This window comes from Spermophilus citellus (assembly GCF_964194105.1).
Source record: "Spermophilus citellus genome assembly, chromosome: 2".
In the NCBI taxonomy this organism is placed as follows: domain Eukaryota; kingdom Metazoa; phylum Chordata; class Mammalia; order Rodentia; family Sciuridae; genus Spermophilus; species Spermophilus citellus.
Genome location: NC_138183.1, coordinates 48,796,430 through 48,868,518, shown reverse-complemented (window position 1 = coordinate 48,868,518; position 72,089 = coordinate 48,796,430).

The following is a 72,089-nucleotide window of genomic DNA, read 5'->3' as shown; positions in this document are numbered from 1 at the left end:
ATTACATGTATGCACAGATTTCAGCAAATTTCAGCTGGAAGGTAATGTGGAAATTGCCTAAGCTCTGTTCTTTAAAATGTGTTATTTTCCCCTCTCCTTCACCTTATGATCAAAGAATCAAGCTTGTGGTTGGAACTAATTTTCAAGTCTTCTAATGCCTTCCTTGGTGCAGTTATTTCATCATGTAGTTACTGGGGTCTGGTGCACTTCAGATGCTCTGTTACATACTAGGAATAAAATGATAAAAAGTAGTAAAATGTCTCTGTGATTTTTACACTTTATTATGTACTTTACATAATAATGACTGAGGAATTTTAAGATCCAAATTACTAGGCCTCGCCCCAGAGATAAATAATTCTGAGATTTAACCCATGAATTAATAATTATCAAAAATGTTTTTAGGGTTTTTGATGGATATAGCTCTCAGAGAATTTCTTGAATATTCTTTACTGTTATTTGAAGTAGAAAGACTTTTAAGAAGATAGTAATTCAATTTATACTATGTAAAGAAAACTGAATTATTGTCCCCAAGTTTCCATGTTTTCATCTCTGGAATCTGTGATATGTCCTTTATATAACAAAAGGGAATATATTGACAGTTGTCAATTATTATTAGCTGGGTTATACATGCCTCTGTTCTCTGGAATCCACCATGAAAAACACCTTCCTTCTTGAATAACTCTTCCCTAGTATTATTCTGGATAATCTGGGTGAGGCTAATTTAACCATAATAGTCCTTTTTTTTTTTGTGGGAGACAATCTTGTCATAACAGGTGATCACTCACAGAAGCAGGTCAGAGTCAGAGAGTGACAAAGCTCTTTCAATGTTGACTTTGGGGGTGGAGGAAGAAATCAGAGTCAAAAATGCAGGTGGTCTCTAAAAGCTAGAAAAGACAAGTAAATGGATTGCCACCTCCCTATAGCCTCCACAACACATTGATTTTGGCCCAGTAAAAGCCATTTCAGACTTCTGACTCCAGGACTCTAGTAATAAATTTGACTTGCTTTAAGTCACTGAGTTTGAGATAATTTGTTAGAGCAGCAATAGGAAACTAATACACTATGTAACAAAAATATATAAAGTGGATGAGACATGAAAAAGGGAATGCTTAACTGATTTCAAAGAATTTCGAAAGCTTGTATTTTGCATGAATGGAATAAATGTAATAAAGGGACTTTAAATTCAAACAACTGAACACATTTCAGGAGTACAAAATATTCTAAATGCATTCTATCTGGAAGGAACATTTACAACAGATGGAGGCTAGAACAAGCAAGACACTTTGAGGGAACTGTAGTTTGATTGATAGGGGCATACTACACACTTAAATAAGGGAGAAAAAGTAGACAGGGGCCAAATTGAGAAAGATGTGAATTATGTGTTACATATTTTGCTTTTATTTTATCCTGAAGTGGGTAAGATTGAAAGATTTTAAAGATCAGCACAACAGGATCATAGTTATGCCATAATTATGGACTCTGGACACTATCTGGACCATGCCTGAAATTGATTAAATTCTGCTGGAGTTTTTCAGGTGAAAAATGCAGAGGAACAAAGAATTGGAAGAAGCAGGTTTAATTTACACTCTCAGAGAACCGAAGAATGGAAAGATCATGATGTGTCATCTCCTACGTGTGAGAAACAAAATAATCCATTCTCAACTATAAAGTACAAAATTTATCTTTATGTTGAATTTTAACTTCTTCTTATTGCAAAGTCTGGACACATTGACCAAACTTGGACTTCATTTGATGTGCATGTGTGTGTGCATTTGCATGAGTTCAACCATGTGTGTTCTAGCCTGCTTTCAATACTTGGATATGCATATACATTGGCTTTTTACCTAGTAACCTAAGGATAGTCTATCTATTGGATAAGAAGAACGAACAGAAAATAGAAGACGCAGTTGACAGAGTTGAGAAAAGAGGTTTGGGATTTTGAAAGTGAAAAAGAGGATAGAGACATTTTTGTTGGCTTCTGCTTCCAAGTGACACACCAGGTCAAATACGAGCCAGAGTAAATATTGCTCACTTGACTTGGAATCTAGAATTATAATTTGATGAAAATACTTTCTCATTGGAAGGGTGAAAATTCAACTGAGGTGAATTGAGGATGTAATGATGAGGATGTAGGTGAGTTGATGATGCCACCCAGGCGTCCTCCTATCAGTTGAGGGCCTGAATTTTACAAAAAGGTGAAGGAAGGAAGGACTCAGGGGTTCTCCGCCTGACTGCTTGAGCAAGGATATGATTCTCCTGTGAATGACGCTTCTGGTTCTTAACCCTTCACACCACCAGACTAAAATCCATACCCTTGTCAATTTGGTTCTCATTTCTTCAAATTTACACCACTGTCTTGCTTGGGACTCTGTTTTGTCAATAGCTAATCAAGAGACTCCTCATTCTCCCTAATCCTGTGAGCCAATTCTTTATAATAAAGTCCATTTTTATTTATTAGTTTGGTTTCAACAGGTTTCTAATTCAGGACTTTCCCTGCATGTGTTACTGTCAGAATGTTGACTTACTTCAGATGACAATGAACTCTTTGAATAGGTATTCCTTCAATTGCTAGATAGATTTAATTCTATTGTGTTCTCTGCAATAACTTTTACCTAAATACTTTAGAATATTCTCTATAACTTTAATAAATGCATAAATCCCACAAACTTTCTCTTAGGATTTCTGTTGGAACTAGAATCATGTTAAAGAAGGTCTGATATTCAGGACATAATGACTAGAGAATATTCACATTCTCTGTGAATATTCCATAATAGCTCCTTATCACTATCACCAACTAGTAAGGTTTCTGAAGTTTACAGATGTGTTTTATTTGTCTTTGAATTACCAGGTTCAAACACAATCCAATATACATAGCAGATGATTGCTAAATATTTGTAGAATATGTATAAATAAATTAATGAATGAATTTGGCCATAGACATTTCCCCAATCTATAAAACCATATTATATCCAATCCCCCATCTCATCCAGTTAAAAAAAAAAACAAAACTTTTTCTATACCTTTTTTATTAGTGCATTTTAGTTATACATAATAATGAGATTTGTTGTACATATTCATGCATGCACACAATATAACAATATAATTAGGTCACTATCACTCCTTAGCACTTCCCTCATCCCTCTCCATCTCCCACCCCTTGGTCCTCCACTGGTTTCCCTTTGATTTCTATGAGATCCACTCCAACCTTTCTTTTCCTTTTCCCCCTGTAGTTTCTACATGAGGGAAAATATGTATCCCTTGACCTTATGAGTTTTATTTATTTTGCTTAACATAATGGTCTCTAGTTCCATACATTTTTCTGCAAATGACAATTTTATTTTTTTAATGACTGAATAAAACTTCAATGTGTATCTATACCACATTTTCTTTATCCATTCATCCATTGATGGACATCTACGTTGGTTCCATAGTTTGGCTATTGCAAATTGTGCTGTTATAAACATTTGAATACATGCATCACTATTGTATGATGGCTTTAATTCTTTAGGAAAAGTACTGAGGAGTGGTACAGCTGGGTCATATGATGGTTCTAGTCATATGATGGTCTAGTCTTTTGAGGAGCATCCATACTGGTTTTCATAGTGTCTGTACTAATTTATAATCCCTCCAGAGGTATAAAAGTGTTCCCTTTTTTCTCCACATCGTCTCCAGCATTTATTATTATTTATATTCTTGGTTATTGACATTCTGTCAACTTTTTAATTACTGACTTCAGCCCTGTCTTCTGCTTTGGTGCTGGAGGACAACAAGTATCTTTAAACAGTATTTTAATTTAATAAATGATCTTGTAATTTTTTCTTAGCTTTAATTCACATTTAATTTAATTTAAATGTGGCCATAGATCATAGGTCACCGTAATTCTGCCTTTCATGAGAAAAATGGTGTCTAGACCACAGTGGAAGAAACTACTATTTTCTGAACTTTGGTTAAAAATTAGTATTTATATGTTACAAAATAGTATTTTTTTACTAAAGAAAATATTTTGTATGTTCCAATTTTCTAAATTGTCATTATGTTTCTAGATAAGGTACCCATCTTTAATTCTTCTGTATAATTTCATCACCAATTACCCAAATAAATTTATTGTGAAACAGTCCCACTGGTGATTTAACTAACATTAAATGCATGATGGATATTTTTTCTCATCTCATTAGTCTGTTGCATCTTTTTCCTGACAAATGTTATATTAATATAAGGTTCTCTGAAAGTGTAACAAGTTGAAATTAAGAGTCATCAAAGAATATTAGTTTTTTTTTAAATCCAGAAGGCAAAACAAAGATTCATTTTATTTTTTTTAATTAGATCTGTAGTTGAGAAAAAGGCATTTTACATAATATTGGAAGTTATCAATTTTAAAACTGATCTATGAAAGAAGGACTCAAACTATCACTATTTGATGAAGATATGGTTCTATACTTAAGGGATCCAAAAAATTTCATCAGAAAACTTCTAGAACTAACAAATTGATTCAGCAAAGTAGCAGGATATAAAATCAACACCCATAAATCAAATACATTTCAGTATATCAGTGATGAATCCTCTGAAAGAGAAATTAGGAAAACCACCTCATTCACAATAGCCTCAAAAAAAAAAAAAAAAAAAACTTTGGAATCAACCTAACAAAAGAGGTGAAAGTTTCTTCAATGAGAACTGCAGAATACCAAAGAAAGAAATTAAAGATCACCCCAAGATGGAAAAAGCTCCCTTGTTCTTGTATAGGCAAAATATTGTCAAAATGGCCATACTACCAAAAGCATTATACAGATTTAATACAATTCCATTAAAATATCAACAACATTCCTCACAGAAGTAGAAAAGGCAATCATAAAATTCATTTGGAAAAATTAGAGACCCAGAATAGCCAAAGCAATCTTAGCAAGAAGAGGCATCACAATATCAGAACTTGAACTATTGTACAAAGCTATACTAACAAAAATGGCATGGTATTGTCACCAAAATAGATATGTAGACCAATGTTACAGAATAGAGGATTCAGAGACAAACCCACATGCCAATGTCTTGGCTGGGCACAGAATCACGAGCCACCACACACCTTGTAGATTCAAACAGCAATTCTTTATTCCCGAACTCACACCGGCGTCTACACACGTTCTGGGGAAATCCAAGTTCTCCTGCCACCCAATTCACCTACTCCATGAGGCTTTCTTTTCCAATACTTTCTGAATCTCACGAGAACTCAACGGGAACTCAAGCAGCAGGAACACCCTATTCCCAGCAGCAATAATCTTCAACATCCAACTTCCCTAAAACCCATATTGTCTTAAACCGGGAACGCCCTAAACTTGTCTTAAACCTGGACCGCCTTAAACCCAAGGAGTGGGATACTTCCTCAAACCTGCAGGATACACCCTAATCCTGGATCCACCCTGGTCCTTGAGCAGGGTCACCTTTCTCAAACACACATGCAATGTCACAGCGAATTTCCAAAGCAAGTCCATTTAACATGGTGTACGCTGGCAAGGAAATTTCTATGCGTCATTCCTACTTGGCAATGGCCCTCAGCACCCACATAAATACAGTTATCTCACACTAGAAAAAGTCACCAAAAACCATACATTGGAGAAAAGATAGCCTCTTCAATAATTGATGCTGGAAAAACTGGAAATCCATATGCAACAATTGAAATTAAACCCCTGTCTCTCACCCTACACAAAACTCAACTCAAAGTGGATCAAGGACCTTAGATTTAGACCAGAGACCCTGTGCCTATTAGAAGAGTAGGCCCAAATTTTTATCATGTTGGCTTAGGCCCTGACTTTCTTGACAAGACTCCTAAAGCACAAGAAATAAAATCAAGAATCAATAAATGGGATGGATTCAAAGTAAATCTTCTTCTCAGCAAACAATAAATAATGTGAAGAGAGAGGCTTCAGAATGGGAGAAAATCTTTACCACATGCACCTCAGATAGAGCACTAATCTCCAGGATATATAAAGAACTCAAAAACATAAAAAAAAAAAAACCCAAATAACCCAATAAAGAAATGGACTAAGGAACTGAATAGACACTTCACAGAAGATATATAATTGACCAATACCTATACAAAAGTATGTTCAACATCTCTAGCAGTTAGATAAATGCAAATTAAAACTTCACTGAGATTTTATCTCACTCCAGGAAAATGACAATTATCAAGAATAAAATCAACAGTAAGAGTTGGCAAGAATGTGGGGGAAAAGGTACACTCATTTATTGCTGGTGGAACTGCAAATTGGTGCAACCACTCTGGAAGACAGTATGGAGATTTCTTAGAAAATATAGAATGGAACCACCATTTGACTCAGTCAAACCTCACTCCTCAGTCTATACCCAAAGGACTTAAAATCAGCATACTACAGTGATGCAGCCACATCAATGTTTATAGCAACTGAATTTGTAATAGCTAAACTGTGGAACCAACCTAAATGCCCTTCAATAGACGAATGGATAAAGAAAATGTGGTATGTATACACAACGGAATATTACTCAGCCTTAAAGAAGAATGAAATTATGGCATTTGCAGATAAATGGATGGAGTTAAAGAATATCATGCTGATGAAAGTAAGAAAATCCCCAAAAACCAAAGACCAAATGTTTTCTCTGATAAGTGGATGCCAATCCATAAGGGGGGGCAGGGGAAGAAGGGAGGAACTTTGTATCAAGCAGAGGGGAGAGTGAGGAGGGGACGAGAGGTGGGGGTGGGAAAGTTGGTGGAATGAGACAGACATTGTTACCCTGTGTAAATGTATGATTGCATTAATGATGTGACTCTTCATCATGTACAACCAGAGAAATGAAAAGTTGTGTTCCATTTGTGTACAATTAGTTGAAGTGCATTCTGCTGTCATGTATGACTAATTAAAACAACAACAAACTGATCTATGAATTCTTAATTTCTTATACTCACAATTGATCCATTCTATAATTTCAAAACCCATCCTGTAATTTTGTAATGATTTTATATTATTCATTATGCATTTAAATACATGAATGAATATCTTGTTTTAATTGTGGAAAGTAAAGAATAAGATAGGAGAATATTTTACCATGAGAAAAATTTGCTTTTATTATGATTTTTTAAATAATAAGTGAAATAACAAAAACTGAAAATATTATTATATATCATCACAGTAGAATTGTGATGGAGAGTTAAAATAATAATTGATCATTTTTCAGTATTGGCATCTCAAAATAAAAACTGCAAAATATAGGAGTCTGTGAGTCTGAAGACATCTATGTGACTGAATGAGCAACAACTACTACAAAAACAAAAATTCTCAGCTTACTAGATGCTTAATTCTGCCTGGTTCCACTAGCAGAGAAACACAGTATTTCATCTCCAGGAGAAAGTGAACACTGTACATTATTCTACAACAAGTCTCTGTTAGTAAATGAGTTGGAAACACATGTGTTAATCAGCTTGAGATGATCTTTAGCCATGGAATTTTTCTGTCTCATTTCAAACAGGTTTTAGGGACATCCGCTGTACTTGTTAAACCATATTTACTATCCCAGACTCATTTCTAAAGGAAAGAATAAAAGCCATCTTAGACAGAATACTTTTATTGAAATTTATATGATTTGCTTTGCCTAAAAAATTTCTGACTCTGTATTTTGCTTTGTAAACTATTTGAAGAGTAATCAAAATAGTCTCTAAATAAGTTCTTTATAAAGAAAACATGTTTTTTGTTAACTTGCTTTTCTTGAATTTTTCTTATTCAAGAGGGCTCATAACTAAAAGTTGTAAATTATGAACAAGCATTACAAAACAATATTATAATGCATTAATTTCAATACACATTATATATACATATAAACATGTTTGTTTTTACTAAAATAGCATCTTCTACTATAATATATATTTGTATACATGCTTAGGAAAATACTGGAAATCATACACAAAACCCAAATAAGAATTACCTTTGGATAACAGAAATTTGAGTACTTCATTATTTAAAATCTAAAAGTAACATGAATTTCTTTTTCATTAAAAAATGACATGAGCAATTCTATAACAATAAACAATAGGTATTTTATCCTTAAAAGAGTTTTCAAGCACTTTAATTCATATGCTCTCATTGGAGTAGCCAAAACATCGGTTCATGAGTGTTTTAATATCAGACTCAGTTTCTATTTATGTATCTTGATTAAAAATTGAATAGGCAGTTAGGCCTCGTGGTGCACACTTGTAATCCCAGTGGCTCCAGAGGCTGAGGCAGGAGGATTGCGAGTTCAGAGCCAGCCTCAGAAAAATCAAGGCACTAAGCAACTCAGTGAGATTCTGTCTCTAAATAAAATACAAAATAGGGTTGGGAATGTGGCTCAGTGGTCAAGTGCCCAATCCTTGGTATGAAAAAAAAAATCAATAGGCAGAATCATGATTTGAAGTTCCTATTACCAATATAACTGGCTCTGCCCCAAACAATGCAAATTGTAGAATTAATTTACTGACATGAGCTGGAATTTTTTTTTTTTTTTTTACCTGAAACAACTTTGCTTAGGAAAAAAACGAATGAATAGAATTTTTTTAATTATGAAAAAAGAAATTGGCATCTGGGTCAATAGAATATACTTAATTTCTCATGCCTCAGTTAAAAGCCATTTAATGGCCACTTTGTAGTCATTTTGTAGTTATTCAATGGGGTTGTGTCCCAATAAACCCATCCTAAGTTGAAAATTAAATCCAGCATGCATCTAACACACAGAATCCACTGAACTTCAAAGCTTAAGAACACAGTACACTGCAGAGCATCAGATGCTCACCTACCATTGTGCTACTGATTGATAGCTGCAGCTCACTCCCAATGCCCAGCACAGAAAAAAAAATATTTTACACAGCAAAATATCAACATTCAAAATTCAAAGTAATATTTTACTGAATATGTATCACTTTTTCACTATCATAAAGTCAAAAACTTGTAAGTCAAACCTTCAGAAATTGGTGACTGCCCATACATCAGGGAACAGTTTTATATCTATAAAAATACTTTGTATTCCTTTTTTTATTGGTCATTTGGAATTCATTTTAAATTTATATATAACAGCAGAATGCATTACAATTCTTTTTACATATATAGAGCATAATTTTTCATATCTCTGGTTGTACACAAAGTAAATTCACACCAATTCGCGTCCTCATACCTGTACTTTGGATAATAATGATCCTCACATTCCAACATCTTTAATAACCCCATGCCTGCTCCCTTCCCCTCCAACTCCTCTGCCCTATATCTAGAGTTCATCTATTCCTTCCATGCTCCCTCTCCCTATCCCACTATGAATCAGCCTCCATATATCAGAGAAAACATTTGGCATTTGTTTTTTGGGGATTGGTTAATTTCACTTCCCATTATAATCTCCACCTCCATCCATTTATCTGCAAATGCTTGCATATTGCTGAGTAATAGTCCATTGTGCATATATGCCACCTTTTTTTTTTATCCATTTATCTATTGAAGGACATTTAGGTTGGTTCCAGAGTTTAGCTATTGTGAATTGTGCTGCTATAATCATTAATGTGGCTGTGTCCCTGTAGTATGCTGTTTTTAAGTCCTTTGGTTATAGTCCGAGAAGAGAGATAGCTGGGTCAAATGGTGGTTCCATTTCCAATTTTCTAAGAAATCTCCATACTGCTTTCCAGATTGGCTACACCAATTTACAGTCCCACCAGCAGTGTATGAGGGTACCTTTTTCCATACATCCTCACCAACACTTATTGTTGTTTGTCTTCCTAATAGCTGCCAATTTGACTGGAGTGAGATAAAGTCTTGGAGTGGTTTTGATTTGCATTTCTCTAATTGCTAGCAGTGATGAACATTTTTTTCATATATTTGTTGACTGATTGTATATTATATTCTTAGAAGTGTCTCTTCAGGTCCTTGGCCCATTTATTGATTGGGTTATTTGTTTTTGTTTTTGTTTTTGGTGCTTAGCTTTTGAGTTATTTATATACCCTAGAGATTAGTTCTCTATCTGATATGTGAGGGGTAAGGATTTGCTCCCAAGATGTAGGCTCTCTATTCACCTCATAGATTGTTTCTTTTGCTAAGAGGAAAGTTTGTGTCTATCCCATTTATTGATTCTTGTTTTTAATTCTTGCGCCACAGGAGATTAGGGCCTATCTTTTCTTCTTTTAGATGCAGAGTCTCTGGTTTTATTCCTAAATCCTTGATACATTTTGAGTTCAGTTTTGTACATGGTGAGAGATAGGGATTTAATTTCATTTTGTTTCATATGGATTTCCAGTTTTTCCAGCACCATTTGTTGAAGAGGCTATCTTTTCTCCAATGCATGTTCTATCCACCTTTATCTAATATAAAATAATTGAAGTTTTGTGGGTTAGTCTCAGTGTCTTCTCTTCTGTACCATTGGTCTGCCAGTCTGCTTTGGTGTCAATACCATGCTGTTTTTGTTACTGTTGTTCTGTAGTATAGTTTAAGTTCTGGTATAGTGATGCCACCTGCTTTGCTCTTCCTGCTAAGGATTGCTTTAGCTATTCTGGGTCTCTTATTTTTCCAGATGAATTTCATGGTACTTAGCATAGATAGCCTTTATGATTGCATTTTATATTTCTATGAGAAATCCCATTGGGATTTTGATTAGAATTGCATTAAATCTGTATAGTGCTTTTGTAAGTATGGCCATTTTGATAATATTAATTGTGCCTATCCAAGAGCAAGGTAGATCTTTCCATCTTCTAAGGTCTTATTTGATTTCTTTCTTTATCGTTCTGTTGTTTTCATTATATAGATCTTTCACCTCTTTCATTAAGTTGATTCACAAGTATTTTTTGTTTTTGTTTTTGTTGTTTTGATACTATTGAAAATGGAGTGGTTTTCCTCATTTCCCATTCAGAGGATCTGTCATTGATATACATAAATGCCTTTGATTTGTGGGTATTGATTTTATATCTTGCTAATTTGCTGAATTCATTTACTAGAAGTTTTCTGGTGGAACTTTAGGGTTTTCCAGGTATAGAATCATATCATCAACAAATAGTGCCTGTTTGAGTTCTTCTTTTCCTATGTGTATCCCTTTACTTTCTTTCATCTAATTGCTCTGGCCAGTGTTTCAAGAACAATGTTAAATAGAAGCAATAAAAGAGGGCATCCCTGTCTTGTTCCAGTTTTTAGAGGGAATACCTTCAATTTTTCTCCATTTACAATGATGTTGGCCTGGGGCTTAGCATAGATAGCCTTTATGATGTTGAGATATGTTATGGTTATCCCTAGATTTTCTAGTGTTTTTAACATGTAAAGGTGCTGTATTTTGTCAACTGATTTTTCTGCATCTAATTAGATGATCATATGTTTCTTATCTTTAAGTCTATTGATGTGGTGAAGTACATTTGTTGATTTCCGTATGTTGAATGAACCTTGCATCCCTGGGATGAACCCCACTGGATCCTGGTTCCCTATCTTTTTGATATGTTTTTGTATTTGATTTGCCATAATTTATTGAGAATTTTTGGATCCATGTTCATTAGAGATATTGGTCTAAAGTTTTCTTTTTTTGATGTGTCTTTGCCTGGTTTTGGAATCAGAGTGATATTGGCGTCACAGAATGAGTTTGGAAATGCTGCATTTTTTTTCTATTACCTGAAATAAATTGAAGAGTATAGGTATTAGTTCTTCATTAAATTTCTTGTAGAACTTGGCTGTGTATCCATCAGGTCCTGAGCTTTTCTTGGTTGGTAGACTTTTGATGGCATCTGCTATTTCGTCACTTCAAATTGTTCTGTTTAAATTGTGTATATCCTCATGATTCAATGTGGGCAAATTATATGATTCTGGAAATTTGTTGATGCCTTCAATATTTTCTATTTTATTGGAATACAAGTTTTCAACATAATTTCTAATTATCTTCTGTTTTTCTGTAGTGTCTGTTGTGATATTTCCTTTCTCATTACATATGTTAGTGATTTGAGTTTTCTCTCTCCTTGTTTTTACTAGCATGGCTAACAGTCTGTCAATTTTATTTATTTTTTCAAAGAACCAACTTTTTGTTCTGTCAATTTTTTCAATTGTTTCTTTTATTTCAATTTTATTGATTTCTGCTCTGATTTTAATTATTTCCTGTCTTCTGCTGCTTTTGGTGTTGATTTGTTCTTCTTTTTCTAGAGCTTTGAGATGTAATGTTAAGTCATTTATTTGTTGACTTTTTCTTCTTTTAAGGAATGAACTCCATGCAATGAACTGTCCTGTTAGAACTGCTTTCATAGTGTCACAGAGATTTTGATATGTTGTATCTGTGTTCTCATTCACCTCTAAAAACTTTTTAATCTCCTCCTTGAAGTCTTCTGTAACCCATTGTTCATTCAGTAGGATATTATTTAGTCTCCAGGTGTTGGAGTGGATTTTTTTTCATATTTTATGATTGATTTCTAATTTCATTCCATTATGATCTGATAGAATGCAGAGTAGTATCTATACTTTTTTATATTTGCTAAGAATTGCTTTGTGGCATAGTATATTGTCTGTTTTAGAGAAGGATCCATGTCCTGTTAAGAAAAAAAGTGTATTCTCTCATTGAAGGATGAAATATTCTATGTATGTCCATTAAGTCCAAGTTATTGATTGTATAATTGAGTTCTATAGTTTCTTTGTACAGCTTTTGTTTGGAATATTTATCTAGTGATGAAAAAGGTTATTTAAAGTCACCCCAAATTATTGTGTTGTGGTCTATTTGACTCTTAAATTTCAGAAAGTTTGTTTGATGAATGTAGATGCTCCATTGTTTGCGGCATATACATTTATAATTTTTTATTATTTTTTAGTTGTAGATTGTCACAATATCTTTCTTTATATGTGGTGCTGAAGATCAAACCCAGGATCTCATGCATGCAAGGCAAGCACTCTACCACTGAGCTATAACCCAGCCTTATATTATAATTGTTAAGTCTTGTTGGTGTATGGTTCTCTTGAGCAGTATGTATGTCCTTATTTATCCTTTTTTTGATTGACTTTAGTTAGAAGTCTACTTCATTTGATATAAAGATGGAAACCCCTGCTTGCTTCCGCAGTCCATGTGGTTGGTATTATTTTTCCCAACCCTTTACCTTCAGTCAGTGGATGTCTTTTTTATGAGATGAGTCTCTTGGAGGTAGCATATTGTAGAGTGTTGTTTTTTTAAAAAAATCCAATCTGCTACTCTATGTCTTTTAGTTGGTGAGTTTAGGCCATTAACATTCAGAGTTATTATTGAGACATGATTTGTATTCCCATTTTTGTTTATTTTTGGTATTTAAGGTGACTGGGTTTCTCCTCTGATTAGATTTTCCTTTAGTGTAATCCCTCTCTTGCTGATTTTCATCATCATTTTTCATTTCATCTTCTTGGACTATATCTCAGGATATTCTGTAGTGCAGGCTTTCTAGTTAATAATCCAATACTAGGTATATACTCAAAAGAAAGAAAACCATATGTCAAAAAAATCATTCATGTAAAAGTGTACAATAGCTTTATGTATAATTACCCCAAACTGGAAACAACCCAGTTTATCTACAAACTAGTAAATAGATTAATAAATTTTGTCATGTCTGTATGACGGAACACAGTTCAGTGTGATGATAAAAGGCAACGAACTACCTATGTGAATGTCATGACCATCAAATGCATCGATTTCTTACACCTATCATCCATTATGATAAGTGTAAGAATCTCAGAAACTTGGAGAACTACATACTCTAAAATTATGTTTATAAAGCATTCTGGAAGGGTTGACTCCTAAGGTTTTTTGGGGGGATGATGAGACTATTTTATATCTTGATTATAATGATACTTAGACAACTGCAAACATTTGTCCATATTAACAAAAATGAATACAGAAAAAGATTTAACTAGCTAGTACAGAGGATTTCAAAGTCACTAATATAAAGGAATGGTAAATGTCTGAGGTGATGCATATGCCATCCTTAAAGATTGATATATATTGTACACATGCTTTGAAAGTCATACCACTCCCCAAAATATGTACAATACTTATGTGTCAATTGAAAGTAAATGACATATTTTAAAAATGAATTTTTATTCTATATGGATTATATCTCAATAAGTCAAATTCTAAAATAAAGGCTCTCAGGAAATAGATATATCATTGAAGATAATTAAAAATAGTGAAAACATAAACATTTGGGTTTGTTCTGTGGCCATTCTATATATTAGGGCTTTTTGTTTGTTTGTTTGTGTTTTACATTTCTTAAAGTTATGAGATTTGCCTGAGGTAGGGTAGAATAAATTAAAAAAGTAGCATGTAACAATTCTGTTGTTGTGACCAAAATACCTGACAAGAACAATTTAGAAGAGGAGAAGTTTATTTCAGCTCCTGATTTCAGAGGATTCACTCCATGGTGAGCCAGTTCCAAAGCAGAAATATCATGGTGGAGGGTCATGGCAAAGGAAAGCTGTCAGCTCATGGCAACTGTGAAGGAGAAAGAGAGAGTGGGGAAAGAGGGGGCCAGGTATAGATATATTCCCCAAGGCCACACCCCCAGTGTCCTAACTCATTCAGTCATATTCCACCTGCCCTCAGTTACCATGCAATAATCCATTCAGCTATCAACTCCAGCAAATAGATTAATCCATGGGTGAGGTCAGAACCCTAATTATTGCCTAAAAGGCCCACCTCTGAACCTTACTGCATTGAGGGGCCAAGCTTTTCAAAATATGAGCTTTTTGGATCTGGGAATTCTAGATACAAATCAAAACATAGAAATGACACAAAAGAAGGACAAAAAAATATGATCTTAATCCGAAAGTCTTGTGTCAAATCTTCACATACATTTCCACCATTTCCACATAAATGTTACTCCACAAGTCAGTTTTACCCCAGGCCTGTCATTCCCAAATTTCTGGGAAATCTGTAAATCTTAGAGTTACCATAAATTCAATCATTTTTGAAAATACCTTTTGCACTGTTAATTAGCTATATTATAATTAGATTAAGCAAAAGGAGGTACAAAATTTCAAGAAACAGTAACATAGGGTATTTTCCAAAGTTTTCTGCTGATCAGATAATGAAGATTATATCAGCCTAAGAATTCTGAGAATTGCCATACCACCATAAACTGTCCTATACTCAAAAGATTGATGCCATTCTCACATACATCCCATACCCACCTCTCACCAAAGTTCCTTTCAAAGAAGAACCCCCAAAGTATCTCTCAATCTCCAGATGGCCCATATTATCCCTTGAATGTATATTCCTTGCTTTTAAAAATAAATTTTTGTGTCTCTGACACATCCTTGAACACATTTCTGCAATGTTAGTCAAGAGACCCCTTGTCCTGATTTGAAGACTGCTTTCCAGGAAACCCTTTGAAACTCCTCCAGTGACATATCCATATGCTTTCTTTTCTATCTCCAGACGCTGAGTGGTGTGAATATCAACTTTCTCCATGAATCCTTTCTTGGAGAAAGTTGTCTAACTTAATTTCTTGATGTATTTATGGATATGTCAAATTGAAAGGAAGTGCCTAAATCTTCTGGATGTGTTTTAATTTTCTGTGGTCCCTCTTTCATCTGAAAGAACACATCATAACAGCCTCCTTGGTCTCCATCAGCAACATTCCAGCTGCAAAAAGGTGATTTGCCACCAAAACTTCTGGAAAGCACTGGGGAATTATTGCTGAAATAACTTGTACTTTTATTCATTATAGCTTATATTATTTCATGTATAAAGGTACCCTGGAAAATCCACATTATGCTAATATGTGGGCTGTAGATGAAATTTAATTTTGTCAGACACAATATTTTATCCTGTAAGCAAAAAAATGGATTTAATCAAACAATATTTATTCCACACAGGAAACCCATTCCATGGAGCATATTTTAGACACTTAACATTGTGGTCTCTCAAACCTAAGATTTAATATTATGTATAGTCTGTTTTCTAAAAAAAGAATGTATTACATTAAAGTGAAAGTCCACTGCTTCTTTTTACTTGGCTCAAAAGAAATCACAAGATACAGCAATCTCAACTAAACATTATTTTCTTTGTACATAAACTCATATCGGAAATTTATATTCCAAGCTGACCATTATCTTTGATATCTTTAAATCACATGATAGGCTATTTTCAACTAAATCAGTGTTGCCTGTAAAGAATAGCGTATGCATTATGTAGGTACAAGACTGTTCTGATTTTTTTCTCACATGCTACTCTGTAATTAACAGCAAAGAAATGAATTTCAGTTTTCTACTTCAAAATAAAGTTACAGATTTTTACTTCTGCTTTCAGTTTGTACATCTTTCACATTAACTTTAAATGGATCTTTTCCATCAAATATTTATCTCATATTACATCAGTAGGGAATATGTTTTCAAAAAGATTAAGAAGTTAAAACATATAAAATATTTCCCATTTTTAACACAGGAATAATATAAAATTAATATGATCCTCTTATTTTCTTTTTTCTTCATCTTCCTGGGATATTTAGATAGTTTTAAAATTAAAACACTCAACTCCATGAACATGTGGTGAAATAACACAAAATCAAATGATCTCATCCAATCTAACTTTAATTTACTTATGAATTTTAGGTTTGTTAACAAGGGAGCATATTTATAAGAAAAACCAAGGGAAAATTGGAACTTCTTTATCTTTGAGCTTGAAGGTTGTATGGTCAGAAAGAGTTGAGGGAGGAGATGAGATTCAATTTGAAATCTGACTTTAATGAATAAGCAACTGCAGGAAGGCCTGAGGTAAATAGAATTCTAAGCTGAGAGACTTTCAGAGCAAAGGATCTAAGAAATTTTTTAGCAAGCTGTAAAAATGAGCTTGCAATACATATTTTAAACTTTTCAAATGGTTTAATCATGAGATAATCCACAGAGTAGGATATTTTATATATATATATATATTAGTTGCTAATGAACTTTATTTATTTATATGTGATACTGGGAATCAAACATAGTGACTCACACATGCTAGGCAAGCGCTCTACCACTGAGCCACAACCCCAGCCCAGGATACTATTTTTAAAACTTTGAAGTTTATCTTCCCTGTTTATGAACCAGAAAAATAGCTTGATATATCTTTCCACCTTTTCATATTTATTTTTTAGTGGTTGCAAAGGACCATTTCCTGCTATGTCATCACAAATAAATCTTATTTGTAGTTTTACCACAATCCTAAGGACCTATGCAGGGAGAAAATAGCATCTGCTTTGGGGAAAATTCTAGTTGTTGAAGGTTCTGGAAATGCAAAGCCTATCCAGAGGTTCTGTCTTTCTCCCCTCTTTGGAAAAAGGAACAGGAGAGGAAGAAAGGAAGAAAGAAAGAGAGCAAAAGAAAAAGGAAAATGAAGACCATTAGAGGTTGCTATAGAAAAGAAATCTGCTACCATCACTTGCATTTGGCAGAAACTCAGATAAGTGGGAAAGCTTTACAGTGGAGAAATAAAGGTTAAAAATAAAAAAAAAATAAGACTTCAAGTTTGCCTTCTTGGAGGCTGATCACATAGAAAATCTGTAAGCAGGGTAATTAGAATTGGGTATCTTATGTGATTGGTTAGGGAAGCATATTTTGCTTTTTTCAGGTTGGTCACAAATTGGAAGCAAGGACAAAAATGAGGAAGCTCTGGGTTACTAATCAGGTCTCAGCCCTTGGGGAGAGGTTCTTGTCTGGCTTCATGGACTGGTCGCTATAGACTGTGCATCAAGTTGTTTTTACATGAGGTCTGGCTGTTTTCTGTGTATAGATGGAAGGAATGAAGGAAAAAAAAGGAGGGAGGGAGGCAGGCAAAGATATCTAATGATTCCTAAGAATTATTTGAGACCTCATTTAACTTGCTCAGTATCTTCCTTTTTACATGCATTAACTGGCAAATCAGCAAATAAAAAAGCTTAAAGTCTTACCTTGGTCATATGTATTACAACTTTCAGTAGGGGAACTCTAATGGGTTTGAATTATTCCCATTTAATAGAAAATTAACTTTTATCTGTGAATTTCTCTTCTTAGATATGCTACCTCTAGAATCAGAATTTGAACTTTCTCCTTCTATCATATACACATTATATAAATTATTTCTTCCTCCTTTTTTCCTTCACATATATTTGTAAAGCACCTAGTGTGCCTCAGGTATTGCTTAGTAATGAGTATGCCAAGATGAACAGCACAGGACTTCTCCCTGACATTGAAAAGCTTATACCCCATGGGAAAGACACGTGTAAAACAAATAGTTAAAAATAAAATAAAACAAACTAGGATAAGAACAGAATAAGGCAAAGGGACAAAGTTATGAGATGACAGAGGACGGAGAGATTAACTTTATCTGGAAAAGCTAAAGAAAACTTCAAAGAAGGTAACATGTGATCTGAATTGTCAAGGAAAAGGCAAAAGATACATTAGAAATTCAAGGAAGGGAATGAGGCATTTTAAAAACGAAGAATGACGTACGCAATGATAAAATGAAATGAATTCCAGGCTATCTGAGGACAGCTGGGACATGAAGAGGTAGAGGTGCTGCTGGATTCACTGAGGGGGGGGGGCAGGGAGGAAGAGAGAAAGGGGGAAGAGAGAAAAACAGGAAGGGAGGGACCCAGGTGGTGGAAGGAGGAAGAGTGCACCTAAGTGGGATGTGCATGACGATGGAGGCGTCCTCTAACCAGGGGTTCTGGATTTTAAATTTACATTTTTAAAACACTGAGCAAGATCTAGTCTAATGCTCATATATACTTTCTCTATAAATAAAATGTCAGAAATCTTTCTTTTCAAAGGGATTATATTTATTTGGGTCATGTTAAACACTAGTCTCCATTGGCGCTGGCATCATAGCAAATGCACCTTGGATTCTCTATTTGAAAGCTGTATTCCTGAATAGACGGAAAAGGTGAAGCTTGTTGATGGACAAAATAGCTTGAAATAATAGGAGTTATTATGGGTGTTTTAATTACTCATTTTTGCTTTTGCTTTCCTGTGTTTTCCTTGCCTGGCCTCAGAATTCTATTTCCTACTCTCTTAGTTATATTTTAGTGCGTGTGTTATTTTTAAGTTGATTTCCAACCTAAGCATCTACATATATTATAAAAACTGGTCAAATGCTTTGTTACTTACAATTATTCCATCTTGTTTCCCTCATGAGACAATAAACTTCCACAAATCTGTCCATCTCCTGCTCAGAAAAACTACTTAGATCTGGGTTCCAGGTTATTTATTTCCAGCATTGAACTGTTTCAAATCCTGCAGTAAGTATACCTCAAGAGATATTTTCAAAGCTCTGAAATATTTTCTACAAAAATTAGATTCTTGATGCAAACAAATATTACTCTTCTTGCACCTTATCTACACCTATTCAACTCTTCATAATATTTTTAGACATGGATTAATTCCCAAAGTCAAATGTAGGTTTGGTTGCAAAATATTCTCTATTTTGTTTTTAATATAAATATGTACACAGTAATACATTTTTAAAAATTGAAATACTGTTTTTTTATAAGCATACAAAATTGTTATTTATCTTCTCTTATCTAAAAGCAGTATATATGCTAATGATATCTAATTTGTTTTTGAAAAACAGTAATTAATATTTTTCATGACATTGGGAAATAAGCAAAATTTCAGGTGAGGATGGTATAGTACGGTTAAGTAGAATAATCTCTTTCACCTAGGAACTCTTGTCTTTTTCAGACTTGTCCTTCTTTTGTTTTTCATCGTCTGAATTTCTTATTTCCTTTATATATGCCAGACTATATCCCACCAGCAATTTGGAAATAGTGTACTGAGTCATTCCAAAAGAAAACAAAATGAAACCAAGAAGTTATATAATATTACTATGAACCAATCGCACAGATTACCATTTAATTCTTATCATAATGCTAAGGCAACTATAATCACAATAGTCTTCCAACCCTTTATCCCAGAGTTATACTCCAAGATCCCCAGTGGATATCTGAAAGGGCAGATAGTAAGGAAGCCTGTATATACTATGCTTTTTCCTATGCATACATACCTGATAGTGTTTAATTTATAAATTAGGTACAGTAAGAGGCTAAGAACAACAATAATAGAATAGAATAATTATAATAAAAAAACTATGTGAATGTGGACTCTCTCTAAATGTCTTTCTGTGTACTCACCTCTCTTTTGGGGATGAGATGAGGTGATGCAAAGCCTACAGGAGCGACAGAAAGGTGAATGATAGAGCATTTTGACTATTGATCCGAGCATATATCAGTAGGAAGATCATCTGCTTTGGATGTTTGTTTGTTTGTTTGTTTTCCTTATTAAATAGAGAAACTTCACCTTTTCATGTGAAGAAGCATTTTTAATCTGAATTGCCAGCATCTATTCCCACATTTTGGGGCCATTATAAAATAAAACAAGATTACTTAAACACAAGCACTGCCATATTTCAACAGTGAATCTAATAGCCTAAGTGAGAACTAAGTGACTAATGGATAGGTAACATACAGAGTAGATGTGCTGGATAAAGGGATTTTGTCATGTTCTAGGTGTAACATGATAGAACAGCGCTTGAGTTTTCATCATACTACTCTGAATAATGTGGAATTTAAATCTTGAGAATTGTTTATTTCTGAAAATTTTCATTTAATATTTTTAAATAATGGTTGACTTTAGGTTATCTGAAATTTCAAAACTTATTTATGGTTAATGGGACTAATGTGCCATAATCCATTAAAGACAATAAACATAAGACAAAGGGAAATAATTGACCCAAGGTCACACAGGTTAGAGTTAGCAAAATTAGAATTCAAACCAAGAAAGTTGAATTCCAAACTTGTGCCTTTAATCCCTACATTCTGCTAGCTCCACAATCAGCATTCATCTAATGTCAATTTACATGAATCAACGTAGAGACAAGGCCATAGTCCAAATGCTGACCACCATGAAACCGTGACAGATCTGTATAGCTAATCTATATAGCTATAGAATGGATTAAAGGTCAGTAAGTGAATCGTCATCAGAACCAGAAAAGCATTTGCCTTCTCCTGATTTCCTTGCTCTTGTGCATATGTAAATAAATATTCATGTGAGAAGATAGCTTTCTTGAATTCAGTTTAAAGAGCAGCCAGAAAACCAAGGATAGCCCTTACCAAGATGTTCTTCTGTAGCCAACCCATCATTCATGAGAGCTTTCACTGGACTAGTTTACTATTCTAATTTTTCTACCACTAGAATTGATTGTTTATTTCCATCTCCTTATTTTCTTCCTACTAGGTCAAAGTATTTTTGACCTAGCTTACAGTACTATATAAAAATATATAAATATAGCCTTCATAAATACATAATCACAAATCTAATCACTCTATAATACTTTAAAATATTCAAGTTATTTTTAAAACATTCATTTAAAGCATACATGAAGTTAGTTGTGACAAGGTGGCTTTATTCTCTGTTATTAATGCCTTTGAAATGGATTGTATAATGCTTCCTCTAAAACCTTAGAAACTCCTGACTTACTTTGTATGAATAAAATTATGAAACACATAGAAATATAGTATAATGTCTACTTCAGTTGTATTTAGTCCTCTTGAGTTTTCTGTCACTGTAATTTAGTTTTTATAGGAATGAATAGCAGAGGTTTTAACTGGTGTTTGTAACCCTCCAGTTTTTTCATGGTAACATGTTTAACATCCATCAGGAATGAGAGTGACTCACTTTTAAAGCATCTGGATAACTTTAAACTGGCACAATTCTTTCTTTATGATCACTGGACTCAATTTCTTTGCTGCTGTCTGCAAGTTATTGTCAGCTCTAAAAGGTGATGAAATCTACAAAAGTCTAAGGGGGGAGTACTGCATTGTATGAGCACTAGGGGCCTGGCTTTCTCTAGTGCAATCTGAAATTATAAATGCTTTTCTTTGCAAAACACACAATGACAAAAAGGATTAAGATAAGAATGTGACCCCAAAGCCAAAGATATCCAGAGTTGTCAAGTATATGTCAAGATATTCCAGATCAGAACAAACCTGCAGCAAAAACAAGTGATTTCTTTTCTTACCTAAGCACAGAAAATGTTGGTCTTATTACAAAGTGGGGTCGATTTTTGCCATGCAGTGTTTTCACGGGTCTTAAGGGGTTTTGTCTTCTGCATTTTTTTAATTTGAAAGGAAACACTGTGCTCATATTTGTGTGTGTGTATGTGTGTATGAGAGAGAAAGTGTGCTTTTTAAAATTTTTTATTTTTTTTTAATTCCCTTTCGTGCTTAGCTGCAGCCATTTGAATGTTTGACCATCTGGCTGTCAGGTTTTATAAGGTTATGGTGAGAGAGCTAAATCCCAGTTGTTTTTATCCCTGGTACATCAAAAGTAAAGAGCTATATGGCTAGTGAGGTATGGCCCCTCTGTGAGATGAGTACCATTGCAGACATCTAGCATATTGTAGAGCCAAGTTTAAGAAAAAGAAAAAGATACAAATCAGTTTTATTATCTAAAACAGCTTTTACAATCCAGAAGGCACTAAGCAGACTACATAAACATGAGGCAGCCCTGTTGTGCCATCCTTTCTATATGATGCAAGGTGCCTAATTAAGGCAACAGGCGCCACTCAGGCCGCAAGGTAGTTAAGAAGGAGAAATACACAGAGTTGCCATGTGAGTCCTGTCCTTACTTTAAATGTTCAAAGACAAAGTACTAAAGCTCAGTCTTTCCATAGATTCCCGCACGTGTTTTTTTCATCCTCCTTTTTGAGCCCCAGGAACACACCCGGCTGCTGGTAGCCAAAGGTTCCTACTGATATTGAGAAGGCAACCCACCATTGCCCCAGGACCTCGATGCCTTTATAATTAGGTTGACGCCCCAAATGATTTAAGGACAATGTCTCTCCAAATGCCTTACTTTCCAGGATGCTTGGAGAATTCTAATCCTCCCCTCTTTTATTACATCTCTTACTATTTCCTCTTAATGGGTACAACCCTAGGTTTCCTCCTAATAAATAAAAACCCACCCATGCCAGTAATTACTACAGCAGATTACCTGAAGAGCAAAGATAGGAGATGGTTCCATGAGGAGTTGAGATGCAAATCCAAAACCTTGCAAATCCAAAGAAATGCAATCCTGACAGCTTTGAAGGAGTCTCTGGAGCTTTTAAAAGGCAAAATAGTAGTACTGATGCCATCCAGCCTACATAGGTTCTGCCTGAAAAAGCAGAGGCCGTTCAGTGGCACACACGTGCCCACCACAGCACACACGTAGACACACACACAAATCACCACCTCTGTTTTTGAATAGGGGATATTATAAAATAAAAACAAATATATTACTTATTGTATATCCCTCTGAGTCCCACTGAGACAAAAAGTTCAAATACTATAATATAATCTTCCATGTTTATCTTTTCATCTTGCTTTTAGAAGAACTTTTCAAACATATTTTCAAGAAGATAAGATAATTTAAAGATAAAAGATATTTTTTTTTTCTTGGAGTTTTGACTGACACCCTGGAAGATTCCTTAACAAATGGTATCTTTCAGGGAAAAAAAAAATATAAGCACTAGAATAGCCTTGTAGGTGAGGTAGATCTTTGTTACCACAGGGTTGCTTTTAGATAATAAGCAAGTGCCTTTGACTGTATTCATCAGGGCTCCTGATCTTCCAAACTTCCAGCTTGCCTCCTCATTGGCTTTTAATTCTCTGACCCAGGCCTCAGTGTTCACTATTTATAACTGCCTAGCATTGCTTCTTGACCTTGACCTTGCCATAAGCCTTTGGTGAGTGGAACTCTTTCAAAAACCCAAGTCACTTAAATCTTCCAAACTGCTTCAGTCCTTGGCACCTCTGCTAAAAATGTCAGCGGTGATGACAGCTGAGGTCTGTTGTCGTCATAGCCACCACAAACACATTTCAGTTGGTCATTGACAATAAGCATATATCACTCATTTTCTAAATCCCTTGGTGATGTTCAGTTGAGATTTTTCTAAAAAATGGCTCTTCTTTGTATTACTGTTTCTAATCTTTATTTCTGTTTCACCACATGATTATAAATGGTGACACCAGCAATAGTAGCAGCAGCAAGAACAGTGGTAGTAATCCTTACCACTTACTGAATATTCATCATGTACCAGGCACTATTTCGAACTTTTTCTTATTCATAACAAGAGCATCATGATCATTAGTATTGTTTTGACAGCATATCTTTTGTAAAGTAGAATCAGTCCTTGCACACTTACCATGAACCATTACATAAACTTAGTACTCCTTATTTTATATTCTTAAATTATTATATTCCTTGCATCTTTCTTCCTTCCTTCCTTTTTTTTGAATAGGTAAATATTTCTATATTCCCTTGCATCTTTCTACAGATTTGAGGACTCTCAATAGATTTATACTCAGTATTTTCCTTGCTATCAAAAATATATATTTGACTAGAATTTTGAAATCACAGTCTAACGCTGTCAGTACTTCTAATATCCTCCTGACCATATCACAGAAATCCTTAGAATTTATGTATTCCTTATGGTTTGGACCTCTACAATATTTCTGTGATTATTTCATTTAATATTTGCATTTCATTCTTTTTTTAATGTAAAATTTTATTACTTGGTTTGCAGTGAATATGCATTAGTTTTCACAAAATTCCCGAGATAATTAACATGAAAGGAGGAGGAGGATTTATTTTGCTTATGATTTCAGTCCATGGTCACTTAGCCCAATTGCTTTGGGCCTCTGGCAAGGAAGAATATGGTGGCAAGTGTTTGTTGGGCCAACTTTGCTCACCTTGTGGTGACCAAGAAGCCGAAAGAAGACAGGGTTGGGGGGGGGTGTAGCCAGGATCCCAATAATCTCTTCATGTCACACCCCCAATGACCTTTACTATGCCCCAATCCCTAAAAAGTTCTACCATTCCCAACAGTGCCATATGACATTTAAGACACAAATCATAGCAAAATATTTCATTCATTTTTTCCTGGTCACCATTTAAACTTGTTTCTCATACCTTCCTGCTTTACTATTTCTTCTTTCTGAAATATATCTACTAATTTTCTTGTGAGTTTCAGTGACTATAAGATTTATTAGGCTTTGTATGTCTAAAAATGACTGTCTTTGGCCTCCACTTTTCAAGGTTTATAAAGATGTATATAAATTTTGGCTATCCAGTTATTTCTGCTTAGTGTTTTGAAAATAATACTCATTTTCTTTGGGTCTCAATGGTTGAGGGTCAGGAGGTGTACCCTCAGCCCAAATGTCCCTTCTGTAATCATCTTTCTTCCCTAGTAGCATTTGGGATGCTTCATTTAAGTTTTTCAATTACATTATGATAGGCCTATACATGGATTTATTTTAATTTATCCAGTTTTGAATCTACAGTGTAATTTTGATCTGAAAATGCATCTCTTTTTTTCCAACTGTAGAAAATTTCCCACCATGTTTTGATTCAGGTATTGCTTGTTTACGATTCATTTTTGTCTCATCTTCTCCTTATACCTACTAGCTCATCAGCAAGTTGTTTCTGTAAAAGACCAGTGACCATTTCAGCCATTCTAAGCTATATGGTGTCTGCCACAAACTACTCCATTCAGCTCAGTTGTACTATGAAAGTAGTAATAAGCCATATATAAATGAATGAACATGGCTGTGTTCCAATAAAAAATTATTTAACAAAAACAAACAGTAAACTGGTTCCAGCTCACAAGTGGTTGCAAACACCTGCAAAATAGGGACACTGAAGCATTTTCATGTCTAGACCATGTCTCTCAAGTATACTTTCATCTAATTATTTTAACCTTTTCATTTTTCCTGTGCATTCTTAGTGAGTCCCTCTATATCCTCCTCCCATTCATTAATTTGTTGTTCATCTCTACTCTGGCAAAAGTCCATTCCTTCTATTGTTATTTTTTGTTTTAATAACTATAGTCTTTACTCAAAGACTTCTCATAAGTTCTTTTGCATATTCACTCTATTTCATGTCTGTGTTTTTGTTTATTCTACAGTTTATCTTTCTTCTTAGATATTTGTCTTTTGATCATCTTCAAATACTCTTTTAGTTATTGCTTTTGTTTTCTTTCTTCCTGGAATCAGTTTTTTTGCCTCCCACCCCCAAGGTTAGTATTTTTGTTTGGGGCCCATTTATGGTTTTATTTTCTTCCTGTGAACATAGTCTTTTTTTTTTTTTTTTAAAGAGAGAGTGAGAGAGGGAGAGAGAGAGAGAGAGAGAGAGAGAGAGAGAATTTTTAATATTTATTTTTCAGTTCTCGGCGGACACAACATCTTTGTTGGTATGTGGTGCTGAGGATCGAACCCGGGCCGCACGCATGCCAGTCGAGCGCGCTACCGCTTGAGCCACATCCCCAGCCCAACATAGTCTTGTAGTATAGTTCTTTATCTGTTTCCCCTGGCTTCTTGGAGTTACTCAGTATAAGAATTTGGGGGTTAGAGAAGATCTAGTCATAGAAACAGGACACAATTTAGATTAGTTCCTGACAGCCCCAGAATATGAAAGCAGGAAGCATGCCTCTAATCCTACCTCTCACAAAATGATTTAATCCCCTTCTTTATTAATAATTGACCTTCTTGTGGCTACGTTTTGCAGTAACGATATAAATAGCAAATCAGCCCCTGACTCATTTATGCCCCTTTTATTGCTTTTTAAAATCTCTCTGTGTACAATTCTTACCTTATACTGTATGTTTGAGCTTGGCTTTGTCATTTAAAAATTTTTAAAAGTGTTATATCAAAGTTTTTAGAGCCTTGACTCACTGTTCAACATTGGTCTTAAATTGGCTATTACTGTTAAATAAATAAAGCTAACAAGATATTTGTATCACATGTCCTTTGCCTTAAGTGGCCAAGCAGTGAGACAAACTTTAGTAGTGGCTCATGTTCTTCCAACCTGCTTAATTAGTTACAGAGATAACCAAATCTTCTACTTCTTTATCCATTGACACAAATGCACTTTTCATTGGCAAGTTGGTTCTAAAGGGAATACTATAGCCAATAAAAAAGGGATACAACATATTTCTTTATTACAGAACAAACAATAGTTGTTCCACCTGGAGATCTCTCCAAGGTTTCATGTCTTCCTGGCAGCAATGACTAGTGATGTGAAGCCTGAGGCAAAAGAACTAAATCTCACAAATTTCAGTAAAGGAAACAAAGTAAGACTGGTGCTTTGCTCATAGGGTGATAATTCATGGGTATAACTGCATGAGGTCAGAGTGCCAACAAGATATCTTTATAAAATAATTCTTAGCCATAATTTTGGGAAGATAGAGAAAGATTAATCAGGTTTTATTTTAAAAGCAAACCTAACTTCAGGAGTTAGGATTTATTGATAATTTTCTACAAAATACTTTAATTGCATAAAGTGAGGTTTGGGGAACTATAAAAGACTTTAACAATCTTCTATGAAGTCTATCCATCTCTCAGATCAATAAAGTGAATTCTAGCAGTTCCAGAAATTTAACTGAAGTTGTATTGGTAGTGGCAGAACTTGAAATAGATTCTAGGATCCTGGTGCCAGTATATAAGTTTTGAGCAGAGAAAAATTAAGTTACCACTAGACTTTAAAACAATAAGCAATCTTGCGTCTGTTTAGCATTTAACTATTTTGGGCCAAGCAGGGGATTGGATCTAAAAATGAAGTGTATTTCAGAAAAGAAGAGATAAGTTTTATACAAGCAACTATACCTTAACTTGTATTTTGCCTATACCCCATCCTCATAAAAAGAGGTCTAGTTAGGAAGGATGAAATGTATTATCAAACAATCCCCCAAGAGTCATTTAACTTAATATTTTATTTAAAAAAGTAAAAAGTCAAGAATAACTGCAAATGACTGAAATTAATGCTATCAAATGAACTACATGGTTTATTAAACCATAAACTGAAACATAAATATGTACTTCAAACCATAAATACTTTAAAATGTGGTTCCAGTATTAATGACAATCCTTTCATTCTATATAACTCAAATTTTCCATTTATGTGAGTTCATAGAATTAAATGGTACAACACATTAATCCATAAATATATTTTACAAATTTTCCTGAACACTAGTCACATATCAAGAAATTTTTTAGTCATTGGAAATATAGCAGAATTTAAAGAAATTCCCTTCCTTCATGGAACTCTAGAGGAAATGAAATACTTCAATAGATATTGATACAATGTTCAGAGTGTCCCAAACACTGTGCAAGGTTCTGGAAACACAGTTATGAGTATAAATAAAAACAATGAATATAAATAAAACTAAAAATAGGATAGTTTTCCTAAAAATGAAAGATAAATAGGTAAGCAGTGAAACACAACAGTGACATAAAGAGCAGTTTCAATAGTTCCTGGCACTGGTTTGGGGAAGAATAACTGTGGTCTGTGAGAAAGAGAGTAGTAGCTAAAATGCATTTGCCTCAGCCTCCCTGCCCACCCTAACCCCCAATCAGAATCTCTGGAAGTTTCACTTCAATCCCCTATCAAGAGCATGAGTAGCTCCAATGCTCACCCGTCCTGTGTTCAATCTCCTCTAATTCAAGGACACTCTGCCCTGTGTTCACCATCTGGAAGTTCTTTACAGAAGCTATGTCTTCTTCCCTCATTGCCTTCATTGCTTCCATGCCAGCCCAAGACACTGATTTTGTAGGCGTGGAGGAAAAATCCTTTATGTTTATTCAATTCTTCTCTCCAGAGGGCATTAGAAAAATTTTACTCGAACTACATCAGATAGATATAATCTCATCTCCTACAACATACTCATGCTTCTGTCAGCCTTTTCATCACTGTGGCCAAAAAACCTGACAAGAACAATTTTAGAGGAGGAAAATTTGTTTGAGGGCTTATGATTTCTGAGTTCCATGGTTAGCCAATTCCATTGCTCTGGGCCTAAGGTTAGGCAGAACATTATGGTGGAAGGGTGTAGATGAGGAAAGCAGTTCAGGACATAGCAATTAGGAAGCAGAGAGAGGATTCCACTTATCACCTGATGAATTATAAACCTCAAAGGCACACTGCTTCAGCCACACCCTACCTGCCTCCAGTTACCAGTCAATCCATATCAGTGGATTAAGCCACTGATAAATCACTATTATAATCTAATCACTTCACCTTTGAATATACTTGCACTGTCTTACCTGTGAATTTTGTAACTTTGTAAGGGAGGTGGGGGTTGGAATACTTTCTGTCTAAACCATAATGACCAGTGACAGTGACATAGATAGTTACCTTAGGAGAAAGCATTCCAAAAACACTTCATAAAGAGTAACACCTGAAATGATTGTTGCAAGGTAGCATGAAATCTACCTGGCAGACAAAGAATCAAAGGACATCTCTGCTGGAGGGAGCAATGGGAAGAAAAGAAGCATAGCCCCAAACTCCCAAGTTTTAGACCCTATCTGTCACCCTGCACAAAAGTCAACTCAAAATGGATCAAAGTCCTAAGAATTAGACCAGAAACTAGGCACTTCCTAGAAGAAAATGTAGGGCCAATACTCCAGCATATAGGCACAGGCAACAATTTTCTCAATAGGATTCATAAAGCTCAGGAAATAATGCTAAGAGTTAATAAATGGGATGGCATCAAATGAAAAAGCTTTTGCACAGAAAAGGAAATAATTAGGAATGTGAAGAGACAACCTACAGAATGGGGAGATCTTTACTAGCCACTCTTCTAACAGAGGATTAATATCTAGAACATACAAAAAACTTAATGTCTGAAAGACATTGCACCCTTCTTGGGGCACCTCCACTGCTATCTGGAGCTACTTCTATTATTGCCACCACCACCTTTAGTTTCAGTAGCATACATCAAGGGACACCTGCAGGGTCTGGAAGCCCAACACCAAGGTAAGATACATCTAATCTGCATGGATACTACAAGATTATAGGGTAGAAACTGTAATACAATCAGATCCACACTGCAAGAAAGGAAGACACATAGACAACATGAAAAAACAAGGGAGGAAAGTGCCCCAAACAAACCAGGACACTACAATAACAGAACCCATGGACAGCACACTTAATGAAATGTCAGAGAAGAAGTTCAGAATGTTCATAATTAAAATGATCTGTGAATTAAAGATTGACCTAAATGAGCAAATATAGACAAAAATTGATCACTCCAACAAAGAGATAAGGGAGTAAATACAGGCAAACATTGATGACACCAACAAAGAGATAAGGGAGCAAATACAGGCATCCATTGAGCATACCAACAAAGAGGTAAAAGAACAAATACAGGTAGCAAAATATTACTTCAAGAAAGAAAGAGATTATGGGAAAATACAACAATCAGAAGTCATTGAAATGAAAGAAACAATAAACCAAATAAAAAACTAAATAGAAAGCATCACCAACAGACTAGCTCACTTGGGAGATAGAATCGCAAATAATGAAGACAAAGTATACAATCTGGAAAAAAAGTTGACCACACAGTGAAGACAGTAAGAAATCATGATCAGAAAATGCAAGAATTATGGGATAGCATCAAAAGATCAAATCTAAGAATTATTGGGATAGAGAAAGGTACAGAGTTTCAAACCAAAGGAATGCACAATCTCTTCAATGAGATAATATCAGAAAATTTCCCAAATATGAAGAATGAATTGGAAAATCAAATATAAGAGGCTTACAGGACATGAAATGTACACAATTACAACAGATCTACACCAAGGCACATTATAATAAAAATGCCTAGCATACAGAATAATGATAGAATATTAAAGGCCTAAAGAGAGAGGAATCAAATCACATATAGAGGGAGACCAATTCATATCTCAGCAGATTTTTCAACCCACATCCTCAAAGCCAGGAGATCATGGAACAACATATACCAAGCTCTGAAAGAAAATGGATGCCAATCAAAAATCTTATATCCAGCAAAACTAAGCTTTAGATTTGATGATGAAGTAAAAAAATTTCATGATAAACAAAAGTTAAAAGAATTTACAATTCAAAAGCCTGCACTATAGAAATCCTCGGCAAAATATTCCATGGAGAGGAAGTGAAAACAACAGTTAAAATCAGCAGAAGGAAGTATTACACTAAAGGAAAAACTAATCAAAGGAGAAACCAAGTCAAGTTAAATACCAAAAATAAACAAAAAAGACTGGGAATATAAATTACATCTCAATAACAATCCTAAATGTTAATGACCTACATGCACCAATCAAAAGACACAGGCTGGCAGATTGGATTAAAAAATACCCAACAATATGCTGCCTCCAAGAGACTCATAGAAAAAGACATCCACAGACTGAAGGTGAAAGGTTGGGCAAAATCATTGCTTCGATGGACTGTGGAAGCAAGCAGGGGTTTCCATCCTCATATCAAATGAAGTAGACTTCAAGCTAAAGTTAATCAAAAGGGATAAAGAAGGACACATCATACTGCTCAAGGGAGCCATACACCAATAAGACATAATGATTGTAAATATATATGCCCCAAACAATGGAACAGCTATGTTTATCAAACAAATTTTCCTCAAGTTCAAGAGTCAAATAGACCACAAATAGACCACAACCCAATAATTCTGGGTGACTGTAATCACCTCTTTCACCACTGGATAGATCTTCCAATCAAGCTGAACAAAGAAACTATAGAACTCAATAATACAATCAATAACTTAGACACAACTGATGTATATAGATTAGTTCATCCTTCAATGTAAAAATACACATTCTTCTCAGCAACACATGTATCCTTCTCTAAAGTAGACTATATATTATGCCACAAAGCAACTCTAATGAAAAAAGTAGAACTATTGCTGCATTCTATCAGATCATAATAGAAGGAAATTAGAAATCAATGACATAATAAAAAATAAAAGCTACTCCAACACCTGGAGACTAAATAATATGTTACTGAATGAACAAAGGGTTGCAAAAGACATTAAGGAGGACAACAAAAAATTCTTAGAGGTAAATGAGAACACTGACATAATATATCAAAAATTTCTGGAACACTAGAAATGCAGTACTAAGAGGAAAGTTCATTGTGTGGAGTTCACTTCTTAAAAGAAGAAAAAGTCAACAAATAAATGACTTAACATTACATCTGAAAGACTTAGAAAAAGAAGAACAAATTAACACCAAAAGCAGTAGAAGACAGGAAATAATTAAAATCAGAGCTGAAATCAATGAAATTGAAACAAAAGAAACTATTGAAAAAAATTGACAGAACAAAAAGTTGGTTCTTTGAAAAAATAAATAAAATTGACAGACCATTAGCCATGCCAATAAAGAGAAGGAGAGAGAAAACTCAAATTACTAACATACATGATGAAAAAAGAAATATCAAAACAGACACTAGAGAAATACAGAAGATAATTAGAAATTATTTTGAAAACTTGTACTCCAATAAAATAGAAAATATCAAAAGCACCAAAAAATTTCTAGAGTCATATGATATGCCCAAATTGAATCAGGATGATATACACAATTTAAACAGATCAGTTTCATGCAATGAAATAGAAGACACCATCAGAAGCCTACCAGCCAAGAAAAGCCCAGGACTGGGTGGATACCAGCTGAGTTCTACAAGAACGTTAAGGAAGAAGAAACACAAATACTCTTCAAATTATTTCATGAAATAGAAAGAGAATGAACTTTCACCCTCATCCTATGAGGAAAATATCACCCTGATTCCAAAACCAGGCAAAGACACATCAAAGAAAGAAAACATCAGACCAATATCTTTAATTAACATAGATGCAAAAATTTTCAACAAAATTCTGGAAAACTGAATAAAAAACATATCAAAAGATAGTGCACCACAATCAGGTGGGGTTCATCCCAGGATGCAAGGTTGGTTCAACATACGGAGATCAAAAAATGTAATTCATCACATCAATAGACTTAAATATAAGAATCATATGATCATCTCAATAGTGCACAAAAAACATTTGACAAAATAAGCACCCCTTCATGTTCAAAACTCTACAAAATCTAGGGAAAACAGGAACATATCTCAACATCGTAAAAACTATCTATGCCAAGCCCCCGGCCAATATCATTCTAAATGAAGAAAAATTGAAAGCATTCCCTCTAAAAACTGGAACAAGACAGGAATGCCCTCTTTCATCACTTACATTTAACATAGTTCTTGAAACACTAGCCAGAGAAATTAGATGAAAGAAATTAAAGGGATACAGGCAGTAAAAGAAGAACTCACATTAGCACTATTTGCTGACAATACGATTCTATACGTAGAAGACCCAAAAAAATCCCACCAGAAAACTTCTAATAAGTGAATTATTAATAACTAATGCTAGGAGCCACAAACAAAATATAAATGGCACCTTTGGTTGTAAAGTGACGCCAACTAGCCACTGAGGTATTATTATGCTAAGATTTACATTCATATGCAAATTGGGCTCCTGCTGTTCACCTTGGCTTGCTACAGGACTCAAGTTACCGGACTGCTGGAGAGTTCCCATTGGTTGGGGAAAGATAGTAGGAGGAAATTCCGGGGAAGGTCCGGGACCCTGGCTCCGGGAGGCGCGCGGTTCCGGCAGACGCCCGCGTGGGAGGACCGGGTTTGGCTTGCCTGCGGCGGCTTTTTCAAAATAAAGTTTTGTTCCTGCTTGACTGGCTCGTGATTCTGTGCCCAGCCAAGACTGCGGCATTTGGCGGCCCGCACGGGGAACGCCTGAAACTTAGAGGTGAGTAAAACTGCTCGCCCCTGAGGGAAGGCGACAGAATGGGTGAACATTTAGAAAAACAATGTGTTCTTGTTTTGATTTATTTTGTTTTTATTTCAAGCTCCCTAGCCCTAGAATTTTCTCAGGCAAACTGGGAAAAATGGTTGGCTCAAGGTTTGAAGTTATTCGGCCCTGAGAAAGAGAAAATTGATACAACCATTGTCTGTTCCGTTTTTGTTTCATTCTGTTTTGGCTTTGTTTTATCCTATCTTATTGGGTTACGTTACCTTTATAGTAGATTAGAATCCAGTAAAAAACAAACCGAAAAACTGCTAAGTAAATTGTTAGAGGTCCAGACTATGGTAGAAAAAACGCTAGGTCAAGCAAAAGAGAAGGTCTCTCAAGCTAGTCAGACAGAGGAAAATTTAAAGAAACCAAGCTTAGAGGAAAAGCAGCCATCAGGTGGAGAATTACAACAGGAGGTTGCTACTAACTCCGTTCTATCACCAGAGGGCGTAATTCAACCAACAGCTCCATCTACCGCTGAGCGGCCCTCAACTCCCGTAGTTGATGGACGGAATTCTGAGGCAGGACCCCAAAGATTAGCATGCCCTGTACTTGAGCAGGCAGGAGGGCAACGAATTCACCGTGCTTTAGATTTCAAAACAATAAAGCAATTAAAGGAGGCTATAACGACCTATGGGCCGCAAGCTCCCTTCACAATAAGCATGGTCGAATCTGTTACCAACTTGGACATGACACCAGCAGATTGGGCTAACATGTGTCGATCTGTGCTAAACGGAGGACAATATTTATTATGGAAAGTTGCCAATGAGGAATTTTGCATGGAGACAGCTAGGCGAAATGCAGAAGCTGGTTATCCTCAAAGAAATATAGAAATGCTTTTGGGGAAGGGACCTTATGAGGGTCAAAGACAGCAAATTGAATATGACCCTAGCGTATACGCACAGATTGCTGTAGATGCAGTTAGGGCATGGAAAACTTTACAGGGGCATGGAGACTTACAAGGTCAATTATCTAAGATAATACAAGGAACTAATGAACCTTACGCTGAATTTGTAGATAGACTTATTCAGTCAGCCTCTAGGATATTTGGTAATACAGAACAGGTAATGCCATTTATAAAACAACTGGCTTATGACCAAGCAAATTGTTGCTGCAGAGAGGTCATTAGACCATGGAGACATGAAGATTTAAACACATATATTAAATTATGTAGAGACATTAATGAACAAGGGCAAGTCTTAGCAGCAGTACAACAGGCTTTAGATGCCAGGCCAAAAACATGCTATAATTGTAATCAAACAGGACATTTTAAAAGGAGTTGCCCCATAAGAGGAGGGTTTAACAAAGCGGGGTATCAAAGGAATAGAATACCGGGTATTTGCCCACGATGCCATAGAGGGAAACATTGGGCTAATGAATGCCGTTCTCAAACCACCATAGAGGGTATTCCGTTATCAAAAAACGGACAAAGACCAAGTGTTTACCCACGATATCATGGAGAAAGGTATCAGGCTCCGTTGCCAAAAAACGGACTAGAGGGCCCAATGCCCCGGGGCCCAAAACCACAAATATATGGGGCAATGGAGGAACCCAACAGCACCATCAAGGTAGTGCCCAGGACGCATTATCCATTAAATCCCTCATCAGACAAACTAGAGGGAGCACAGGGCTGGACATCTGCTCCTCTGCCAGAGCAGTACTAACTCCAGAGATGGGAGTTCAAATCATTCCCACAGGAGTAAAAGGACCTCTTCCCCAGGGAACAGTAGGCTTATTATTGGGACACAGTTCTTCTACACTAAAAGGACTTACGATAAGTCCTGGGGTAATTGATCCCGATTATGAGGGTGAAATAAAAATTATAGCTAGTTCTCCAAGAGGTATATCAGTAATTTCACCAGGAGATAGAATAGCACAGTTATTAATAATACCTAGCCTGCATGATAAATTTTCCAGTCGTAATGTAGAAAGAGGTTCCAAGGGATTAGGCTCCACAGGTGTAGATTGGGCTATGCTGTCTTTGAATTTAGATTCTCGCCCAATGCTAAAATTAAATATACAAGGACATAACTTTAATGGGCTGCTGGACACAGAAACTGACCTTAGTGTCATCTCTCGTCAAGAATGGCCAAAACATTGGCCATTACAACAAGCCACTCAAACGCTTCGAGGCCTAAGAGTGGCGACTAATCCCCATAGAAGTGCTATGGTATTAGATTGGAGGGATCCTGAAGGATGTGAAGGAACTATACAGCCCTATGTATTGGATCATCTTCCCGTAAATTTATGGGGACGAGATGTCCTAGATCAATTAGGATTGACATTAACAAATAACATCAATCCTAATGCGCCCACTACTAGGGCTAAACAAGGCTTTAGGAAAGAAAAAAGATTAAAAGAACAAGAACAAGGTATAACAGCACCTATTCAAATAGATCAAGAAATAAATAGACACGAATTGGGTTTTCAGAAAGGGCCACTGAGACAATCAAAATTACTTGGAAATCAGAAAGACCAGTGTGGGTTCCTCAGTGGCCCCTGACTAAAGAAAAGATACAAGTAGCCCATGACTTGGTCAGACAACAATTAGCGGAAGGACATATACAACCTTCCGTATCTCCCCATAATACTCCCATTTTTGTCATTAAAAAGAAATCTGGTAAATGGAGATTATTACAAGATTTAAGAGCCATTAATAATGAGATGGTTATTATGGGACCTGCTCAATCAGGGATTCCTCAATTGTCTGCTTTACCAAAAACCTGGCATGTTTTAGCTATAGATATTAAAGATTGTTTCTTTTCAATTCCAATTCATCCCGAGGATAGTCCACATTTTGCATTTACTATCCCTGCACTGAATCATGAAGGTCCTGATCAGAGATATGAATGGAAAGTACTCCCTCAAGGGATGGCTAACAGCCCAACTATGTGTCAAATTTATGTTAATAAAGCAATCCAGCCACTTAGAAACCAAAATCCTGAACTACAAATATTTCACTATATGGATGATGTGTTATTGGCACATAAAGATAAAAACACATTACTAGAATGTTATGCCACACTTACAAACTTATTGAAAAATTATAATCTAGAGATAGCAATAGATAAAGTACAATTAAATCTTCCAATTAATTATTTAGGAGTTCTATTATCCTCAACCATGGTCCGTCCACCAAAAATTCAAATACGAGTAGATCAACTCAAATCACTTAATGACTTTCAAAAGTTATTGGGAGACATAAATTGGATAAGGCCTTATCTAGGCATACCAACAGGAGAGTTAGGACCTTTATTTGATATTCTAAAAGGTCCATCAGATCCAAATTCACCCCGCATGTTAACGCCTGAAGCAAGAAAAACATTAAAAATCATTGAAACGTATATAAAAAATATGCATTTGGATAGAATTGATATAAGTTTGCCTTTATTATTTATTGTACTACCAACAAAAAATATTCCTACAGGAGTATTTTGGCAGGAAGGTCCATTATTGTGGATACATTTATCTTATTCTCCTAACACTATTCTTACTAGATATCCTGAAGCTGTAGGACAATTAATACTCAAAGGAATAAAAGCAGCTAAGGGAGTATTTGGGATTTCTCCCAATAAAATTATCACTCCATATACTATGGATCAAATTGATGAGTTAGCTAATGAGTTAAATACTTGGGCAATAATCATGTGTAAAACTAGTGTTTCATTTGATAATCACTTACCATCTAATCCTTTGTTGTCTTTTTGGTCTAAGCATCCTGTAGTTTTTCCAAAAATGACAAGAAAAACCCCTATCATAAATGCTCCAAATATATTCACTGATGGGTCAAACAATGGTACAGCAGCAGTAGTTACTCCTGATCAAACTTTTACATTTTTAGTTCCCAAACAATCAGCTCAAAAGGTAGAGCTTAATGCAGTATTACAAGCTTTTATGATGTTTAAAGATTCTGTATTTAATTTATTTTCTGATAGTCAGTATGTAGTTAATGCTATAATATCCCTTGAAGATGCTGGTAGGATTTCACCTTCTTCTACTGTTTTCTCTTTGTTTTCTGCTATACAAAGTCTAATCTGGGACCGAAAAGATCCATTCTTTATAGGTCATATCAGGGCACATACAGGATTGCCTGGAGCCCTTAGTATGGGCAATGAACTAGCAGATAAATCTACACATGACATACATATTTTCTCCACAATAGAAGAAGCTATAAATTTTCATAAAAGGTTCCATGTCAATGCTAATACTTTACAAAAACGTTTTAAAATAACTAAAGAACAAGCCAGACATATAATAAAACAATGTCAAAATTGTGTGACATTTTTACCACAAGTTAATCTTGGAGTCAATCCTAGAGGACTGATACCTAACCATATTTGGCAGATGGACGTCACACACTTGCCAAAATTTGGAAAATTAAAATATTTACATGTCACAGTTGATACCTCTTCCGGATTTTTGATGGGCTCCCTTCATGCCGGAGAAAAAACTAAAGATGTTATAGCTCATTGCTTACAAAATTTTGCCACTGTGGGTGTTCCAAAACAGTTAAAAACGGACAACGGTCCTGGTTATACTTCCACCTCTTTTAAACAATTTTGCTCATCATTTGGTATTACTCACATAACAGGAATTCCATACAATCCACAAGGACAAGGCATAATTGAAAGAGCTCATCAAACTATTAAAATGTACTTATTAAAACAAAAGGAGGGAATTGGAAAGGGGTATATATCCCCCAAAGATAAACTTAAAATAACCCTTTTTACTCTAAACTTTTTAAATTTAGATTCATCGGGACTTAGTGCTGCGGAAAGACACTTGTACCCCAAAAATGTACATAAGCCTAAGGTACTTTGGAAAGATATTCTAACAGGACAATGGAAAGGCCCCGATCCAGTCATAGTATGGAATCGGGGTGCTGTCTGTGTTTTCCCACAGGATGAACAACAACCGATTTGGATTCCAGAGAGATTAACTAAAACAATTTCTACAGAAAAAGAAGATGATTTGACTCAAATTCATAACAGCTGACATCCAGAGCTCCAGCTTGGCTATTCTTACATCTGCGGCAGTGATTAACCAAGGTGTTTTTTTTTTTTTTTCAATATCTATTTTATTATTGCATTTTTCCCACACCATAAAGTTCTATTTTATTTTATTTTATTTATTTATTTATTTTTTGAGCTCATACAAACCTAGGTTAATGTTTTTCTGATCAGTTTTATTTTTTGACTGTGTTTTATTTTTTGACTGTGGAGTTTTTAAACATTGCAATGGAGATTTCACCTAGGTATAGTTACAAGGCCTTTATTTACTATTGTCTTATGTGTTGTATGTTGTGTGCACACTTCTGTTTTGTGTTGTATGTCTGTATGTATGTATGTCCATATTTCTTATATGAGGAGCGCTCATGAAAAAATGGATCCAAATTTTTTCTTTATTCACGTGATTTATATGGTTTAATTTAAATTAGGTGAACAGCTGTTAATGATTGTTTTTAAAGATGGTTAACAGATCTGTTTGTTTGCTAATTTAAATTTGGTAAACAGCTGTTAAGGATTGTTTTTAAAGGAGTTTAACAGATCTGTTTGTTTACTTTCACCTTTCCTTTTTATTATATTTAATAATTCTGTTCAGGATAATGTCTCTTTAGCATCATTGCCAGAATTCCCATCTCCATCCCAGTGCCGGTGAAGACTAAGATAAAACCAAACTACAGCTTCTATGATAGCAATCACAGTAAACTGTATAAACTGATGCATCAATGAATATAACTCAACAAGTAATGCTATCAAGGACTTGATTTACTTTGGGAGGAAATGGACACATTGATAGACTCCTCCAATTTGAACTGCTTCCAGAACTTGCCTGGACTATATATCAGTTGCATACATTGTGAAATATCATCTGGTGCACCGAATTGTGGTACTGCTGGCATATCTTTGCTGATGGTGTCACCAGTGATGCAATTTCCTTGCCAGCTCACCCCATGTTTATTGTGGTAATACTGGCATATCTTTGCTGATGGTGTCACCAGTGACGCAATTTTTCCAAGGAGCCATCAATTGGCTTAATGTCGTGGCATTTCTGTATCCTCCTCCCTTCTACTAGTGATGGTCTAAAATTTGGGGGCCAACAGAGGTGAGGCAAAGAACCTCACCCCCCCACTGGCACCAAGGCAAAATTTGGGGGCCAACAGAGGTGAGACAAGAACCTCACCCCCCCCACTGGTGCATAGGCCTATCCACAAGCATGGCTGAATGCTGGACCGGTAGTCAGTGACGGGTTGATCTGATTACAATGGATTCAACCTAAGACAGGAAGCTGACGCCTAAAGGTCAGTTCTCCCATGACGGGTAAGAACCATATGTTAAATTGGACAACCTACCAGGCACGGTCCATAGCCACATTGCTTGTTGCTTAATTAAACAGAAGGGGGCAGATGCTAGGAGCCACAAACAAAATATAAATGGCACCTTTGGTTGTAAAGTGACGCCAACTAGCCACTGAGGTATTATTATGCTAAGATTTACATTCATATGCAAATTGGGCTCCTGCTGTTCACCTTGGCTTGCTACAGGACTCAAGTTACCGGACTGCTGGAGAGTTCCCATTGGTTGGGGAAAGATAGTAGGAGGAAATTCCGGGGAAGGTCCGGGACCCTGGCTCCGGGAGGCGCGCGGTTCCGGCAGACGCCCGCGTGGGAGGACCGGGTTTGGCTTGCCTGCGGCGGCTTTTTCAAAATAAAGTTTTGTTCCTGCTTGACTGGCTCGTGATTCTGTGCCCAGCCAAGACTGCGGCAAACTAATAAGTGAATTCAGCAAAGTGGCAGAATATAAATGCAATACCCATAAATCAAAGGCATTTCTGTATATCAGTGACAAATCCTCTCAAAGTCAGATGAGGAAAACTACCCCATTTACAATAGCCTTAAAGAAATACTTGGGAATTAACTTAATGAAAGAGGTGAAAGACCTCTACAATGAAAACTACAGAACACTAAAGAAAAAACTTAAAGAAGATCTTAGAAGATGGAAAGATCTACCTTGTTCTTGGATAGTTAAAATCAATATTGTCAAAATGATGATACTACCAAAAGCACTATACATATTTAATACAATTCTGATAAAAATCCCAATGGCATTCCTCATAGAAATAGAAAAAGCAGTCATGAAATTCATCTGGAAAAATAAGAGAACCAGAATAGCTAAAGCAATTCTTAGCAAGAAGAGTGAAGCAGGTGGCATCATTAAACCAGACCTTAGACTATACTAGAGAGCAATAGTAAGAAAAACAGCATGGCACTGAAACTGACTTATAGACCAATGGTACAGAACAGAGGACACAGGGGCTAACCCACACAATTAGAGTTACCTTATATTTGACAAAGGCACCAAAAACATACATTGGAGGAAAGATAGCCTCTTCAACAAATGGTGCTGGGAAAACTGGAAATCCATATGCAACAAAATGAAATTAAATCCCTATTTCTCACCATGTATCAAACTCAACTAAAAGTTGATCAAGAACCTAGGAATTAAACCAGAGACACTGTGCCTAAGAGAAGAAAAAGTAGGCCTAAATCTCAATCATGTTGGATTAGGCCCCAACTTCCTTAATAAGACTCTTATAGTTCAAGAATTAAATCTAGAATCAATAAATGGGATGGGTTCAAACTAAAAAAAGTTTCTTCTCAGTGAAAGAAACAATAAGTGAGGTGAATAGATAGCACATTTTGAGAGCAAATTTTTACCACACTCACATCAGATAGAGCACTGATCTCTAGGATATATAAAGAACTCAAAAATTTTAACACCAAAACAAATAACCCAATCAATAAATGGGCCAAGGAACTAAACAAACACTTCTCAGAAGATATACATTCATTCAGCAAATATATGAAAAAATATTCAACATCTCTAGCAATTAGAGAAATGCAAATCAAAACTACTCTAAGATTTCATCTCACTCCAGTCAGAATGGCAGCTATCAAGAATCCAAACAACAATAAGTGTTGGCGGGCATGTGGGGGAAAAGGCACACTCATACATTGCTGGTGGGACTGCAAATTGGTGCAGCCAATCTGGAAAGCAGTATGGAGATTCCTTGGAAAACTGGTAATGGAACTACCAATTGACCCAGCTATCCCACTTCTCAGTCCATACCCAAGTACTTAAAAACAGCATACTTCAGGGACACAGCCACATCAATGTTTATAGCAGCACAATTCACAATAGCTAAACTGTGGAAATAACCTAGATGCCCTTCAGTAGATGAATGAATAAAGAAAATGTGGTATACATACCAGTGTAGTATTATTCAGCATTAAAAGAGAATAAAATGATGGCATTTTATGAAGGAGTTGGTGAATATAATGCTAAGTGAATTATATTCCCCAAAACCAAATGCAGAATGTTTGCTCTGATTTAAGGATGCTGATTCATAATGTTGTTGTGGGTGGGGGATATGGGATGATTAGATAAACTCTAGACAGGACAAAGGGGAGGAAGGGGAAGGAAAGAGGCATGTAGGATAGAGGGTGGAATGAGATGGACAGCGTTACACTAAGTATATGTATGAAGACATGAATGGCATAACTCTACTTTGTGTACAACCATAGATATGAAAAACTGTGCTTTCTGTGAATATGAATTATAATGCATTCTTCAGTCATATATAACAAAATAAAATTAACAAAATTTTAAAAAATTAAAAAGAAAAAAAGAAGTCCTATTTTTTTTTTTGGCAATGCATGAATGCATGACAAGTCTTAAAATGTACACACTGACCAGGTGATTTCATTTCTAGGAATTTGTATGAAAGAAATCATCAGAAAGGTACAAGATGTATTTTGTGGGATTGACTATAATAGCCAGCTATTAGAAACTATCTAAATATAACATAAAATATCAAGAAAAAAGAGAGAAATCTGAACAGAAAATGAATGTTTTCCTTGTAAGCAATGTTCAACAGGCCAGGTCTCCATAGTAAAGGCACTGTGGTATCTAAAGATAAATATCTAGCTTGTTCATTATTCTTATTGGTGGGAAAAAAAGTAGTTTATTGTGTCAGTGATGCATCTGTATAGGTCAGCACAGCCAATCTCAAGAGTCTTGCTTTTCTCTTACGGATGCAGCTCATCTATTTTAGAGACTTGGTCATTTTGCAGTCATGTTGTCAATCATAAGAAATATCAAATATCTTATATTCCTGCAATGAGTGTTTATGTAGTTACTAAAGAAAGTGTTTTAAAAATATTTCATCATGAGTAGATATTTATTTAACTATATGAAACAATGAAGCATTTAATTTGTATAGCACCATCATCCCAACCATATAAAAATATAAATAAAAAATTGGAACAAAATCACTGAAATGTTGATAATTGTTATATCCATGCAGTACAACTTAATATTTTAAAGTCTTCAAGATTTTTTAAATACTCAGCATTACCTTTTAAAATTTTATAGTAAAACATTATTTATTTTTTTAAAATCTCAAAAGAAAAGATAGTTATGAAGCAAAAGACCCTTACTCCCCGACACACTAAAACAAGCAGCTACTTTTTCTATATTTCTAGAAAAGAACATAAACTAGATTTTTTTCACCAGGGTATTTTATAAAAGTAATATTAATCTAAACTTGAGGTAGTACAATGGCTTACATATAAAATGGCTAACATTCAGTGCTAAAATTTGTTGTCATTTGTAAAACTGATTTTGAAATGAAAGTCAATAAATTTGCTTTTTCTTTCCAGGCATTTTGCCTGCATTAGTAGACATTTCCATCAATGAAGTAGGGAACATTTAGATGATCCAAAGTTTAGAATGAAGGCTTGTCTTCTTTGGCTATGTATAAAATATGAGAGAGGAACATGCTTCCCTGTGCTTTGTTTTGACACATAACTCATTCTTATAAAAATAACTAGGTGCTAACAGTCTATTCTGCATTCATTTTACAAACAAAGTAAAAAACCCATTAAGACTCTCTCATATGTTACTGTCAGCACCACCAAGGAACTTGTTAGCAATGCAAGTTCTCAGGCCCCAAACCTGACCTACTCAATCAGAAATTTGAAGGGGGAAGTTGGCAACCCATGATTTAACAAGCACTTTAGTGACTGACTGTATGCTGAAGTCTGAGACTTGCAGATGGAAGGAAAAATTTTAAAATACAGACAACTTAACTACTACAGCTATTGTTGCCCTTGAAACTCAATTGTTATAAAAAAAACTACTTAATAAATCTTGACCTCCCTTCTGACTCTCAGAAAAAATAATTCCAGCTTTTTCTTTTAGCATTTTGCAGTATCAAAAATATTCCAGGCTCTGTTTGTGCTAAGCCTTTTCCACTGAAATTTGGAGTGTGATAAAGGCCTTTATTGATGACCAAACTGACTGGAACTTTCTGCTGTCGTTTAGAATGATAATACTGTATTTATCTGGCAGATAAAGAATTAAAGTACCTCTCTGGTCGAGGGAAATATGGGAGGAAGGAGGAGCCAAGATGACTCCTACGATTTTAGTCTGAAAGATGGGTTTGTATTTCTGCCAATAATGTAAGAACTCAGTAAATTAAACAGCTTCCCTTTCAACCTCAGTGTTCTGATTATAACAAAAACCTAGCTTTCTTTCTCAGAAAGAAACTATCGCCTATATGTACACAAACTATAAAAAAAAAATTAAAACAGATCATACAATCTTATTTGAAAGTTACCTTAGCAACTGAATTACTTACTCAATTAACTCTCCATTCCCTTTTTTATAGGTATTTAATTTGCATTAAATTACTGATTTCTATGCTTGGCAGTTAGAGGGACAATTGCTATCTGGTTTTCTGTTATTTTTCAAAAAGACGAGTCCTTTTTTTTCTGAGAAAAATCTACTACGTCAAAATTTGAAAAATAATTTAAAGTATATTACATTTAATAAAGTATATTAAAATTATTTTCCTCCTGTGTTCCAAAATTATTTCATGGTAATTTGAAGTCACTAATATTTATAGACATTTTGTGAAGACTTACATAATCTACACATTTTTATAGTTTTATTTTTATTAGTACATAATGTTTTTTATTTGTTCTAATTAGTTATACATGATAGCAGAATGTATTTTGATTCATTGTACACAAATGGAGCATAACTTCATTTCTCTGGTTGTGCAAAATATAGTTGCACCACATGTGCAGTCAAGCATGTACTTAGGGTAATGATGTTCATCTCATTTTACCATCTTCCGTATGTATTTAAATAAAACTTGACTAACCTTGAAACCACCTTGAAACATGAATTTATCATTTGTGCCTTTACACGAAATAAAAATAAATCCTCTTTTCCCTTGAGAATTCTGGAAATATTTCCCAAATTAAAACCAAAATGGGAACTGAGATTCTTTAACAGTTCTCAATAAAATTTGCACTAGACAAGATAAAAAATTAAGTTTGAGTACTCAGCTACCCAGCTTGCCTCCCTTTTTGGTACCAAAGGATTGAACGGAGGGATGCTTAACCACTGAGCAACCTTCCCACCCTTTTTTATATTTTATTTGAGACAGAATCTCATTAAGTTGCTTAGGTCCTCACTAACTTGCTGAGGCTGACTTTGAACTTGCAATCCTCCTGTATTAGCCTCTGGAGCCTCTGAGACTACAGGCATGCTCCACTGAGCTGGGCAAGGATAAGAAGGTTTTAAAAGCTGGGTCGGGACCTTTTGAGTTTGCTAACTGACCTCACCCAAAGGAAAGCTAAGCTTCCTAGCGCCTTCGTGAGGGGAGGCAACTTTACAATTTGAGCAATTTACTGGCTAAGTTAGGGTTCTACCCTCTAAGCTAAGAGGAAGCCTAAAGATGGGAGTCTGATCTTCCTTGATGAACACATTTCTGAAGGATGGCTTTGGACCTCGAGAAAGTCACTCCTGCGTTACAAAATTGACCAGAGGCTTTTAAAATTTTACATCTCAAAGGGAAGGGATAGAGAAAAGATTTACAGTTGTTTTCTTTACCATTACACAGTGCTCTAGAAGAAAAAATAAAATAAGTGCTCTAGAAGAAAAAAAATCCCATTTCCAAAATGAGCAAGGGGACTATCTAAAATTTATTCACACTGAGTGGAACTTGAGGGGGTCTTCACCAACCTTCACTCCTTTGTGGGATTCTCCAGAACCATAAAGCATCCTTTCCATGGTTTTCTATATTAGCTCACTAGATAAGGAAAGATCTTCCGATTTTTTAAAAGATTTTTGTCATAATTTGGGTAAATTTTGACTATAAAATAATAAAAACCAAATATTGATATCATCCATATAGGAACAATGGTTAATATTTAACCAAATTTAATTTTTTAACATTTTTTAATCAATGGGTGACCCTGCTTCAGCATTTGAGTCTCCCTCCTTTTCTATCTCCCTTTGATAAAGCCAACATGTAATCACTCCATAACAAGATTCTTGGAGCCAATAAAGCTTCAACACAAGCCTTGTTCTCACTGTATTTTCCCTACAAATTTCCCAATAATTTTGTGTGCTAAATCCTTCCTACATGAAAATTTGGTGTCACCAGAATTGTTTCAACACCATAAAGGAATTGCTTCTGTTACCCTTAATTGCTGCATCCCTCCATCAACTCTTAACCCTCAGAGGAAATTATCTGATTTTTTAACTTTGAGAATATTTTATCAGTGCTGTGTACACTATGTAACTTTTAGAGATTTTTTTTTCATTCAGCATAATGCCCTTGAGCTCCATCCACATATATTGTCTTAATCCATCAAGATCCAACTCTACACAGGCTTTGATAAATTGCTTTTCCCTTTTTCTTTTGAAATAATTTTAAACTTTGAGTAAAGTTGCAATTATAACACAAAGAGTGTTTTTTTCCTCTAAAGCACTAAAACTTGATATATTTTTCTTAACACCCAAGTATTTTAGTGTGTATATTCTATGAAGACATTCTTTTATGTAACCTCAATATAACCACCAAAATGAGGAAATTATATTACTAACATCTAAATTGCGTACCTCATCCAAATTTTGTCAATTGTTCCAATTATGTCCTTTTTCAGAAAAAGGATTCAATCTAAATAGGACCAACTATAACACCTAGGATACAGTTCAAATGAATGTGGGCATGGCTAAAATGTATTAAGAATTGAGAAAACAACAGAACATGAAACTAAGCACAGGGGCCCTTCCTAATGCTGGGTCCTTCACCATTACACAGTCCACCAGCACATAAAGCAGCTCTAACTTTAAGATCATGTACTGCATTTAGATGCTCTGTATCTTCAATCTCCTTTCACCTCCTTCCTATGCCTTGTCTTTTCTCTCATGCCCTTGACACTTTTGAAGATTTTAAACCAGTTATTTAGAAAATGTCTTTCAATTTGGGCTTATCTGATGTTTTCTTCGATTAAATGACTTTGGCAGGAATATCACAGAAGTAACATTGTGTGATTGCATCTTATCAGGTGGTAAATGATTTGATTTGTTCCATTTTGATGATGTTAATTTTGAGCATTTGATTGAGGTGGTATCTCCTAGTTTTCACCACACTGAAATTACTTTTTCCCAATTTATAATCAGAAAGTGGGTGTGATATGGGAAGATGCTTTGAGATTATGTGAATGTTTCTGTTTTACATCAAACTTTTACCATCATTGATGTTTTCTGATGAATATTATGCCAAAGGAAGCCAATATAGATGGCTTTCTTCAAAGCCCATCATTCTTTTTATTGCATTATTTGTGAAGATTTTTTTTCTATGTATGAATATATGCATATATTTATGCTATGGATGAATTGATTTCAATTTTAATAGGTTAGAATTTGTTAATATCATTATTATTTAGATGCACACATTTTTGTTTAATTTAACTACTGTGAGTCCATTAATACTGGTTGTGTGTGTGTGTGTGTGTGTTTGTGTGAATATGTGTGTGCTTTTTATATATCCCCATTATTATTTGAGTACTTCCTTATTTTCATTCACATCATGATGTGAGTGATTCATTTTATATCCTTCCTTTCTTAGTCATAAAATTATATATCAATTCAAGAAAGTGTGTTTACTTTTAGTAAAGAATGACTTAGAAAACAAAATTAAGGGCTTTGAATCCTCATTTCTTATAGAGACATGGAGTTCCAAGACCCTCTCAGAGAATGGAGCTAGGAAATGTAAACACACACACACACACACACTCACACACACACATACACACACACCTCTATGTACATTTTTCTATACCATCTACATATAGAAAAACTTTTGAATTCACACAAATATCCCTAATTCCAATCCAATAGCAATGCTTAAATTTTCATTCTGGTTTTACTCCTTTTTAAACTCTTTTCTCCAACCATGGAAAACCTGGCTTTCAGAATCCCTAGTATGTTTACTTATTTGATGAATCCTCACTATGTGTAATCAGTTTTCTTCCCCCTCCAGCTCCCCATGTGGATAATCTTAGTATCTCAACATATCAGACTTCAACATCCATTCATGTTTAACCCTCTTGATTTGTCCTACATACCTCACTTGGGCTATAAAACCCTCCTCCAGGTCTGGAGTATTAATAACTATACTTAGGGATCTCAGGACACAGCATCTGAGCTGGCCTGTGTGGGTGGTAGACACCTTCTTCACCATGAACAGATTCTGAGCCCTGCACTATGGTGCTCCCATGTACTAAGGGTTTTCTCACCCTTCTTAGGCTTTGACTTTCTGCAAAGTCATAGATGTTACTGCTGTGCACTGCTTCCCCCAAAGTGTATGTCATTGGTGCTATACTTGGGCTGTAACAAAATATGCTGGGGTCATGACCACTCCACATTCAAACATGGTTTTTACCCATTCAGATTTCTGATACCTCATTCCAAGCTGCTTGAACCATTTCATACATTTCCTTCCATGGAGATCCCTCTCATACTTCTTGAGTATGACTACTCAGAGGTTGGCCACAAGAATGGCCTCCTCACCTTCTCAGCTTTTACAACCCTTGCCAGACCATGAATGACCTCCTCACCCCACCCTCAAGCTACTCCCATGGTGGATGACTGCAGCCACCAGGCCATCTTCTCTCATCCTTTACACACACAGACACACACACCCCTTTGTATCTCATTACATGAGGCCACAGTACCTATATCCTTTCCTCTAACATATATCCTACCTAGTATCTTTTAGGCTAAATATTCCTAAAGGAAGAAAAAAAGGGACAGAGAATTACTAATGGCTTTTAAATATTCATAACTAAGGTCTTTATAACTAGCAGACAATTTGCTGGAGTATAGAGAGAATATGCATCCATACAAACAAATAGCCTAAGAAACCAAGATTTAAGGTCATTCCAGAAAACTATCCAGTTGTTTAGACATGCTAGTGAATGTGGTAGGCAGAATAGTGCCACCTACCCCAAAGATTTCCACATCCATTTTTCCTAAACTTGTACATATATTGCTTTCTCTGTCAAAATGACTATGCAGATAGGGTTAAATAAGGTTAAGAACCCCGAGATGGAAGCTCTTTCTGGATCTTCTGGGTGGGATGAATCTAATTATATAAATATTTAAATGTGGAGAACCTCTCCTGATTATACTCAGACAGACATGAGGCCATGGGAGAAGAGTCAGAGGACATGTTCCTGGCTCTGAAGACAGAAAGGAAGCTTCAAGTAAGAAATTTGAGTGTCTTTCAGAAGGTGGAACACGTAGGGCAATTGATTCTTGCCTAGAAACTTTAGAAAGGAATGAAACCCTCCTAACGTTTTGATTATACTCCACTGAGGCCTGAATTGAATTTATACCTGCATAATTATAAGAAAACCAGTTTTGTGTGATAGTAAGACATAATTGATAAAAGGAAGCAAAATGGAAGTGCTTAATGGACGCAGTAGGTTTATATGGAAACACCTACTTTAAATATAATATATTTAAAGAATTTTGAAGGTAAGAATTATTTCATAAGCTATTTCTTAAGGAAAACTGCTTTTGTCTCTTTGAGTCTTCATCTTAATTTCCCAAGATTAAAAAAAAATAATAATAAAAACAACTCAAGTTGTATGTTTCTCCTCTTTATTTTAAATACTATAACATTGAAAGACATTTTTAAAAATTAAAAACAACCATAATTTTACCACCATAAAACCATGCCTATAAAATATTTTGTTGAATTCCTTTCTTCATTTAGCTGTGTATATATTTAACATAATTGCAATTATACAGCATTTACAATGATCCATTGGTTGCTTTTCTTTTAAATTTTATAATAACTCTTTTATGTGTCTGTGCAACATCTTCATAATTATCATTTTAATTGCTGTGTGAATACTTCTTTGAGCTAATATATAATATTTGATCAATTTATCATTTTGCTAAAATTTAGTCTGTTTACCAATTTCACCATTAAAAATACTTTTCAACAAACATCTGAAAATATAGTTTTTATTCTTTATTTCTCATTTGATTTATTTTCTGAAGAAGAGTTTGTAGAAAAGTATTGAACCATTTTTAAAATATACTTCTAGAATTTTCCTAGTCATACCCAGCATTAACTTCTGTTTTTCTCAAGTTATTGTAGTATCACCAGTTACTCTTTATGCAAAGCAAATAGCATTTTTTGGTATGGAATTTTCTGCATAGATATTCATGTATGGTTAAGTCCCCTTTAACTAATACTAGTTAGTAGCTAAATACTAAAATTCTATATATTTATTCAAATAAATTATAATGCCTTGCAAGGAAAAAGAAAGACAAATCAAACCAGAGTTCTTCCCTCAGGAAACTCACAGACCATTGGGAGAGGTGAAGACAGAGCCGTTGTAGAGACAGCAGCATAGTGTATGGTTGAAGGCCTACTGAGAAGTTGCTGAGAGAGGAGGTCCAATTTTGTTAGTAACCTCATAGTCAGAGCAAAAGGAAGACTGAATGGAGATCAAAACAATATTGCTGTTTGGTCTTTCAAAAATCATTATTCTTTTTCTTTGTTATAAAGCTTTAACAGAAGAAGCCTGATGCTTCTTTAACTAATCCACCTGATTTTCTTCCATGTAACAGCAAACATCTGCAATTGAAGATTTGTGTCACAATTTTCCTTCTTTCATTAACTTTGTGTAATCTATTATTCACCATCAAACCTCTTATTCCATTGTACTGTCAAAGTGTTGTACATGACCTGGATATGTGTCCTCCTGTCAGCACAATACATACAATGTTGCTTTTAGCATCTTAAACTCAAAAGGTATGAAAGGTGACAATTGGCCCTGATATCTCTGTCATACCAGAAAGAGTTTATTATGGATTATAATCACTACAATAATTTGACTCCTTAATTTATCATACATTTTCATTTTACCTGATATCCATAAGGAACACTATATATAAAGAACATAGAGAATAATGATTATCACATTCCACCATCATTAGTATACGTATGAAGACATAAATTGGTGTGAATATACTTTGTATACAACCAGAGATATGAAAAAATGTGTTCTATATGTGTAATAGGAATTGTATTGCATTCTGCTGTCATATATAAATAAAAAATAATAAAATTGAATTTAAAAAAGAACATGGAGAAAGTCCTTGCTGTCAGGTGGAAACCCACAGTTTAAGTGTCCTTCAGAGTTGCATGAAGTAGGATGAGATCAATTGTAACTGGGCCCAGAGAACTCACAAGGAAGGATTAATATTTGAACTGTTTTTGAAGTTGAATACAAATTATTCATGAGGATAAATCACAGAAAAGAACCCATCTGGATAGATAGATCACAAAAAGTCATGAAAACATGCAGTGGCATGCTCAATTTCAGATGATGTAATAAAACTGTTTTTAATGTCATGATTATGACAGGATTCAGTATGTACTCTTGGTTGTGTTATTCTCATATGGAAAAATTTCCCCCAGACCATTGATACTGCCTCTTGCCACCTTCATTTTCAGAGCTGTCTTCACATTCTAAAGTTAACATGATTAAACTTAACTGAATCTTTCTGTATGACCATCTTCATATTATTCCTACTCGCCTTCACTTTATTGCATACTGCTTTTGTAGGAACATTGTACACTTATCTTGAATGTCCTGCTTTTGGCTCCAAGTTTGCATACTCAAGAAAATAGTCATTTAGCTTCCATCTATGGAAAAGTACAGAAACTTGTCCTTATAGATAGGATATCCTTGACAACCCTCTTAACAATTAAAAGTTGATTTATTTTGATATTACTTTTGTCCTTTGAATATGACAAAAAGTGAAGGTGTGCTTTGTTTGATTGGGGGGATTTTTTTGATACCAGTTCTAGTTACTGACAGAAGTAATAATCTGCAGGGAGAATTTATTAATTATTTGAGTTTTCTGTGAAATTCTCATTGTGGAATATTTTTATTAAATCCACAAACTCAAAATTATGAATAGGATCAACAAAAGGTTAACTGCTTTCATTTCTTTAAAGTGTTAATTAACCTCTCTTGTTATTACTCATTGTGATTTCTGTAGCACAGAGGAAAAGGGCATATAAAAAAATGAACTGTGTCGGGGTTATATTTCAATTTATCAACATAGCAATGTAATTAACCACAAATACTACTACTAATATATATTGTCATACCCATATTGCCATGCAATCTAAGTACTCTGTATTATTCCAATGTAAGTATTTACAAAATAACTGTTTTCAGTTCATTAAATGGCAGCATTCTGTTCAAATTCCATTGAATAATATGAGAAATGAGCAAATATAAATAAATTGAATATGAATTGTATTCTGATATAATAGGAGACCTAAAAACATCAACTTTCTTCATTCTGCTTCTTTACATTAATGATACAATATGACTATTTGTAGGAAAAAAAACATAAATACATCAAAATTGAGAGGGGAGGACTGGAGTAAATTCAAAGTATTTAAAAAACAGGAAGTAAATGCAAGTGCACCAAATAGAATTAGAGCAATGGAAAACATAAAAACAAACATAAATAAGCAATTCAATGAAAGGTAAACAATGTAACACTTTTCTACTGTTTTCTTTTATCTTAATACAATTGAGTTTTCTGATAACTAAAATACTAAGGGAAAAGTGCTTTTGCATAGAAACAAAACATTTAGAAATATCGCAAAAAAAAAAAACAGTAGGTAGTCACCAACTGTTTTGTGGTGATTTTTCATTATTTTCTTGTGTGCCTCAGGGTTAGAAGTAAAAAGTTAATTAAATAGGACCAATTTTATCTCCAATAGCTGTTTTCACAAAAGATGCTCAGAAAAAAAAAAATGTCTTTGTTACTAAGGGTAACGTTTGAGATTGAGCAGCCCATATGTGCTTCTGCGATAGTGACCAATTCATTGTTGTATGTCCCCAAAGTATGTTAGTAATTGGGCTCTGGCCCTATGCGTTTTCAGGATTCTAGCCAGTCAAGAAATTCCCTTTCTCCTCCCCCAAGTTGTTATATAACTGAAGCAAAACAAAAAAGAAAGACTTGTCTAAAGTTAAGCAGAGAGCCACATGCATCCTGATGAGCTGGTTAGCAGGCCCATGAAAATATGAGGCCTCAAACCAGCTCAGGTAATGGGAGATGAAGGGTGAGATATATATATATATATATATATATATATATATATATATATATATATATATATATATATATATATATATATATATATATACACACACACACACACACACACACACACACAGGAGCATTTTAATTTTATTTGTTTTATTTTAGTTTAATGATGTTACTTCTTTTCCCCTGCTGCTATGGTAGTGATTATTTGCAAAGGAAAATTGACACTCAAGTAGTCATTCCTTGGCCCTTTAGACAAATGAAGATTCTGTAGGTTTTACACACGTGATAAATCAAGGCGTAGTTTCTAATATCATAGTCCAAATTGCTGTGACCATAATTCGATCACACAGCGATACATGCTTTGGCTGATCTAGGGACACAAAAAAATTGCTAGATTAGAACTGGTGTTTCTCTTTCCTTCTCCTTCTCAAAAAGCAGATCATTGGATGGGAATGCTTGCCTGGTGTGAAGTTTATGAGTATGTATGAAGGGCGAGGGAGGAAGATAGGATGGGAAAGGAATGCTGCACAAACTCAGAATTACAGCCGTCTTTCCATTTCCTCATTTGCTTCCTTCCCCATTCCCACCCCTACCCTTCGGCCCACATGCTAGGAATTTGTAAGATGTGTTTGTTAATGCTTTCCCCAGACATTTGACTCTCCTTAACTTGGGGAACAGGAATGACTGAACACTCTGGTCCCCTAATTTTAGCCAATGAGTTGAGTGGGATGATATGACAGTGAAAAACTAACCAGAGGTTTTTTTAAAAAAATTTAATTCTAATATAGTCAGCAATATTTAAGATGATGGCTGAATGACTCTGGTAAGAAGATCCCACTGATAACCTGTGTTAGTGATGTCATGTTATCTCAGAAATGAGCCTTTGCTTTTTCAGCATCAAGATCTGAGTTTTGTTTGACACCATAGCATAGCAGTTATTTCAACCAAAACCATTGATTGGCCCATGCTAATCTGTAACAGTGCCATTTATGTGTGTGGAGAGCTCCTCATCAAAATTATCTCTCAGAGATAGAAATACAGATAACTATTATTTTCCTATTAGCTGATAGCTTTCTAAATTTTTGAGATAATTGCTTAAACCGTGGCTTCTAGAAGAAGTGAAAATTGTGAAAATGTCAGACTTTAAGAAATCCTAATTGTTTATTGACTTCTGAAGTGTTCAGTATGTGCCAAGTACTGTGCATAGCAATTTATTGGTGCTAACTCATTTAATCCTCATATTTTGCAAATGAGGAAATTTGGATATAGAGGCCAAGTAATTTTAACCAAGATTACCACCCACCACAATTTTCTTTGGGTTCTTTTTACTATGCCTCTCTTATTAGCCCCATATCCTCAGTATTGCCAAGATTTTATTTTCTCTTAAGGTGGAACAACAATGTCATCACATATGTAAATGAAACAATACTTATTTCAGGAGCTCTTGATTCTTAGAGCCTCTTGTTACTATATCCTCCACATTTAACTGTATAGTTTTCCATGGAATGGACTCCATGTCTGAAATGCTACTGAGAAAAGAAATCCATAGGAGGGCATGCTGATAATGATGTGGCATGCAGAACTCTTATAGGAGGATCCTACAACTCCACTAGTTTCTTGGTTTGGGTCATGTGTAGGCTTTTTGTAAAGATGGAGAATTGACTATCAGAATGGCCACCTTTTCATCATATAATTCAAATGCAATGCAGATTTTCCTGCCATTTCTAACCAAGAAGGAGGTGCTAGCTGTTATTTGGACTTCAGACAGCAAGGGAGGTTTTATACTATGTTCTCCTTTGTAGCAATGGCTGGAAAGTTATAAGAGTAGAAATATGTATTATTTATCTTTGATGAAATAGCTACAAATATCTTCTGAATTGGATACAAGAACTAATCTCTAGTTAAAAAGGAAATATCCATGAAAATCTAGACATTTAGGATTATGGATACCAAGCTTTTTTGTATCTGTGCTCACATGTTCTATGCTTACCAAAGAAGGCTTTATGAACACATGTAGCTGCTCAGACTTTTGAGTCCACAGGTATATATTTGAAAGAATTATATTATCATACTACTCTAGAGTGTTTTGTGAGAATTAAGTTATGAAAATATTCTATAATTGCTAAAGGATAACATGAAGGTACTGGTTATTATTGTTTTAAATCTGTTGTTATCATTTTCTGTGACCTCTGTTAGGAATTTGATCATTGATACAATTTACTACTGATAAATATAACATTATAAGTGCTATAAAGGGTTCTTGGTGGAGAGTACTAGCTTCCATATTGTTATTAGTCATGCTGTATGAGAAATGACCAAACAGACTCCATTTTGCCCTGAGTCTCCACATCATGTAAGAAATGCTTCTCCTATGGAAAGCCCTGCATGTATACCCATCAACAGTTGCTTAGCATAGCATGTTTGGCAAAACAAAATGGCAATTCTTATACAATGTAAAAATGTTCTCTCTTTGATTCCTGTTTTTCTTAGACAATGTACTCTGTCAGAGACTGATTGTCTAGATGTTAGTAACCATTTTTTAACTTGTACTCAACTAGGGGCATTTTGGGCCACTACTTTTTCTGCTTATAATTTTAGATATCATGATATATATTTATGGTTTTGAATCATAGCAACAGCCACTAATTCTTTAATATGGTTTTGTACTATAAAGGGTGTACTCAAACCCCAGGAGGGGGTCAAAGGGTGTAGACTTGGAGCGTACCCCTTGGCCAGCCAGCTGATGTATCTGGCCCGCTGGCTGATATATAAAGGTTTCACTCTCCTGTTTTTATATTGACTTGTGATTTATTGCAATCTCACCTTAACAATATATAACTTTTATACCTTATATAAAGTAATATTTTATTACTTAATATATGTATCATTTAAAAAGACATTCTGAAATTAGTTTTTTTTTAATTTAATGAATTTTAAAAAAAAGATGTTTAATGAAAAATTAGAACCACTGAAACAATAACATAATGATCCTGAGCAAAACTACAAAGGGAATATAAATAGAATATTTAATAAATAAGATAGCATGCAGAGTAAATTTAAGATCTGAGAAAAAGAAAACTAAATAGAAAGTTTATAAAATACACATAGTTTTTATTATTATTAGAAAACCAAAATAATTTAACTGAAAATTTTCCCATTTCAATGTTAAATAAAATTATCTATTAATAGAAATTAGATTAAGAATCATACAATCTAATATGGGTAAAAATATATTTATATGCTTATAAACATATATATTTATTTGTATATGTTATATATATGTATATATATGTATGTATGTATGTGTGTGAGTGTGTATGTATATATATATATGTATATATATATATATATATATATATGTATATATATATATATATCGTTAAAGATTCCTCTTTTTTTTTCTTTTATTTTTCCCTTTCCCCTAACTTCCTCTTGTATGTAATTTTGTATAACCCTGAGGGTCTCCTTCCATTTCCATGCAATTTCCCTTCTCTCTCCCTTTCCCTCCCACCTCTCATCCCTGTTTAATGTTAATCTTCTTCTCATGCTCTTCGTCCCTACTCTGTTCTTAGTTACTCTCCTTATATCAAAGAAGACATTTGTCATTTGTTTTTTAGGGATTGGCTGGCTTCACTTAGCATAATCTGCTCTAATGCCATCCATTTCCCTCCAAATTCTATGATTTTGTCATTTTTTAATGCAGAGTAATACTCCATTGTGTATAAATGCCACATTTTTTTTTATCCATTCGTTTATTGAAGGGCATCTAGGTTGGTTCCACAGTCTTGTTATTGTGAATTGTGCTGCTATGAACATCGATGTACCAGTGTCCCTGTAGCATGCTCTTTTTAGGTCTTTAGGGAATAGACCGAGAAGGGGAATAGCTGGGTCAAATGGTGGTTCCATTCCCAGCTTTCCAAGAAATCTCCATACTGCTTTCCAAATTGGCTGCACCAATTTGCAGTCCCACCAACAATGAACAAGTGTACCCTTTTCCCCACATCCTCTCCAGCACTTGTTGTTGTTTGACTTCATAATGGCTGCCAATCTTACTGGAGTGAGATGGTATCTTAGGGTGGTTTTGATTTGCATTTCTCTGACTGCTAGCGATGGAGAGCATTTTTTCATGTACTTGTTGATTGATTGTATGTCCTCCTCTGAGAAGTGTCTGTTCAGGTCCTTGGCCCATTTGTTGATTGGGTTATTTGTTATCTTATTGTCTAATTTTTTGAGTTCTTTGTATACTCTGGATATTAGGGTTCTATCTGAAGTGTGAGGAGTAAAGATTTGTTCCCAGGATGTAGGCTCCCTATTTACCTCTCTTATTGTTTCTTTTGCTAAGAAAAAACTTTTAAGTTTAATTAAGTCCCATTTGTTGATTCTAGTTGTTAACTCTTGTGCTATGGGTGTCCTATTAAGGAATTTGGAGCCCAACCCCACAATCTGTAGATCGGAGCCAACTTTATCTTCTATCAGACGCAGAGTTTCTGATTTGATATCAAGCTCCTTGATCCATTTTGAGTTAACTTTTGTGCATGGCGAGAGAAAGGGTTTCAGTTTCATTTTGTTGCATATGGATTTCCAGTTTTCCCAACACCATTTGTTGAAGATGCTATCCTTCCTCCATTGCATGCTTATAGCCCCTTTATCAAATATAAGATAGTTGTAACTTTGTGGATTAGTCTCTGTATCCTCTATTTTATACCATTGGTCCACCCGCCTGTTTTGGTACCAGTACCATGCTGTTTTTGTTACTATTGCTCTGTAGTATAGTTTGAAATCTGGTATCGCTATACCGCCTGATTCACACTTTCTGCTTAGAATTGCTTTTGCTATTCTGGTTTTTTTATTTTTCCATATGAATTTCATGATTGCTTTATCTATTTCTACAAGAAATGCCTTTGGGATTTTGATTGGCATTGCATTAAATCTATAGAGAACTTTTGGTAATATCGCCATTTTGATGATGTTAGTTCTGCCTATCCATGAACAGGGTATATTTTTCCATCTTCTAAGATCTTCTTCTACTTCTCTCTTTAGGGTTCTGTAGTTTTCATTGTATAAATCTTTCACCTCTTTTGTTAGGTTGATTCCCAAGTATTTTATTTTTTTTGAGGATATTGTGAATGGAGTGGTTGTCCTCATTTCCATTTCAGAGGATTTGTCGCTGATATACAGGAATGCCTTTGATTTATGCGTGTTGATTTTATATCCTGCCACTTTGCTGAATTCATTTATTAGTTCTAGTAGTTTCTTTGTAGACCCTTTTGGGTCTTCTAGGTATAGAATCATGTCATCTGCAAACAGTGATAATTTAAGTTCTTCTTTTCCAATTTTTATGCCTTTAATTTCTTTCTTCTGTCTAATTGCTCTGGCCAGTGTTTCGAGAACTATATTGAATAGAAGTGGAGATAGAGGGCATCCCTGTCTTGTTCCGGATTTTAGAGGGAATGCCTTCAACTTTTGTCCATTCAGAATGATGCTAGCCTGAGGCTTAGCATAGATAGCTTTTACAATGTCAAGGTAAGTTCCTGTTATCCCTAGTTTTTCTAATGTTTTGAACATAAAGGCATGCTGTACTTTGTCGAATGCTTTCTCTGCATCTATCGAGATGATCATATGGTTCTTGTCTTTAAGTCTATTGATGTGGTGAATAACATTTATTGATTTCCGTATGTTAAACCATCCTTGCATCCCAGGGATGAATCCTACTTGATCATGGTGCACTATTTTTTTGATGTGTTTTTGTATTCGATTCGCCAGAATTTTATTGAGGATTTTTGCATCTAGGTTCATTAGAGATATTGGTCTGTAGTTTTCTTTCTTTGAGGTGTCTTTGTCTCGTTTCGGGATCAGGGTGATGTTGGCCTCATAGAATGAATTTGGAAGAGCTCCCTCTTTTTCTATTTCCTGAAATAACTTGAAAAGTATTGGTTTTAATTCTTCTTTGAAGGTTTTGTAAAACTCTGCTGTATACCCATCCGGTCCTGGGCTTTTCTTGGTTGGTAGTCTTTTGATGGCTTCTTCAATTTCATCCATTGATATTGGTCTGTTCAGATTGTGTGTATCCTCCTGACTCAGTCTGGGCAAATCATATGACTTAAGAAATTTATCGATGTCTTCACTATCCTCTATTTTATTGGAATATAGGTTTTCAAAATAATTTCTAATTGTCTTCTGTATTTCTGTAGCTTCTGTTGTGATATTGCCTTTTTCATCCCGTATGTTAGTAATTTGAGTTCTCTCTCTTCTTCTCTTCGTTAGCATGGCTAAAGGTCTGTCGATCTTATTTATTTTTTCGAAGAACCAACTTTTAGTTTTGTTAATTTTTTCAATAGTTTCTTTTGTTTCAATTTCATTAATTTCCGCTCTGATTTTAATTATTTCTTGCCTTCTGCTACATTTGCTGTTGTTTTGCTCTTCCTTTTCTAGGGCTTTGATTTGGAGTGTGAGCTCATTTATTTGTTGTTTTCTTCTTTTTTTGAGGAATGACCACCAGGCGATGAACTTTCCTCTTAAAACTGCTTTCATTGTGTCCCATAGATTCCGATATGTTGTGTCTGTATTTTCGTTTATCTCTAAGAATTTTTTGATTTCCTCCTTTATGTCTTCTGTAACCCATTGATCATTCAGTAGCATATTGTTCATTTTCCATGTGATGTAGGATTTTTCCTTCCTTCTTTTATCATTGATTTCCAGTTTCATTCCATTGTGATCAGATAAAATGCATGGTATTATCTCCACCCCTTTATATTTACTGAGGGTTGCCCTATGGCATAATATATGGTCTATTTTTGAGAAGGATCCATGTGCTGCTGAGAAAAAAGTATATCCATTTGATGATGGTTGATATATTCTATATAGGTCAGTTAAGTCTAGGTTATTGATTGTGGTATTGAGTTCTATAGTTTCTTTATTCAACTTTTGTTTGGAATGATCTGTCCAATGGTGAGAGAGGTGTGTTGAAGTCTCCCATAATTATTGTGTTGTGGTCTATTTGATTCTTGAATTTGAGGAGAATTTGTTTTATGAATGTCGCAGCACCATTATTTGGTGCGTAAATATTGATAATTGTTATGTCTTGTTGGTGAATGATTCCTTTTAACAGTATATAATGACCTTCTTTATCCCTTTTGATTATCTTAGTCTTGAAGTCGATTTTATTCGATATGAGGATGGCCACCCCTGCTTGCTTGCGAGGACCGTGTGCGTGGTATATTTTTTCCCATCCTTTCACCTTCAGCCTGTGTAGGTCTTTTCCAATCAGATGTGTCTCCTGGAGGCAGCATATTGTTGGATTTGTTTTTTTAATCCATGATACCAGCCTGTGTCGCTTTATTGGAGAGTTTAAGCCATTAACATTCAGAGTTACTATTGACATCTGGTTCGAACTTCCATCCATGTTTGATTGTTTATCCTTTTTTTAAAAAAATTTTTGTTTGTTTCTCCATGATTGTCTTTCCCCTCGCCCTCTGTCTTTACTGAGGCACTTCCCACTGATGTTTTTGGTTATTGTTTTTCATTTCTTCTTCTTGTAGTGTTTTGCTCAAAATGCTTTGCAATGCTGGTTTTCTGGCTGCAAATTCTTTTAACTTTTGTTTATCATGAAAGATTTTTATTTCGTTGTCATACCTGAAGCTTAATTTTGCTGGATACAGAATTCTTGGTTGGCATCCATTGTCTTTCAGTGTTTGAAATACATTGTTCCATGACCTTCTTGCTTTCAGTGTCTGTGATGAAAAATCCGTGGTTAACCGTATTGGTTTACCCCTAAATGTAATCTGTCTCCTTTCTCCTGTAGCTTTTAATATTTTCTCTTTGTTCTGTATATTGGATATCTTCATAACAATGTGTCTTGGCGTTGGTCTACTGTGATTTTGTGTGCTCGGTGTCCTGTATGCATCTTCAATTTGTATATCTGTTTCCTTTTTTATTTCTGGAAAGTTTTCTGTAATTATTTCATTCAGCAGGCTTCTCATTCCCTTGGTTTGAATCTCTGTACCTTCTTCTATCCCGATGACTCGTAAGTTTGGTTTTTTTATGTTATCCCATAACTCTTGGATGTTTGTCTCGTGATTTTTTACCAGCCTTTCTGAGTTGGCTAGACTCTTTTCAAGGTGGTATATTTTGTCTTCATTATCTGACGTTCTGGTTTCTACTTGCTCCACTCTGTTAGTGATACTCTCAATTGAGTTTTTAATTTGGTTTATCATTTCCTTCATTTCTAGAATTATTGTTTGATTATTTTTTATAATCTCTATCTCCTGATAAAGATGCTTAACTTCTTCTTTTATCTGTTTATGAAATGCATTCTCAATGTGTTCTTTCGCTGCTTGAATTTGCTGTCTTGTATCCTCTTTAAGGTTCCATTCCATCTGTCTTAGGTGTTCCTTGAGTTCTTTATATGACCATTTTTCTGATGACTCTAGGTCCTCCTGAATATTTAGGCTGTCCTGCATTGTTTGTACTCCTTTTCTTCCTTGTTTTTTGAAGCTGCTCATGTTGCTTCTTGTTCTGTTTGACTGCTGAGTTACTGTTTACTCCTATAGATTAATTTGATGCTTGGGAGGAAAGGTATTTGAAGGGAAGGGAAGAAGTCTCTAAAGAGAATGAGAGTAGGCAGGTAGATTTCAAGGAAAAAAGGGGGGATAAGAAAAATGAAAAGACTACAGAAGAAAAAGAATAGGAACTAAAAAATAAAAAAAAATAAAAAAAATAAAATAATAATAATAATTAAAAAAATTTAAATTAAAATTAGTAGGAAAAAAATTTACAAAAATATTTTGTAAAAAAAATATTTAAAAATTAATAAAACAACAAGAGAGAAAAAAATGAAAATGAAAGAAAAACCCAAATCAAAAAAAAAGAGAAAAGAAAAAGAGAAAAAAAAAAAACCCAATAAATGCCGTCTTAGAGTTTGATTAACTTCTCTTCCAGTAGATGGCGCTGTGCCCACCAGGTCAAGTTTCTCCTGTCAATACGCAGGAACCAATCACTGTGCAGCAGCTCCTCCCAGACTGGGCGAGTCTCCAATCCTGAGTGTCTAGGGGCTCCTCTTGTGTCTAGTCACTTCCCACTTTTTCTCTAGCCAGGCCCCTGTCACCAGAATACTGGCTACACGCCAAGTCTGCTGCTCCCGGGAGCCCTGTTTTCATGAATGACTGGGCACACTCTTCCAGTTTGCCATTCCCTCAGACCCTAAGTTTGTAGAGTTTGGGGCTGAGAATCCTCAGCGGATTTTACTTGTCCTCTGGTGTCTACTTCCCCGTAGCTGGTGCAAGAGACCTCAGCAGTCAGCCCTGGTGGGAGCGGTAATTCCGCTCCGCGGGTCCCGCACCACCTCTGATTCCCTCGGGCTGGCTGTAGCACTCACGGGAGAGCTGGGAGGGGCCCTTACGGGAGAGCTGGGAGGGGTCCTTGAGGTTTTCCCGATGTGTGGAGAGGCAAGGCTATGGGATCACACACCTGTTTCCACGAAGTTATCTCCTCCGCAGCAGTTTGATGACGTCGTTTCCCTTTGCCGGGCGACCAATTCAACGGGTGGGTCCTTCTCTCCCAAGCCCCGTTTCAAACCTGTGGCCACTACTTATGAAGACTCGGTAGGCATTTACCTTCGTATGATGAGAAGGGCTGACCAGTTGTTTCAGCCGGATGAATTAATGCCGAGTCATAGCTGTTTGTCTGCGGGAAGCAGGTGACCGGGAGTTTGAATTCAGCGGGTCAGAGCTCAGTGCGTGTTCTCGGATCACTTGGATTTTAAATTGTCACTCATCTTATCAGCTGTTTCATTTAACTCGGCAGCTCACTTGCGCGGTGAAGAGTCTGCTCTATGGTGCTCCGCGGGAGGTGGCAGTGGCAGTGGCAGCGGCGGCGGCAGCAGCGGCCTTCGGGACCCCCGGGGAGGGGGTGCGGGTTGGGGGAGAGGAGGCGGTGCCTCAGGGCCGCGGGGTCCGGGTGCCGGACACGCAGGAGAGCAGGCGGGGTGGGGGAAAGAAATTAAGATCTAAATTTATAGACTGAGCTTGGAAGGAGAGACAGCTGGGGAGAAAGAAGCGAGGCGGAGAGGCGGAGAGGGGAAGAAGATGGGGCCGATCTCTCTAAGATTTTTTTTAATTTCCTCCTTGATGTCTTCTATAACCCATTGATCATTCAGTAACCTATTGTTCATTCTCCAAGTTATGCATGATTTTTCCTTCCTTCTTTTATCGTTGATTTTCAGGTTCATTCCATTATGATCAGATAGGATGCATGGTATTATCTCTACTCCTTTATATTGTCTAAGAGTTGCCCTGTGACATAATATATGATCTATTTTTGAGAAGGATCCATGTGCTGCTGAGAAAAAAGTGTAACTGCTTGATGTTGGGTGATATATTCTATATATGTCAATTAAGTCTAGGTTATTAATTGTGTTATTGAGTTCTATAGTTTCCTTATTCAACTTTTGTTTGGAAGATCTGTCCAGTGGTGAGAGAGGTGTGTTGAAGTCTCCCATGATTATCGTATGGTGGTCTATTAGACTCTTGAACTTGAGAAGAGTTTGCTTGATGAACATAGCTGCACCATTGTTTGGGGCATATATATTTATGATTGTTATGTCTTGTTGGTGTATGGTTCCCTTGAGCAGTATGTAGTGTCCCTCTTTATCCCTTTTGATTAACTTTGGCTTGAAATCTATTTTATTTGATATGAGTATGGACACTCCTGCTTGTTTCCGAAGTCCATATATGTTATATATATAAATAAAAAATGTTATATATATAAAATAAAAAATGAGCAAAATTAGAAAGAGCTAACTAGAAAGACACAGGTACATTTCAACCTAAAAAAAAAAAATGATCTCTTCAACTTTGTATTCAATCGTGGAACACTAGAAACGCAAAAATGTTTTGATTCATGGATGGTACGACCATCTATGCAGAAAATCCAATGGAATGTATGTCAGAGCTGCTAGAACTTACGAATGACTTCAGCAAGGTTTACTGGATGCAAGATCAGGGTGCATAATCACTTTTATTTATACATATTTACAATGCAGATTGAGATTAAAACCAAAAATAATACCACTTAAAATGACACAATGATTAAAATAGGGATAAATTTGATAAAATAGGGGAGTTATTTGAGCACTGAAAACTACAAAGTGTTGTTAAGAAAAATCTTTAAAAATGAAATAAAATGGAGGTACATTCTTTGTTCATCAGTCAGAAGGCCCAGCATTGTTAAAGATGCCAGTTCTCCATAAACTGAACAATATATTCAAAGCAATCCTTATATTAAAAATATTTCATAAAATTTGAAATGCTGATTCTAAATTAATATGGAAACAAAAGTATCTAAATAACAACAATAGCAAAAAGCCTTTGAAAAAGAAGAAGAAAAGTTTACAAATCTACAGTGTATTATTCTGTTATCACACTGCATCGTAGACCGAACAACTTAAAAACAACAGAAATTTACTTCTCAACGTTAATGGAGGCTGGAAGTCTGAGATGGGGTGAAACCTTGTCAATTCTGTTTAGGGCCTTCTTCCGTGTTACAGATTGTTGATGTTCCGTTATAGCTTTGGAGAGCAGAAGGAATGCAAGGTAGCTCTTCGGCCTCTTATTAGGAGAGGACTGATCCATTTGTGAAGTCTCCATCTTTGTGTCTGTATCACTTTCCAAGGGCCCAACTTGTTACTATCACACTGGAGATTAGATTTCAATGTATGAATTTCTGGAGGGAGACACAGTCTATAGCATATAGTAATCAGAACAACATACTATTGATGTAAAGATAGACAAATAAATCAATGGAACACAAAGAAGTCCAGAAGTAGAGCCTCATTTTATATGGTCAATTGATTTTTGGTAAAAAAAAAATAATAATAATAAGATCAGTCTGAGCTGAGGGCTGTTCTTGTGCGTCGGGGTATACCTTCAACATGCAGCCTGGGATTTGTCAAGTCTGCTTTTGCCTTCATTTTCTAGTACTGCAGAGCCACAAGGGCCTCCAGAGATGAGAGCCCGGGCCTCCTTTTGTCTTTCCACAAGGGAGACACCACTGCCTGCAGGATGTGCTTTATGCATGCATGTAGCTTTCTAAATCCCCAGTAATATTTCAGAATATGTCAAAGCCCTTTGGAATCTTATTTCCAGCTTTTCCTTTCATGCTTTGTGTTTATACTATTGTTTGCCAGAACTGTTATCTGCTGCCTCAACTGCTTCAGGGAAACTGGAAGTTAAAAAATTGCTTGTAGTTTTTATGGCAAATATTCCCCTTCCCCACCCCTGGCAGAAAAGGCTGCTCATTCAGGATGAGTGCTGTCATGGTCTGTCGGTACAGACAGCTTTGCAGGTGGCATCTTCCAGGGAACTGCAGGCAAGTCAGGCGCTGGCAATATTCTTTAGGGAAAGTCATTGAAGGAGCTCTAACACTCTTCTAATGTCTCCAGTGGCTGCCTCTTCACTATTTTCACTGCAAATGTGAACTATTATGTTTCAAGACAACCATGGAGCTAGAGAGCAAGCAGTGGGAATAGAGAAAGGGGAATGCCACAAAAGCTGGCAGTCTCAACCAAGATTTAGCCACTTTTCTTGAATGAGTGCTGTCTGGGTTAACTAAAGTCTTTCATTAATTTCTTGAGTTCTGAACTTGTAGGATTCTGACAGTTTCTTCCTTACTTATCTTCTCCCACTCTTTCTTTCTTTCTGATTTCTTTTATTTTTTTATTTATTTTTTTGCTGGTTTTCTCATTGCTTTTATGGAGGACTTTTCAGAAGTCTTATTTGACTTTATATTTTTCCTCCAATATTTCATTGCCTTCTTCCCTCTCCTAACTTCACTCCCCATTTCACTCTCTCTGCATATCTTCCTTTCATCCTAAAATGATGGACCATCATTTTCACTCAGATCACATTCAATAATGTCAAGGTTCATATTTCTCCATTTATGTGTCATTTCCCCATTTCAAAACAGTACCTTTGAAAGCTCAAATCTAGGTTTTTGATGTCAGTACAGATTTCAAATATGCTCTTGGGAAAATTAAAAATCTTTTTATTTTTCCTTGATTACATCCTTCTCTGATCACCTTGACTTTGATGTTTTCCAAGATTTTTGCCATTCTTCTAAATCTTTACATCCACTTTGCTTTACACTTGAGCATCTTTCTGTTTTCTTCAGAGACAATAGCAACCATCTTACAGAAATTTTTACAAGATTCCTATACAGTGTTTCCCTGTAAGCAAGAATGAATTTTAATCTACACAAACTACAACTTGTTCCTTTGCCAATTCAGAGCCAATTCCTTCTCCTGTGGACTAAAACTCAGGATGTCCTATCACAACAATAAGGAAGGATAAGAACACAAAAAAGTGGGGACAGTCAACTGATTACGAAAAAATTTTTTACCTTAGAGAGCAAATATGATTGGTTTCCAATCTGCAAACATTTGGCTGAAGATGACATGGAAGGAATCTATTAGCAGTTATAACTAACTATCCAGTGTTGTGGTTGTTGGGGCTGATATGGGAAAAGGTAATATCTAAAATAATTTTGGTTACTGTTTTACCCTCTCTTAATAATCTTTTTTCTTCTTCAAAATCTTAAAGACTCTTACTGCCACTTCAACCAGCTTTAGAATTTCCATTTTGATATACAGTTCTATGTAGCTCCTATCTCCTTGCTAAAAAATTTCCACACTCACAAATTATTTCTCATTTGATTTCCTTTTTGATTTTGTGCAACAGAATTTCTTGGTTAATGAAGTTCTCCTTACATTAGCATTTCCATCTATAAAAGAATAGCCCTTAAGAGTACCTACTTTGTTGCCTCTGTTGCCTTGTGAATGTGTAATAGGTGAGGAGCTCTAAGGCTTCTGAATTAATCCAATTGTTTATCTTCAAAACCACCTGCAGCCAGAAAGCGAGATAACAAAAAATCACTGAAGAAATCAAAACATGAAGGTTAATTCACAAAAACTCATTTTATTTTGATGATCTTCTGTTATAGGCATCCACCTTAGCACATCAGCGAAAGGACATTTTTGTGTAGTAAAATAAAGGAGCTCATTATAAGGATATAAAAGGCAATGACATTAAATGCAGCATTAATGCTCATCAGACTAAAACAAAATAATCCAGTATAATGAAACGTCTAGGTCGGAGTCTTAATAAATTATAATTGTTAGGAGTGTAAGTCATAGATAAAATATTTCCCCATCTAAGAAGTAAACATGGAAAACAATTTTAAAATACAGAGATCTCAACATTAATAATAGAAAATATTTCATTTCTTACTGGAGTATTAAATAAGAGCAAGTGAAATAAATATTACCAATATAGCTTTATGTTTTCTATTTTAAGTGTTTTTCCACCACAAACTGAAAGAAAAATTAATGTTTCATATTCCTTTGGTGAATGAGCCAGAGATAAAGTTACTTTGCAAATATCATCATTGCTCATTACCTAGAATAGATTGTTGTGTAAAATAGATAAGATGGAGCAAGTAACAAAATTAAATTATTTATTTGAATATTAACAAGTGCTAAGTAGACCAATCAAGAGGAAATAAATGCATCCTGCCAAATGACATACATTTCAGGAAATTGTCTAGCCAAGGGCACAACTGGGCTGATGGCATGGAAGAGTTTGAAAAACAAATTGCTGCTCAAAGAGTCAATCATTCTCTGAAAAATACAAATTTAATCTCTAGTCTTATTTAGAAAAATAACCACACCACTACAGATAAGCAATACAGGTAGTTTCTGATTTCTCTGCTTCTATTAGCGTATCTGTACTTGGGCAACATTGGGTATATGCAGGAGTAATTGCCAGAAGAAAGCACTCAGTATCCCAGAGCATAGACTGGTATCAGTGAACCTGGCTATAAACACCAACATTGTCATTTTCTAGTAGTATTCCCTTAGGTATGCCACTTACTTTTTCTGCTCTGCTATCTATAAACTGATGATAATAATACCTCTTACCTTATAGGATTATTTTTAGGGTTGAAATGAGATAATGCATGAAATGCTCATAGTACATAGTAACTTCATATAAATATTAACTATAATTTTATTATATGTAAATATAAAAGGGTACATCTAATATAAATCTTGATATGCTATCCCAAACATAGTATTTATTTCTAAAATGATTTTTCTTCTGTTCATCTGCTAAGTTATCTGGATTTCCCATTGTGATTCTCCACTCATCTCTTAGAACAATCCTATTAATGTATTGAAAGGTTCCTCCTCCTTACTCCTGCTGCTTCAGGATAAACAGTTTTGTGTGGATTGCTGTTCTATTCTCTCCATGCCTCCACTTGTATTCCTGCTTTGGTGTCTGTTGATGTTTCATAGGCAGGGGGAAAAAAAGGGCCTGGTTTTGTGGTCTGAATTTCTTATATGCCTGCTTCTAGTTCAGTTCCTCCAGCTTTTGGCTCACGTCCAATGAACAGCTCTAGTTCCAGGCCTTTGAGCCCACAAATTGGGACCAGTTTCCTGTAATTAGCTGTGTACAGGGTAACCTGGTTATATTATAAAGCTCACAGTCTTAAAGGCTTTTGGTGATAAAGTAGTTGAAACTCTATCCTTTGAACAGTAGGTAATCATTTAAGATGCTTTAGCACAGGAATGAAATAAGAGCATTACAAACTCAGAGGAGTCGAATGGACTAGAAGCAGGACTACCGTTAGAAAGCTGTTTTAATAAACCAAAGTATAACTGTAGGAGGATAACAACCAAAAAATGTAAAGGCTACGAACATCAAAGGAACTTCAAAATATCTTTGATGGAGTAATAATTGGGGGGAAAAATGAAAACCTTGTAGCATTACATTATTCAATTGTAAATGTGTCACATAATAAAATGTAGTGATAGAATAGAATTACTTCAGAAAAAGAAATTTAGTCGTTTTCTTTAAAGCTTTACTTACTATTTTCTTAATTTTATTAAAGGAAACAATTAGGATTTCCTAAAGCAAAATATTAGAATTGTCTGGGTCAACTGTCATGAAATGTTTGATTGATTTTCTGAGCTTTAAAATTCGTTTTGATAGAATACATTTTCACATACATATTTTATAATGTCTTCAAACCACATGGTAAAAATGAAAGCATGTAAATCAGACCCAGAGGTCTCTATTACAGCCCACTGTAGGCAAAATTTCTAGTGGATCAAACTAAATACAGAAATGAATATATTGTGTTAATGTACATGTCATAGGACTCCAAAGGAAAAAAAATATAAATATAGTTCCCTGAGAGAAGAAAGGTTACATAAGTATACTTACTTCTTAAAGATATCTGTTCCTTAGACATATAATTTATGTTTTATACATTTGAATATAAAGATATTTTGGTTCTGAGAAAATCCACTTTCCAATGTAGAAATGATACTGCTAGGTACCCCTAATATAGCATATCTATGTGAATTGAGGTAAATTATTGTTATAAAAGCTTTCAAATCATATTGTCAATCTCTTTAGACAATCTTGTTTGGGACTGAGAAGAGGAGAATTAGACAAAACTGGCCTCAAACTAAACTGGTTTCCATAAGGATTGGCTGGGAAATTTGGGTTGGATCTAGCTTCCTCTGTGGTTTCCCCTCACTGTATGCAGACAGACATCATCTCATGCCCTCTCTAGTTTTTTGTAGGCAGTCTGACCACTCTCCAAGATGAGCACACACCCTGCCCTCTCTCTGACTCTCTTTCCCATTGAGTGTGTGCTTGAGATTTTCAATGGCACAGAAAGTGGTAAAATGAAACATGACAAAAAGGTATATTGAAATTAGATCTACCCCTCACCTTACACATCTTGTTCTACTTCCTATGATGTGAGAGCTAACAACTTCCTGGTTTTATTTATTCATGCTTTATATAAATGAAAGCAAATTATACATACTGGACTTCTAAACTACTTTCCTTCCTTCAACTTGTCCACTTTTCATAGCATAATTTTGAATCTATTTTTATTCTTCATAACCAGTGTTTGATTATATTATTTTTGATAGTCAGGAATTTGTTCAGTTGGTCCCCAATGGATATTTTGATTGTATTTATTTTCATTGTTATTACTATCAATACCATGACATGTATATAAATATACATGTGAATGTGTTAGTTGGATGGAAACTTAGATCTGTACCTTCTCATCCAAAGATAAAAGAACAAATTTGGATAGTGTCATCATTCTCTAAAGAAATTTTGTTCCCCCTCATTTTCTAAAATTGTGCGCCATTAAAATTTTATTTTATTTTTTAACTGTTACAAGTAAAAGCATGATGTTCCTATTCACAATAACCATGAGACTTGTTAGGAAGGCTAACAATAAATAAATAAGTAATATTATGTCAGGCAAGTAATAGTGCTATAGAAACAACCAGGATGGAAGGAGGTAAAGAGTGACAAGGGTGTTAATGTGGCTATGATGACCAGGAATGCAGCTGAAGGGGAGACAGGTAAGCAGGACATGTGGGTATGAGCTCTGCAGATACCTGAAAGACGGCGTTCTGGTTGGATACAATAGCAATTCAAGTGTTGTGAGACGGAGGGTATTTGGAATGTTAAGTATGATGAGGAACAGTGAGATGAGAGGAGCAAGGGGGAACACTGGTGTTGGTAATTGTTCTTGGCAGAGAAGCTCTGGGTCAGATCAGGAAAGGCTTTTCTTTCCAGAATATGAGCCATTCCTCTGTAAAGTGCACTGCAAAAAGACTTTCACCTTAAAAAAATATATATTGCTCTGCTAAAGTATCTACATTTTACATGATCAGTCTTGTTTTATTGTTTGTTTATGGCTTCAAGCATTTCATTCTAAGAATATTAAACTTCCTTTTCCTTTTACGACTTGCATAGTTTTACTATTTTATATTCAAATTTCTGGAACATATGGGATATATTTTGGCTTACAGAGTGAGGTAAATGTGAAATGGATGTTTTCTGACATGGCTAACCAGCTGCCCCCAAGAATATGAATATATATATATATATATATATATATATATATATATATATATATAGACACATACACACACACACACACACACACACACACACACATTTTTCCCACTAATTGAAAAGCCAACTTTACCATATATTACATGTCTTTTAAAAATGTGCCACTTTCTTCTCTATTCAGTTCAATGAAATGTTATTAATGCAATAAGAACAAGTATTTAAATTAGTCCAGTTTTTTAATATATGCCACTATATGACTGAAATAGTCAATTCTCATCCTTTTTTTTTGGGGGGGGGAATCCTTCTGTTTTCAGATAGTATATTTCCAAATGACCTTCACAATCACAATGTCTATTTTAAAATTGACTTATTTTCTAGTTTTTTTTAGCTATTTAGCTGTGTTTAAGAAAAAGTTCTTGGTTTAAATTATTAACTATGTTATAGTTTTCATTCAAATTTCTGAATTTATTTTTTATTTCTTTTGTAAATACATGTATTTTGCTTTCCTTATGTTCCCATTGTCATAATTTGCCTGTCTCTTTGATTAAATATATGATACTTAACTTTTTACATGTAAGATAACTTAAATATTAAGGCTTTAAAAAATTGGAGGCATATTAAGAGTAGTTTTCCTAAACATGCTCATATGAGTCATTCTTTAAACAAATTCTTGCTTCAGCATTCAGTTTAACACCCTGTTCCCTAATAGGTTCTGATTTGTGAAAGAAATCCTTCCCATTAATGCCTTCTGATATTCATGAGTTTCAATTTATACATTTATTTTCCTCATTGTTCTAGGGATTGTGAATATCTCACAAGTTTATTCAAAACAGATCACTATTATGAGAGCCTGTTTCATATATATTAAAAAGAAAAAAATATGACTTTGACTTACTTAATTATCATCATGACCAATTATATTAAGTATCTTCTGGTTCCTCAGTTAATTTCAAAATTTTGTTTTACTCTATGGAAAAATTACAAACTAAGAAATGTCTCAGAACACAGAGTATTATTTTAA